The 63,909-nt window shown below is 40.5% G+C and overlaps 2 protein-coding genes across 2 annotated transcripts in view; both read left to right on the top strand.

The window, feature by feature from the left end:
- Window positions 1-10,527, top strand: part of thbs2b (thrombospondin 2b) — a 15,158-nt gene extending 4,631 nt beyond the window's left edge. Inside the window, exons 5-21 of the mRNA XM_060939974.1 lie at window positions 1,329-1,540; window positions 1,883-2,117; window positions 2,209-2,379; window positions 2,473-2,649; window positions 3,797-3,970; window positions 4,122-4,249; window positions 4,341-4,493; window positions 4,618-4,836; window positions 5,468-5,575; window positions 5,698-5,857; window positions 5,940-6,058; window positions 6,140-6,374; window positions 7,636-7,863; window positions 7,951-8,222; window positions 8,418-8,515; window positions 8,798-8,937; window positions 9,044-10,527. Coding sequence (XP_060795957.1) covers window positions 1,329-1,540; window positions 1,883-2,117; window positions 2,209-2,379; window positions 2,473-2,649; window positions 3,797-3,970; window positions 4,122-4,249; window positions 4,341-4,493; window positions 4,618-4,836; window positions 5,468-5,575; window positions 5,698-5,857; window positions 5,940-6,058; window positions 6,140-6,374; window positions 7,636-7,863; window positions 7,951-8,222; window positions 8,418-8,515; window positions 8,798-8,937; window positions 9,044-9,051 — 2,837 coding nt within the window. The 3' untranslated portion in view covers window positions 9,052-10,527. The remainder of the gene's footprint in view (window positions 1-1,328; window positions 1,541-1,882; window positions 2,118-2,208; window positions 2,380-2,472; window positions 2,650-3,796; window positions 3,971-4,121; window positions 4,250-4,340; window positions 4,494-4,617; window positions 4,837-5,467; window positions 5,576-5,697; window positions 5,858-5,939; window positions 6,059-6,139; window positions 6,375-7,635; window positions 7,864-7,950; window positions 8,223-8,417; window positions 8,516-8,797; window positions 8,938-9,043) is intronic.
- A 33,478-nt stretch (window positions 10,528-44,005) lies between these two features.
- kcnk1a (potassium channel, subfamily K, member 1a) lies at window positions 44,006-55,323 on the top strand. Its single transcript, XM_060939973.1, has 3 exons — window positions 44,006-44,666; window positions 53,138-53,533; window positions 53,650-55,323. Exons 1-3 carry the CDS (start codon window positions 44,312-44,314, stop codon window positions 53,901-53,903), a joined length of 1,005 nt encoding a protein of 334 aa, XP_060795956.1. The 5' UTR covers window positions 44,006-44,311; the 3' UTR covers window positions 53,904-55,323.
- Window positions 55,324-63,909: the final 8,586 nt, after the last annotated feature.

Raw genomic sequence — 63,909 nt, 5'->3', positions numbered from 1 at the left:
TTAAGCAACTATTCTGTAAGATGTAATCATGTTTCTTTTGAGCTAGTGGCTAATCAGCATCCTATTCAGTGGTAGGCTGTTGAGAAATTTAATGTTTACTGTTTTACTATGAAAATGACAGATGCAATCAGTACAGCTCAGTTGAGAGTGCTTTGTTTTGTTTTTGCTGCATGTATGGGACGGTGTTTCAACTATTGGCTTTTCATTGTGAAAGGGAGCTTGGAAAATGAAATTCTGTTAGATAAAAAAGAACCTTTCTTTAGATGCTGGCTTTCATATCTATTTCTCTTCAAGGACTCTGGTGTTTATGTTCAGAATTTATTAGTGTCGGGTATTTGGGCAGAAGTCAGAGAGAGAGAGAGAGAGAGAGAGAGAGAGAAATGGGAGTAAAAATAAGAAATACATTGCATAAGTTATGTTCATAGAAAAAGCAATCATCCACTATACATATGCCTGTGAAATGAACTCATGCATATTGGATTTAACTTATAAATGGTCTTTATCTACATTATGCATTGCAACACTTTAAGGAACATATTTATAGTGTCATGCAGTAGGTGGCCTACACCCAAAAGGCACCATTCCCGTGGTTTTTATAGGCATCATATCTGATTTGAAGGCCTCAAAATAACTTCAACTATGCCCATTCAATGGCTGGCTAGCATTATGATAAGACTATGTACTGTCTCAGAACTTGGATTTAGGGTTGTACCTGTGTGATGTCACTGTAGTAATGGAATCTAGTACTAATTTCACTCCTTGGAACAATCTTTATGTATTTAAGCCTTTCACATAATGAAGCTTTATTACAAGCAGGTTTAGATGACATGCTGAGGACCCCCTTCCAAGCTTTTTTACTCTGTCTCTGTTTCCCTGTTCGCACTCAGCCAGGCGCATTCTGCCATGCACCATGGGAAACATGGCTGATTGCTCTCCCATCCACATGGGAAACAGTACTGGAACTGACCCTGGCCTTCCATGACCTCCCATGACTCCAAATTACTATGCCTTACACAAATTTTTCCAGAACATCTTTGCTGTTCTGCAGGTTGAATCCCCGGCATGCAACTTTTTTTTTTTCAGAAACTAAACATCCAGAAACGAAACATCCTAGAATCAGTCTAGTACACATTCATATTACATTCTTTCTCCCGGATGACTAACAGCATGATGTAACCAAACTTTAGATCAGGTTCAGATTGAATCTCTTCTGGTGCATTATGTATATGCTTACAAATGAATGTGTAACATTTCTTTTGTTCTGGCAGTCATTCAAGAGCCTTTAACATTCATTTCTCTAATTAATCATGCTTTGTCTCTGTACACAGAGGAGCTGAACACAGTGAGTGAGAGTGCTGAACTGGTAGATGTTGCATCCTCCATCTCCACTAACTTGATCAGCCCAAACACAGACCCCCCAACGATAAGCCCCTCTGAGATGATGTGTGAGCGTTCGTGTGAGGAGTTGGCCAACCTTTTCCAGGAACTCAAGGGACTCCGAGTTGTTGTTAGCAACCTCATTGATGGTTTACAGAAAGTGGTGAGTCTTTCTGAGTTGAGACAGGCATGTCATGCTGCTGGTTTTGTGAACAACCCCAGTAAGAAAATGATCAATTTGGAAAGTCCATTGAGGCATTTTCACTGTTTCCGTTTGCTTAAACTGGGTAATTGGGTCATAATTGGTGTTTACTCACATACCTGTGGAAGGAATTCTGGTGCAGTAAATCACAGTGTTTTATGTGTGGAAATTTATGGCTATTTGATGGTAATGTGCTGCAATAACCATATGTCTACATATACTTGGGTATGCAGAACCCTAGTTAAAACACAGCTCCTTTTGGATCATTATGTAGAGACTCATTTGTTTAGTACTGGATTTCAGACAGAGGAGAACACTGCAATGCGTGAAGCCCTGAATAAGATGCAGGATCCAGTGCAGCAGAGCATTTGCTGGCATGATGGGCGACTGTTTGAGAATAAGGAGGATTGGATTGTGGACAGTTGCACCAAATGCACATGCCAAGATGGGAAAGTGGTGTGTCGTCAGATTACTTGCCCACCAGTGTCCTGTGCCAATCCATCCTTCGTTGATGGAGAGTGCTGTCCAGTTTGTCTTCGTGAGTGCCTCTCACAATTCATATACCATACTTTTTAAACTTATTACAGCCTAAAAAAATTGTCTTATTTTGTGTCTATGTTGGGATCTAGCAATAAATATTGAGGACGACTGGTCTCCATGGTCAGAGTGGACTCAGTGTACAGTCACCTGTGGCAGTGGTACGCAACAAAGAGGCAGATCATGTGACGACACCAGCAACACATGCCCTGGCCCCTCGATTCAGACTCGGAGGTGCAGCTTAGGAAAATGTGACCGCAGAGGTATGGAAAACATCTTTGTGCCAGTCAAAATTCTCTGTGGGGCAAGTGGAAAAAGTGGGGAAAATGGAAAAAATTGAGTTCTTATGTGTTTAGTTCGTCAGGATGGTGGTTGGAGTCTGTGGTCCCCCTGGTCTTCGTGCTCAGTCACATGTGGGGAAGGCTTAATCACACGCATCCGCCATTGCAACGCTCCTATTCCTCAGCGAGGAGGCAAAGACTGTCAAGGCGAAGGACGAGAGACACAGAGCTGCCAGGCTAAACCCTGCCCGAGTGAGTTTAAGCAATACACAAATCTGCTTACTTAAAAACCCATCCTCTCCCTGCTGTCCAAAGCTGAGCTGAGAATGAGAGCGCGGGAGAGTGATGTCATTCTTTCCAGGGCTCATATTATCCTTAGAGCTTGGAAGATACACAGCTATAGGGCTGGCAGCTCATACCACAAAGGATTATGGGTAAGACTCCCATGACACGCCCAATAAATGAGATTGTTCAGAGGGAAACAAGAGGCATCTGTGCTCAGCTGGAAGTGCAGTAAGCTTTTCATAGCCAGAATAATCAAGCATTTAAGATGTAGCCAAACACTTGATGAGTTAAATGACTGTTTAAACTGGTGAGAGCTTCTAGGAAAGGCAGTGTGCGCATTACTCTGCTTACTTTAGCTATTTATACATAGGCTTTGTATGAACTCAGACATCCTTTACAAATGTATGCTATGATAAATTATGATTTTATAATAACTTTAAATGAGGTTGACATGCCTCATAATGTACCTCACAATGTATGTGAATATTAATAATCTGAGATTGAGTTCCACTTCTGCTATTTTGAAGCCAAAACTGAATCAGTGTTTGCCATCTTTTATTTAATAGGTATAATTATGTGTTTCTCCAATTACCATGAAAGAACAAAGAGAACATCTCATTATCTCCAGCCGCTTTATCCTGTTCCACAGGGTCACAAGCAAGCTGGAGCCTATCCCAGCTGACTACGGGCAAAAGGTGGGGTACACCCTGGACAAGTTGCCAGGTCATCACAGGGCTGACACATAGACAACCATTCACACCTACAGTCAATTTAGTTAACCTAACCTGCATGTCTTTGGGGGAAACCCAGCAAGACAACATGCAAACTCTGCACAGAAAGGCCCTCGTTGGCCACGGAGCTCGAACCCAGATCTTCTTGCTGTGAGGCGACAGCGCTAACCACTACACCACTGTACCGCCCAAAGGGAACATAAAAACCAAATAGCAAACAGGGCAAAACAATGTGTACCCCAGAAGCCTGAAGTAAAGCAAAATCTTTCTTTCTGTGCTACTACACATGCATCCTGAACCCAGATCTGAGACTAGGGCTGATGTGTGTATTTAAAAGCTTAATGTAATTCATGTCTGCGTGGTATATCTGTGTGTTCAAATAGCTGATGGTGGCTGGGGCCCATGGTCACCCTGGGCAACCTGCTCTGCAACATGTGATGGGGGTTTGAAAAGTCGTGAGAGGGAATGTAATAGCCCCGCTCCACAGTATGGGGGCCGGAAATGTATGGGTGATTCTATTGATAATGAAGTATGCAACAAACAGAAGTGCCCCATTAGTAAGTATTCATGAGACCCATTATTTCTTTTGCCATACTCAAGGTTTTTATCTTTATCATTCATATTTAATTGTGTAATGTTATTCATACATAATGAACTCTGATCAATGTATGAGAGATAATAAAAATGTGTTTCTGACTTTTCTGTTAGATGGTTGTCTTTCAAATCCATGCTTTGGGGGAGTGGAGTGCAGTACTGCCTCTGATGGTTCTTGGGAGTGTGGGCCTTGTCCACCAGGCTACCATGGTAATGGAACTTTCTGTGAAGATCTGAATGAGGTAAGTCATCTGAGAGCAGACTGATTACAACAAGAATATTATGTACATTTCCAGCTCAGGACAATTTCAAGCTCCTTGTCATCTTGTGCAGTGTGATATGGTGTCAGATGTGTGCCATAAAGTGGGTGGATTTCAGCAGTGTGTGAATACAGACCCAGGATTCCACTGTCTGCCCTGCCCTCCACGTTACAAAGGCTCTCAACCCTATGGCCTTGGAGTGGAGTCAGCTAAAACAAACAAACAGGTCAAACAGCCCTCAGCTTAAAGAGTATATTCTTCCTCCACAAGAGCTACAAACATTACTGATCCATCTGCTGCATTTTAAGCTATAACTTCTGTCTTTTTGATCTTTAAATTTTCTTGAATAGGTGTGTGAACCTTATAATCCATGTAAAGACAATACCCACAGTTGCCATAAGAATGCTGAGTGTATCTTCCTCAGCCACGTCACTGAGCCCATGTACAAGTGCGAGTGCCGTACTGGTTATGCTGGAGATGGCATTGTGTGTGGAGAGGACTTTGATCTTGATGGTTGGCCCAATCAGGATCTGGTGTGTGGAGCCAATGCAACATACCATTGTAAAAAGGTACCGCATAAGTGGCATTTATTAAATGAGCATGACCTGCAGATTCATGGCACCACGTCCCAGTATATCCCTGACAAATCTAATCACCATTAGGATATTACTCTCATGTAACATGGGGAAAGAGTATTTTATTAATTTTGACAAACACTGAAAAAAATTATTCACTTGGCCCATATTATCATGCTGATTGAGAAAATTGAACCCTTTGTCCAAAGCAGTATATTTTTCCTTTAAATAAAATATTGTGCATTTTGCAATAATATATTTCACGTGCAGCAAAACCTTTGCGTGCCTTTAATCTGGAGTTTTTAAATAGGGGGAATAAAAGTGCAAGAAAAACTCATAAAAGTAATGATTTCATCATTCTTTATGTTTGATGGATAATTGGCGGATTATGTAACAGTGCACCCTGGAAAGAAACTAGGATTGCAATCTGCAAGTTGTTATGGAAACATCAGGTTAGGACAAAGAACATGTGTGCACATAGAACAGCAAACAGTAAACAAGAATCTGGCAAAAGCAAGCATAACACAGTTGACTGACTTTATGATTTCCCCTAAGTTTCATTTTGGAAATAGCATTACCAGAACATTTATCACTGTCACTGTTATTCATTTAATGATGATTTTAGGACAACTGCCCAACTCTTCCTAACTCTGGTCAAGAAGACCTTGATAAGGATGGACAGGGAGATGCCTGTGATAAGGATGATGACAATGATGAAATTGCGGATGAACGGGTGAGTGTTTATCACAGTTTGTCATGAACAAGGTAACTGACAATACTAAGAAAATATGCAGAATTAATGCACAATTCTGTGTACTAACCATGTAAAAATATGAAATTTACTTTGACTTTCAGGACAACTGTCCACTGATGTACAACCCACGGCAGTATGATTATGATAAGGATGCTGTAGGGGATCGGTGTGATAACTGCCCCTATGAGCCCAACCCTGCTCAGACTGACACAGACAACAATGGTGAAGGAGACGCCTGTGCTATCGACATTGACGGAGATGGTACGAGACATATCTTCTTACAATTACATTAAAAAAAACAGGTGGTGGTGACTAATGTTCCTTTACTTTTCTTGATTTTCAGAGATTCTGAATGAGAAAGACAACTGTCCCTTTGTTTACAATACTGACCAGAAAGACACAGATTTAGATGGAGTTGGGGACCAGTGTGATAACTGCCCACTGATCTACAACCCACAGCAGGTCAGGACATTTAAAATTACTATGAATTATTTCTGGGAGATAGAGCTGAGAAAACCTGATTTCTGATGCACTGTTTTGTAGACGGATGCAGATAATGATTTGATTGGAGACCAGTGTGATAATAACCAGGACATAGATGAAGATGGCCATCAAAATAACATGGATAACTGTCCCTATATTGCCAATGCTAACCAAGCAGACCATGACAATGATGGTAAAGGAGATGCCTGTGACCATGATGATGACAATGATGGAATTCCTGATGATCGAGACAACTGCAGGCTTGTGGCTAATCCAGATCAGATGGATGTAAATGGTGAGGGCAGGATTACTCTCACTTTGACCATGTGGCAGCTACTCTCTGCTCCTGAGGCAGAATTTTTCTAAGCTACTTTGTAAAATACTCAGTGATAACACAGCAGGTTAAGTGTTCAATCCTACCTCAGGGCAAATTCCTCCCCTAAGATGGGATTAGACTTGAAATGAAGCTAGAATGCTAATACCCAACGGCCAGAGTCATTAGTCCATATTTGTTTATACCGATTAAAATAAATGAATTTAGTTTCAGGGTTATATATGACAGGAATGCACCTAGGGCTGCAACCTGCAGAAAGTGAGAGCTGTGAATGAGGATTTGAGAGAAGTAGGGGTCGCCTGGGGCAACAGTGATTTGTAATGTGTTGAAATGAAGGCTTGCAAATACTCTGCAGATCATCAGGGAACTCTTGAGACACGAGACACACTTCATCTGGAATGTTCCACTGGGCTTCCCACATGTGTTTATTTCAGTGTATGAGCACGTCAGTGTATGAAGGATGCATCCCTTCATTTGTGTGGGGTCCAAACCTTTATTATTTTGGTACATTTCATGATTCCTGTGAAGATATTCCAAGGCCCTGTCTCATTAAAAAAATGAGAAACTCAAAAGAGCTTGATATGAGATGCAATATGAAATACATAAATTTTAACTGGCACAATGGCAGCATGGTGGTTAGCACTGCTGCCTCACAGCAAGAAGGATCTGGGTTCCAGCCCAGTGGCTAATGGGGGCTTTTCTGTGTGGAGTTTGCATGTTCTCCCCGTGTCTGCATGGATTTCCTCTGGGTGCTCCGGTTTCCCCCACAGTCCAAAGACATGCAGGTTAGGCTAAATTGGAGGCTCTAAATTGACCGTAGGTGTGAATGTGAGTGTGAATGGTTGTTTGTCTCTTTGTCAGCCCTGCGATAACCTGGCAACTTGTCCAGGGTGTACCCCGCCTCTCGCCCATAGTCAGCTGGGATAGGCTCCAGCGTGCCTGCAACCCTGCACAGGATAAGCGGCTACAGATAATGGATGGATGGGTTAACTGGCACAAAAATGTGGAAGATCCATATCTAAAGGTTTAATGACTCTCTTCAGTTAGTATCAAATTTAAATTCCTTATAGTTATGATGGAACAGTAAATGCACATTTGTGTTTAGGTCAATATGTTTTAATATTTTTTTACTAAAACACTTCTATTTATTGTGGCTTTTTGTATTTGTTGGACATACAATGTGTTTTATTGCTGGTTCATAATTTGTGAATGTATTTTGTAGGAGATGGCCGTGGTGATGCCTGTAAAGATGACTTTGACAACGACAACATTCCTGATATCTTCGATGCTTGCCCAGAGAACAATGCCATCAGTGTTACAGACTTTAGGAAGTTTCAGATGGTACACCTGGATCCCAAGGGAACCCTTCAGATCGACCCCCACTGGGTGGTACGAAACCAGGGCAAAGAACTGGTTCAGACTGCTAACTCTGACCCTGGCATTGCAGTTGGTAAGCAAACACCATGACACAGCCAACATGTATTCGCTTGTCTACATTTTTACTCAACAGTTATAGCATATCTCCTTGCAATGACAGGCTATGATGAGTTCAGTGCAGTGGATTTCAGTGGAACCTTCTATGTGAACACGGATCGGGATGACGACTACGCAGGATTTGTGTTTGGCTATCAGTCAAGTCGACGCTTCTATGTGGTCATGTGGAAACAGATAACACAAACCTACTGGGAGGATAAGCCATCAAAGGCCTTTGGTATCTCTGGAGTATCGCTCAAAGTTGTCAACTCCACCACTGGCACAGGAGAGTACCTGCGCAATGCCCTTTGGCACACAGGCAACACTAAAAACCAGGTGAGCTTGCACTCTCTATATCAGGGATCCTGAAAGACCCCTTTATAATGATGTTATCAAGCTCTAAAGATGATGAGCTGAATAATATTTGTTAAAGCATTGCAAAGCTGTTACTATTCATGGCGTACCTATGACTAACAACTCTTAATAAACAGAAATTGAAAAGTATGCTTGTTTTGTCTGTGTAACGCTCAGGTACAAACACTTTGGCATGATCCAAATAACATTGGCTGGAAAGACTACACTGCTTACCGCTGGCATCTTATCCACAGACCCAAGACTGGTTTCATTAGGTATAGACTCACTGCTGGGTCACATACTGTTCCTGAAATATTGTAACAGTTAATGCCCATAAATCTTATTTATAGAATAATCTGCTTAAAATATTATTTAAATTAACATTGAAATTATTGGGTAAAGTCTGGATCTGTAATCAGGAAAGATTTAAATGCCGAAATCATTCACCCTTACTTTTATAACTGTATATCTTAATGTATAAAATGATGTAACATTCAGTCTTTAAGTTAGGTAAAATGGGAAGTGAGATTTCTTTTCTGTCTCTTGTTTGCCTTCAGGGTTGTAGTCTATGAAGGTAAGCAGATCATGGCAGACTCTGGGCCTATCTACGACAAGACATTTGCTGGTGGTAGACTAGGGTTGTTTGTCTTCTCTCAAGAGCTGGTCTTCTTCTCTGATCTCAAATATGAATGCAGAGGTGAGATGCTATGCTTGATTAGAACGCACAGTTTATTTGTATATTTAGTGTGATGTTTATTTACTTTATTAACGTGGTTGTGTGTGTGGGTTTTTTTGTTTTACAGACAACTGATTTTGACACTCCTTTTGAACCTCCTTCCATTGACTGAAATCTAAACTCAGCACAAGAGTTTCAGACCAGTCTTCTGAGAATATATGCAGTGTTTTTCACTTTATTAGAAAGCACAGATTTATGAACTCCAGGGGCCTTCAACAGTGAAACTGACTCCATTTTGGATATCCAAGATAAGGGGTTAAATTTACTTCATACCAGTGTATTTCTTTAAACACCTCTCTCAGCTATGTTGCACCCTTCATGATACCAAACTAAGTCCCGTCTTCTTGAATATAAACTTAAGGGTTTGAATATTATCAATTTTTTATGTAGCCATGTAGTCATTTTTGAATGTGTTATATTAGTCATTTTAAAGAGTAGTTTTGCATTGGTACGAGTGTTGATTTGAGATGTATGATATTCAGAATAATACTGTTTCTGTGGTAACTTATTTTTCTGTTGCGCAAGTTTATGGATTAACAAGTTGTTTTTACTGTTGGCAAAAAAAAATTGTAAATACTTATTTATTAGTTTTCACAGACATTTAAAATTCACAGTTGTAATGTAAAAATGTTATGCATCTGCTTTTAAAATGTATTCCCTACTAGACTTCAAGGTATTTGAGTTATAGTTCTTAACAGTAGTGAACCATTAGATGTTTTGTGTTAGATTCAATGCTTTAGTTAAACAGTCTTTAAATTCAGCATTTTTATGGACAAGTAATTCCCTCATTTCAAATTTTTCTGTGGTTTGCAGTCAAAGAAGTTACATGTGTTTATTTAACAGAATGTCTGCCAAGAGCAAAAGAAGATGTATAATGTGTTTGTACTTGAAGCTAATGTGAAAACATACAGGTAAGTGACAAATTAAAGGAAAAACCAGCACAAAATGTCTTTGTATGAAGTGTCTTTCCTTTAATTTGTTACCTATCTCTATATGTGATTGGAAGTGGTATTACTGTACTACAGTGTTCCTTTGATTAAGTGACATGACGATTCAACACACACTACTTTTGGAGTAAAGGTTGGAAATTGTACATGGTCAATGAATTTCAAGTAGCGCATATCTCACTTTTTCCATTAGCATCGTGAATCCGTTTATAATAAAGGAAACTGAAGGTGTAGCCTGTCTGATAAATGGCCTTTAGCAGCTGATCATATTGAGTCAGTTCCCTCTAATTTTTTTTGTACAAAGCACAAGTAGACATCAGAGATTGTACTTGTTCTTTTTAAAATGAGCATCATTACACACATTTAAAAGAAGAACTTAATGACTGATCCATTTTCAGTGGGTCTTTCTTTTAACTTTGCTGCATGTGTACTTACAGTGCCTTAACCAGTTTTGTATTTTGTATCACATTCCAGTTCCTCTACATTGTAGAGTCAAATGTTGTCTTTTTTTATGGATAATAAAAGTTTTTTTTTTTTTTTGCAAACTTGAAATGTTTGAAGTAAATATATTATAAAAAGGGTTAATAAAAATATATTCACTGTATTCTTCATTTACTTTTCCATTGTAAATATGAAAAAAAAACCAAAGGCTGCCAAACACTGACATTAGTGACTCAAAGTAACATTATTACACACCCAGATTCATGTTATCTAAATGATGCTTATTGTAATTAAGGTGATATAATAATACACTGCCAAGCCAAAAAAAAGTTGCACACATGAATATTTCACTGGATCACCTTTAGCAATCAGAGTTGTATTAATTTTTCACTGAGATCATATTTTAGATTCTTCTAAGTTGCCATTGTTTACCTTGATGACAAAAGTCGTATATTCTAATATTGATTATGCTGTGGCATTGTTTCAACAACCTTATGCAACAACACAAAATTTATTTCCATCCACAGTTGCATTAATTTTTTGCTGAGATCTTGTATTGATGACTGGAGAGTCAAACCACTCTGTAAAGCCTTCTCCGGCACATCCCACAGACTTTCAATGGGGTTAAGGTCAGGACTCTGTGGTAGCTAATTCATGTGTAAAAATGATTCCTTGTGCTTCCTGAGCCACTCTTTCACTATTTGAGCTTTAATTTCATGCCCGTGCTATCAAGGAAGGAAAAAATCCATTGATGTGATACCCTGGTCATTCAGTACACTCAGGTAGTCAGCTGACTTCGTTTTATTGCTACATAATGTTGCTGAGCCTCAGCCTGACCAACTGAAGCAACTCCAGATCATAACACTGCCTCCAGAGGCTTCTACAGTGGCCACTATGCATGATGGGTGCATTGCTTCATGTGCTTCCCTTCTTGCTCTGATTGCTCCGAAACAGGGTAAATCTGGACTCCTCAAACCACATGACCTTTTTCCATTAATCCAATAATCCATATTGCTCCTAGCAAATTGAAGCCTTTCCTTCCGATTAGTCTCACTAACAAGTGGTTTTCTTCTGGTCACACAGCTGTTTAGTATCAATCCTGTGAATTCTTTGTTGCATTGTGTGTGTAAATGTTCTTAACTATTTCACAATTTATACTCTTTCACAATTAAACATAGCTGTGAGTTCCACTGTAGATATTTTTTTAATGATTTAACTTCACCAAGTGTTTAAATGATATCGGATCACGGTCAGTCAAGAGTTTTTTTTCTGACCACATTTCTTCCATGAAGTTGACTGTTCACCACTATCCTTCCAGGTTTAATAATGCATTGGACAGTTCTTATTCCAGTAATTTCAGCAAGCTCCTTAGTTGTTTTTTTTTGCTTGATGCAGGCCAATAATTTGACCCTTCTGTAACACAGTAACATCTTTTCCACGACCGCGGGATACGATGGTTATTTAAGAAATGAAAAGCTACTCACTGCATCAGTTAGGGTTAAAAGAATTGTTGCCACTTGAAACAATCACTGCAGTAATTATATGACCAAAGGCTCTTAAGTATTTGTACATTTAAATCCCATCCATCCATTATCCATAACCGCTTATCCTGTGCAGGCTTGTGGGCAAGCTGGAGCCTATCCAAAACTGACTATGGGCAAAAGTTGGGGTACACCCTGGACAAGTAGCCAAATCATCGCAGGGCTGACACAGAGAGACAAACAACGATTCACACTCACATTCACACCTATGGTCAATTTAGAGCCACCAATTAGCCTAACCTGCATGTCTTTGGACTGTGGGGGAAACCGGAACACCCGGAGGAAACCCATGACACGGGGAGGACATGCAAACTCCACACAGAAAGGCCCCCGTTGGCCACTGGTCTCAAACCTGGTCTCAAACCTTCTTGCTGCGAGCCGACAGTGCTAACCACTGTTCTGCCTATTTAAATATCCCCCCTACACACACACACACTTTTTTTTTGGCCAGGCATAATACTCACAGAATACACTCACAGAACATTCACAGAACAAAATTTCAGAAAACTACATACTGATTGCATACAGATAACATGGTCTGAAAGTGCTAACTCTAATGTACTGTTTTTGGGCTTTCTTGTGATTTATGCACTAACGACAGTTAGGACATACCAGAGAAAGTTTTCAAGACAGGTTGTATACTAGGTTAATATCACTTTTGATGACTGTCTGATGTGAAGGCATCAACTTTGTGATAAAATTTTTCTAATGAAATCCCTCTGTGAATTTTTGGCTCTACTAAATTCCACAGCTGTAAATCCATCCAAGCTATTGACTTTGTGGAAATAGAACAGTAAAACATGAAGGCTGATGGGGTATCCAACTCTGGATGCTCTTTTCTGTTATTAAGTCATGTCTTAGAGTCACTGAGGAGATTTAAGTGGATACAGTTTTTGATTATGATAGATTATCCAACGTGTGAGTATGAAAGCCATCAAAAACATATATTCTCTGAAGGAATGTTCCTTTTTCACAGCTTTCAGATGTGAAATCTGAGGGTGATATTGTCGCTTTTTATTTGTCTGTGTATCCAGCTGGCTTGACTATATAAATAAAGGTCTTATTCAAGGGACGTACTTTGTTAATTCAAGTGTCCTATCATGTGTCAAGAACCATATGAAGTTTATTTCTCTTTTTCTCCTACACCCTTCCTCCTGCACACACACACACACACACACACACACACACACACACACACACACACACACACACACACACACACACGATAGCATGGGGAATTCTTTAAGCAGTTATTTACTTTGAGCACTATGTGACCCTTACAAGAGCAAATCTTTAAATCAGACTTCTATATATGAATAGAAGTCTGATTTAAAGATTTGTGCTTGTAAGGAATGTGAGTGTGAATGGTTGTCTGTGTCTATGTGTTGGCCCTGTGATGACCTGGCGACTTGTCCAGGGTGTACCCTGCCTTTCGCCCATAGTCAGCTGGGATAGGCTCCAGCTTGCCTGCGACCCTGTAGAACAGGATAAAGCGGCTAGAGATAATGAGATGAGATAAAGCTATAGTCTAGCTATAATTCTGCTTCCACAGGAAACCATTAAGTAATTTCTTAAGTCTTTTTTCCCCTGTAAAGCAACCTTAGGATAGTGAAAGGTGCTATAGAAATTATTATTATTATTATTATTATTATTATTATTATTATTATTATTATTATATCTGGATTTCTGTAAAGCAGTTTGTGATGATGTCCACTGTTAAAAATTCAATATTCAATATAAATAAAACTGAATTGAATTTTACAGTAGGTCAGTGAGACATCCTCAAGGGAATTCTGATCACCAGTTGTTCACTGATCTACATTTGTGGTCAGAAGTTTACATACAGTGACATGAATGTCATCTTGGATGTGAATGTCATGACAATATTTTGGCTTTCAGTAATTTCTTTGAACTGTTCTTTTTCTGTGGCAGAATGTACATCATACGGTACATCTTTAAATAAAAAAAACACACTAGAATTTGATGCACAAGTTTTAATTTTCTTTGGATTTTCTGAAATCAACACAGGGTCAAAATTATACATACAGGGTCAAAAAAAAAATATATATACAGCACAACTAATATTTGGGTAAAATGTCCCGTCACAAGATTCACCTTGACCAAACATTTTTGTTTACCATGAACAAGCTTCTGGCAGAATTCTGGTTGCATATTTCATGACTCTTCATGGTAGAATTGGTAGAGTTCTATTAAATTTTTTTTTCTTGGCATGGACTCGACTTATAAGCACGGTCCATACATTTTCAATAGGGTTGAAGTCAGGACTTGTTTTAAGCTTAATGTTAGCCTGCTTTATCCTCCACAACCAGCTCTGATACGTGTTTGGTTTCATTGTCCTGTTGTAAGTCCCAAGTCATGTTTAAGTTTCTGATGGTTTATGCTGAAGAATTCTGAGGTAGTCCTCCTTTATTATTCCATCCACTTTGTGCAATGAACCAGTTCCACTGGCAGCAAAACAGCCCCAGAGCATGATGATCCTACCACCATCACCAGCTGGTACAGTGTCCCTCTGTACATTGTGGTCATTGTGGCCAAACAACTCAATATTTGTCTCATCTGACCATACAGCTTTCCTCCAGAAGGCTTTCTCTTTGTCTGTGTGGTCAGCTTCAAACTTTAGTTAAGCTTGAAGGTGTCAATTTTGGAGCAGGGGGTTATTTCTTGGATAGCAGCCTCTTAGTCCATGGTGATCTGAACTGTAGACAGTGATCCATCAGCTTCCAGATCATGGCAGGGCTGTGCCATGGTGGTTCCCAGGTTGTTCCTGACCATCCAAACCAAGTTCCTTTCAGCTGAGGGTGACAGTTTGGGTTTTCTTGAAGCAAAGTGGCTTGGCAAAGTGATTACACCTCACAATAACTCGGATACAATTGTTTGAACTGATCTTGGAATTTGCAGTTGTTTAGAAATGGCTCCAAGAGACATTTCGGAGTTGTGTATATCTGCAATCCTCTTTTTCAGATCTGCACTGAGCTCCCTGGACTTTCCCATTTTACTGTGTGTTGGTCAATCCAATGAGTACTGTAAACAAACCCTTTTTATGAAGGCACAGAGAAGCTACCAGCTATAGACCCTTCCCACGTGACGTCACGACAAATGCGGCCGCCATTTTGGACATGAACTACCAGTAGTCTACCACAGCCAACAACGAGGAACAACGGCGAAGCATCGAAAGGAATATAGCCATCAAAGAAAGTTTTTACTTTCAGCAAGACTTCCATCATGCCATTATATTGTTGTGCACCTGGATGTAGTAACCATCAACACACAAGGCAAGATTTATCATTTTATTGGATCCCGACAGATGCTGACCGACGGAGAAGATGGATGGTCTCTAAAATATTGGCAAAATGATGTTTATTGACATAGCAATCGCGTGTAACAGGAAGCATTTGCATATCCGAAGTGTTGTGTTTACATCAAAGATAAAATAAACCGATATGACAACGACTGCTGCTGCCAGGTTGGGGACACAAACTAGTAGAAAGGAAGTGTGCCAACAGACTTCCTTTGTGGTCGATTCTGCTTTAAGGTAAGATGCATTTAATTATTCGTCTGCTGTGGGTTTGGAATCGGTAGCCTGACCGATTCGTTCATGTTTGTGGTGCCATTTGTTTGTTGACGCGTGTTGAAATGGAAGATTGGTTGTTGACATGATTTCCAGTGATGCTTTGGTGCTGCTGTGGATCAGATGTGTTGAGTAGCCTGACTGTTTTTTTTTTTCTTGCATGTGGTATCATTGTTGACGCGAGGTTGTTTTTTGAACATGCCAATGTGGACACGATTTCCCCTGATGAGTTATGACTTCAGATGCGATGCATGTGTGGAGGTGTGGAGTCCGCGTGATATGTGCGTAAGATAGGCTTCTCATGTGTTTGGAGATCCGCGCTCTGAGACAAGCGCAAGCGCAAGCAAACCCCCCCAAGGGAAAAAAAGGGACCCCCCGAAAATATCGGCATAGTTCGAACACTGGGTTGGAGAAAGTAATGGCAAATAGTGAGTGCACAAACCATAGAAGGTAAGCTGTACACAGCGCCAGGGCAGTGTGATGGTATGTCTACTTTTAGATTGTGTTAGCTTATCAATGAACACACTCGTCACTCGACGAGTTTCACGTCTTTACGACAGATACTTAAATGTGTGTTAGGTATTATTGTTGCAGTCTAAGCAGTCATTGTAGCAGCTAGATGAGCGAGAACCGAAAGGGTCTGTGCCATAAACCGTTATTTCTTCATGTCCAAAATGGCAGTCGCGTTTACGAAGGTCACGTGAGTGAAAAGGGTCTATAGTCAGCCATGATCACTAACAGGAAGTTAAGAGACCTAGGCCTTGGCAAGATAAGAGACATTTTGGAAGTTTCAGCACCTCTGAATTAATAATCTAAGTGAGCGTATGTAAATTTTTGACCATGTATGTATAATTTTGACCCTGTGTTGATTTCAGAAAACCCAAAGAAAATTAAAACTTGTGCACCAAATTCTAGTGTTTTTTTTAAAGATACGTGCTGTACAATCATTCTGCCACAGAAAAAGAACAGTTCAAAGAAATTACTGAAAGCCCAAATATTGCCATGACATTCATATCCAAGATGACATTCATGTCACTGTATGTAAACTTCTGACCACAACTGTATGTCTAATGTGGCAGTCAATATAAGCCTGCTTGCTTTTGGATCTATATTTCTAAGCCACTTCTATAAGTTTTGTCCTCATGCTGTCTTTATCAAGTTTGTCTGGTGTTTTAAAGATTTCAGGATTTCAGTAGAGTTAAAGACTACCTACTATCCCCTAACCATCAGACTCTTAAAAAGTCACTGAACAGCATAATTTGCATAGCCATTTTTTGCACACTACTTTGCACATTTCCCACTTAGTATACACACTACCCACCCATATTTATGTATATTTTGTGTATATCTTGTGTATTTTTATATTTTAAATTTTTTTCTCTGTGTATATTTTGTATTTGCATTTGTATATGTGTATTATGATTGTTATAGGTTAATTTAAGTCCAGTATTTGTTAGTGGAGCAACCACAAGAATTGCAATGTGCAATCTTCCATGTGTCAACTGTGCAAATGACAAACAAAAGGCTTTGATTTTGACTGTTTGACATTAACTACAGTTAGCTGCTCAATAATGCTATAAATACTTTCCAATTATACTTTTTTGGAACTAAACTATGGAAAACTAACTTTGGGTTCAAAATGAACAGGGATTCTTGAGACAAAGGCTAGATGTACTGTAAAATACGTAGTTGTATTTATATGTCATCCTGTTTTACAACACAGTTACTGAGTGTTCTACAGAGACACAGACACCCCCCCCCCCCCCCCCAAAAAAAAAAAGGGAATATCATTTTAATTATTTTTCCTGTTTTTTTTTTGGGGGGGGGGGGGGGGGGGGGCATGGCTTAGTTTCCTCAGTTTACTTGATTTGTGCCCTGGGATGAACAAATGGAAGGCCTGAGAGTCTGAGGAACAAGACGTTCTTGATATCTGTCTGCTACTGTTTAAGCCAAGAACACTTAAGCTGCACTGAGTCTGATGTTAAAACTGGAACCTCCAGACCACATCAGAAATCTGATTCACACCATTCCAGCCTGGCCAAAGTCTTCACACTTTCGTCAACCATCAAGCAAACGTCTACCAAAAAGCAAATTGATCTCCTTTATGCCATTATGTGCAGAGATTTTGGTTATTTATCTGGCTGATTTGAGAGATTGGGTGATCAGGCTGAGAAAAGTGAATAAGAAAAACCCCTAAAATCTTAGTGACTAAAAAGACCTTCATGGTGTGTTCTATTCAAAAACATTTAAAAAAGCCATACTGTGTATAAAGGTCATTTGCTAACATATTCCTTTCAATCTATTTGTTTGGCTGAAATGGAACAAGCCTTTGGAGGCCAAGTGGAAAAGAAAACGTTTTCCATTTCAACGAGCCTCCTCAGACCAGTATAGTAACACCAGATGGACGTCTCTGCTATAGTACGATGGGGATATGAGGTCATGAAAATGGATTTTCCTGAAATTAAGGACAAAGTTTGAGGTGTATATGTTATAATGTTTTATGCTGTGACCATAACACACCATATGATATGTATTGCATTACAAAACAAACAAACAAACAAACAAACAAACAAACAAACAAACAAACAAACAAACAAACAAACAAACAAACAAACCCCTATATGGTTACCCCTTTGTAATGTACTGACTTCATCACCTGTCTGAAAGTCATTTTGTTCTAATTCTATACATACAAAAGGCTAACACGAGAACATATTTACAACATATCAACTAAGAACTCCCCATGAAGGTTTGGTGATCAGTAGTCTCCCAGCAGCACTAGTCAGCATGTGCTCTGTTGTTTTTGTGCATATATGACATATATGATGCCATATGACTGGCCAAGCACACTTTATGTCATCCCTGATAAGACCACAGCCAAAATGAACAGACTGCCCCATAATCACTAACAGAGTCACAAGTACTGGACTGGCCAGTTGGCATTGGTTTCCCAGTTTTCACCCAGTCTACAGTCATTAAGTGATTAATCTTTTAATCATATTTACTCATTTATCAGCATGTTTGCAATCCAGTTTGGTGCTATTAGAGCAACATCTGTGCATTTTCACATTTCCTCCAAACCTAGACAGTTTAGTGACCCAGAAATGTCAAACCCTTTTGATGATCAACAGATATACATTTATGTGTTTTTAACTACTTGCAAAAAGTAGAGAACGAAGGAACAATCATAGTTAATTATTACCATTAATCCCACTTTTGCAGACTGCAGGACTGGGCCCTGGGAACATTTAAGGATATGGAAAAGGATACATAAAAAGGCAAGTGAGGGACAGAATGAATGAGTATGATTATGTTCATTACTGTTCATCCAAGAAACAACAAGTCTGCTTTGCTATTCACAATGCTGCCTTTCAGAAAAATCTAACAAGTTAAGGAAAAATCAATCTTTCCTGATGTCTCTCATTTCATGGTTGATTTGAATTTTTGATATCTTTTTGGACCCCCCATGATAGTAAGCAGGCTGTCAACAACTAAAGAGCACATTAAAAACATTATAGGCACAGACAATTGATTCTTTTAAAGGAAATCAGATAGTTTGTTCATGATTTGAAACATCTGCATTGCACACTTTAGTATCCCAAACCTAATTAAGACACATAAAAAACAGACCATTTAAAAATTAAGGTGTTACTCATCTACAGTGACATGCTATATAGATTGAATACCAGCACTAAACGCTTAAAGGCCCATTACATGGTTTTCTTCTGTGAGTTTTAAATAGAATAACACTAATCTTAGAGCTCTATACTGACACTGACTAGATAAGCTGAAGTGGAATATATTCTACCCCCGGTTTAGTGGTAAGACATCTTATACTGCAAAATATGATGCCTTTAAAGAGATGTCAGAGTCAGGGTTATCATACTTTATAGCAATATTAGTGTTCCAGTGTTATGAAATTAAAAACTGGGGTGGCTGTTGTTATATTAAATGTAGACAGTATTGGTGGCACCCTTTAGTTTACTTTTACTTTTAGTGATAGCTGTACTTATCTCTCTAGATAATGCTTCATACCTTACACCTCAGCAGTAGTGTATAACCAATAAAATGAATTATTTAACTAAATTAGCTTATACTACAATGCTGTTGAATTTTTGAGTCTGATAATCAAAATAATCAACTTTGGTAACAATGACTCAGCTTTCCATCGGGCCATGTTGCACCATTACATCGTGGATTATTTTCCTATGAAAACATTCCCATTATTTTATTTCTTACATAACAAATACAGGAAAGCAAAGAGACACTAAAGCTTCTTGAACCTGTTTGTTCTCCCTGTACTGTGGTGTAGTCACCTAGAACCCGAGGTTCCTGGACTCATAAATGCATTAGATTTCCTGTGTGGGAGCAAAGACTGATGTTAAAAAAAACAAACCGTAAAGCTTTATTGAGAAACTAGCTTTCCCAAACAACACAAACATTTGTCTTACTATGTAAGGACCATAATTAATGCTTCTTATTAATGCTATGCCTACACCTAAACCTAACCCTAAGCATAACCCCAGTAACAAAAAGGAAAACTTTCTGAAAAGTTTTTCTTAAAAACAGTTATTTTCCTTGTAGGGAAAAACATATCTCTGTATCTTTGAACACAAATCTGCTTGCTTATTTTCTCTATTTTCCTGGCTTTATTCTTCAAATAAGCGGAAACATGCTGAAGGACAGTGGCAGATGGAATAAGGAGTTAACTTGGCTTCATATCTCTAAGTGTGTGGAACCTTCTTTATGTATTAGTCATTTGAGAATGGGAGAATCATAATTCTTTATAGACTCTATATAGTTTTCACTGAAAAACAAATGAGTTTTTAATCTGTGTACCTTGCCAGATTTCTTAGTATGCAATACATTGGTATTGCTTGCATTTTCATAAACTATTCTTCTGTCTCACTTACATCCTGTGAATAGGTCTTCTGAGTGCACACAGCACAGTCCTCAGTGTTAAAACAAATGGCTAATTGAATGAACAGCTGAACACAAATGAGTGGTATATGACTTCAATCAGCACCAGGGAAGTTGCTGTGTACACATGCTCAAAACATTTCCTTAGCAGTCATGCAGCAGTCCTGAAAAAGGGCAGAAAATGCAATAAATCAGCAAATACAACACAGTACTAATTCCTCAGATGAGTTTACAGCAGGGTGGCACGGTGGTGTAGTGGTTAGTGCTGTCACCTCACAGCAAGAAGGTCCGGGTTCGAGCCCCGTGGCCGGCGAGGGCCTTTCTGTGTGGAGTTTGCATGTTCTCCCCGTGCCCGCGTGGGTTTCCTCCGGGTGCTCTGGTTTCCCCCACAGTCTAAAGACATGCAGGTTAGGTTAACTGGTGACTCTAAATTGACCGTAGGTGTGAATGTGAGTGTGAATGGTTGTCTGTGTCTATCAGTGCGTTTACATGCACATAGAGAAAATCGAATTTCTGCCGTAGCTCGACTGAAATCGAAGTTCTAAATGCCATGGAAACGCCTTAGCTCAGCTGAAATCGAACCGAACTGGATTTCTCATAATCGAGCTATGCGACCTAGATTATGCGATTGTAGCAGAGCTACTTAGTGCATGTAAACCCTGTCGAGCTACTTACTTCAGCACTGCCCCTTCCGGAAGTGACGAGTGACGAGACCACAAGCGGGAAACACAACAGCCTCGGTCGGCATGACAACAGTAGTAGAAACGTGCACTTCTGGAGCAATGAGGAGATAGAGTTCATGCTCATTCAGCTTAAGGAGTTGAATATATATATATATATATATATATATATATATATATATATATATATCGATGTTGCTGTCCTCGTTGTCGTTCTTCTTGTGAACACGGAACTGATAACTTTGTTTATACTCTTGAATAGCTCTTCTTCATGACAACAACCAGAAGTGTACCAACACGATGGGGCGTGTAGCGCCACCCGTGGCTCGGGTGCACAATGTACCTCACACAATAGCTCGATTTCCTTGTGTGCATGTAGGATTGGATTTCTCTGGCACCCCTGCTGGGACCCTTAGCTCGATTACCAACAGTAGCTCGATTTGGATGTGCATGTAAATGCACTGTATGTGTCAGCCCTGTGATGACCTGGCGACTTGTCCAGGGTGTACCCCACCTTTCGCCCATAGTCAGCTGGGATAGGCTCCAGCTTGCCTGCGACCCTGTAGAACAAGATAAAGCGGCTAGAGATAATGAGACGAGATGAGTTTACAGCATGCATTCTCCTGCCATCTTTGCGTAGCCTCAGCAAGCTTACATACTCTTGTGGGGTGGACTTGTTGGCAGGAATGGGTTTTCCAGATGCTTCTGTCCAGCAGATACAGTGAAGCCAGCACCATCTGGGAGCTCTCTCTCTCTTTCTCTACTCTGGCCAGGACCAGAACCTCCCCAAGAAAAACTGGCTTGTTCCGAGAGCTGTTTTGGGCCAGGAAAATGCACTTATTCTTAACCTGAAACATATGCAGTGCTATGTATGTGTTATGAGTGATTCAGTTCAATGACATGCATCAAAAACTGGAGCTGAAAGCACACAAATTGGTGTTTACCTTAACCAAAACACAGACTCGGACAAATAAACAAGCTGCCTTGGGAAGTTGTTCATTAAGGTACTTCCATGTGCAACAAATACAGACAATATGATCAAGTGTCACAGCATCAGTGAGCAGCACTGAAATTTCAACATATTGTTACTGTCCTGCATGAGCCATCTGCCATAAATTGACTCTCATTAGGTTACTTCCAGACAAACTGTGCCAGACAAAACTGGACAGTCTAGAGACTTACAGGACAGTTAGGGATATGCTGTAATGTGCACCATGACATGATGTCAAATGAGATAAAAATCAAAGGGGATGTCTGTTCTCTGCAAATAGGCCATGTAATCCCTGTTAGCTCCCTGGCTTTTCATCTGTCACTGTGTCATGCCAGTAGCAGAGAGACAAATGTAGTGTTGAGAGCTGTGGAACCCTGAAAAGAGCCTTAATGTTTTTATGGAGTTACTTAGAGGAACATTTCAACATTGACATATTCCTCAGTTGGTAAGATGCTTTTACCTTTAAAAAAAAAATTACTGAAATACATACAAACACAATAATGTCTTCCTGCTCCCTGAGATTAGGCTTGATTTTAACCAGATGTTTAATTGCTTATGAAATTATTATTTCTCTGTTATCTATCCCTATGATGAATGTAAAACCTGTATGTTTAGAAGTGGTGCCCTGTAGTTTTATCCTAAATGACCCATTTTATTATGAACTTTTATATTAATCATCCATTGGGACTTCAGCATCATCATAATCATGCAAAAGTGATGGACATTTAAATATAAAAAGTGTTATATCAGAAACTGAAAAAAACATCAATTATTGAGTAAATCTAACCTTGATTATCTGTGTCTTACTAAATGTACCCTACAACTCTATAGTGTTTTAAAAACACAGGTTGTAATGTTTATAGACAAGGGAAAATCCACAGGATAGGGGGTGAAGGTTTAATTCATCAGCCACTGGGCTTAAACCTAGAACCTTCTTGCTGTGAGGTGACAGTGCTAACCACTACACTACCATGCCGCCCCATGAACAGAATCACATTATATTTTTTTCTCTTAAATAATTAAGTGATTCATTTATATCTGCATTTAATTACTGTATAAAGTAACCACAGGTATCTTCTCATAACTTCACCATTGATTTTAAATTCTGCAGATATTTTAATATTTTTTTTCCAGAACGTAAAATACAGATCTGAAATAATCAACTGTGTATTTCTAAATTTACTGAACATAGTAATCATATCCTTTCCTAACCATTTGTATCCTATAATTTAAGTTATTCTGGAGATGATGAGTGTCTCTCTGTGTGTATGGACTGGTGGGTTTTGCCATGTGTGGGTATGTGTGCGCTATGTATACATTGATGATTTTGGGGAGGTAGGGATATGTATGGATTATACTTGCTTGGGATTGCAATTCAGGTAGCAGTTTTGACTGTATAGTTTTTAGGCATGCAGTACATTTTTGTTTGTCTCTGCTAACAGCTTAACAGCTTACTCTAACAGCTGCTAACAGCTTACTCTAGTGCAAAGCATCTCTTCTCTTTTGAGATAAATAAAACCCTGACAAATAAAACTCACAAAACTATAATAAAAATATTTTCATAAATGTTATTATCAGCAAATGCTTGAAATGAGCAAAAATGACTTCATAAACATTCTCAGCTCAATAGGTATATATTACACACACAGTACTGTGCAAAAGTTTTAGGCACATGTAAAGAAAGAAATGCTGTAGACCAAAAATGACTTAAAAATAATGAAATGAAGTGTTTCAACAATGAAAAAAATACCATAAACAGCAGTAAGCCATAATAAATGAAACAAAGTCAATAATTGGTGTGAGACAACCCTTTGATAAATAAATAAATAAATAAATAAATAAATAGTAGTCTCAGGTACAATGAGTGCAGACCAGCTCTCTGGTCGCTCCTTCCAGGTTACCTGGTCTGGTACTGTATCAGCACCAGTGTCCACCAGTGTCCCCCAAGGTTCAGCCCTTGGTCCGCTTCTCTTCTCCCTTTACACCCAGTCTCTTGGCCCAATTATCTTTGCCCATGGTCTGTCCTACCTATTACTGCTATGCTGATGACACCCAATTGTTTCTCTCTTTTCCTCCTTCTGACAGACAGATCTCTGCTCGCATCTCTGCTTGCCTGCGTGACATCCAAAGCTGGATGGACAACCATCACCTGAAACTCAACCCAGGCAAGATGGAGGTAATCTACATTCCTGCCCAATCTTCTCCACCCCTGAATATTGTCATCTCCTTGGGGCACATCTCTAGGTCTCCTTCACCCAGTGTGAAGAACCTAGGGGTCATGTTTGACAACAATCTCTCTTCCTCAGTGAACACTGCTGCAGTGACCTGAACATGTAGATTCCTCCTCTACAACGTCCAAAGGAGCCGCTCTTTTCTTACCACCTACTCTATTCAGCTCCTTGTCCAAGCACTGAGCCTCTCCTGCTTGGACTACTGCAATGCTCTCCTTGCTGGCCTTCCAGCTTTTGCCATCAGACCCCTGCAGCTCATCCAGAACACTGCAGCTCGCCTGGCCTCCCTTGTTCTTCCCATGTCACCCCTCTGCTTGCCGACCTGCACTGGCTACCTATCACAGCTCACATCAAATTTAAGATATTGGTGCTAGCTTACCAGGCTCTCAAGGGGTTAGGGCCAGCATACCTCCAGTGTCTGTTCTGCCCCTACATGCCAGCCAGATCCCTACACTCTGCTACTACTGGTCACCTGGCCTCTTCTCTCTGCTCCTGCCCAGCCCGCTCAAGATGACTCTCTGTCCTGGCTCCCTATTGGTGGAATGACCTTTCCATTGAGGTCAGAACTGCCAACTCCCTGACCACCTTCAAGTGCAGACTGTTGACTCACCTCTTCAGGCCACACCTCTCCCCTTCTTCCCTGTCCACTGTGTAACTGCATTTCAGTCTAGATCAACCCAGGCTGTGTATGGTCTAGCCTGAGGTTAGCTGTTTTGAGTTCTCTTATCAAATCAAATCAAGTTTATTTGTATAGTGCTTTTAACAATAAACATTGTTGCAAAGCAGCTTTACAGAATTTGAACGACTTAAAACATGAGCTAATTTTATCCCTAATCTATCCCCAATGAGCAAGCCTGTGGCGACGGTGGCAAGGAAAAACTCCCTCAGACGACATGAGGAAGAAACCTCGAGAGGAACCAGACTCAAAAGGGAACCCATCCTCATTTGGGCAACAACAGACAGCCTGACTATAATATTAACAGTTTTAACAGGTATAACCCTCAACTGTCCTCATGGGGCCATCCTTCACAGGAGCGGTGCGATAAAACTCCGACCAGACACAGGGCACCAGGATGGATCAAGCAGGTCCGAGGGGCAGAAGAGGCCAGCATCTCAATCCCAGGATCAACATGTAACTCAGAGGGACAGATTGGGGGGGGGAAGAGAGAGAGAAAGAAAACACGTTGTTAGGTATGCCCTAAAAATGACAAGTATTAAATCTGTGTGGTAGGCTCGCAGAGACAAGAGTCTTTACATCAGGCATAACACACAACAATGGCATGTTAATATGGTAAAATATATCATGACCTGCTCTGGCTGGATGCTTGATTGGGTGATGGGAGCACACTCCTCAGCAATGATGAGATGCAGATGGGACCCTTAGGGCTGGCCAAGACAATTCAGTTACATTTCACTGGGTCTGGGACATGTGACAGAATGTCTGACGGCCGATTCCCTGCAGGCTACGATAGCCAGTCGAGGTCTCCACCCTCTCCACCAAAAGATTTCCTGTTGACTCCATGTAACTCAGAGGGACAGATTTGGGGTGGGGGGGGAGGGAAAGAAAACACAGGTGGTTAGGTATGCCCAATGTCACCTGAATAAGTAGGAACAGTATACATATTGCACCGAGTACAAGCAGGGACTCCGGCGACTAACTATGACAGCATAACTAAAAGGAGAGAGACAGAAGGTAACACAGGCATGAGGGAGCCCCGGGACATAAAGCAGCCAGCCACTACACCGTCAACAAACTCGAGTGAGCAAGCGAGTGGGGACTGACAGCATCCATACATCCCAGTTTACCAAAACAGTCTATGTCTGAGGACCCTCCAGATCTACTCCTTTACCTCATAAATACCATTAACAAAAGGCTTGACTAAACAGATATGTTTTCAGCCTAGACTTAAATGCTGAGACTGTGTCTGATTCCCGAACATTACTTGGAAGGCTGTTCCATAACAGTGGGGCTTTGTAAGAAAAGGCTCTGCCCCCTGATGTAGCCTTCACTATACGAGGTACCAGCAGATAGCCTGCACCTTTTGATCTAAGTAGGCGTGGCGGGTCATAGAGGAGCAGAAGTTCACTCAGGTACTGTGGTGCGAGACCATTTAGTGCTTTAAAGGTCAATAGTAGTATTTTATAATCAATACGAAATTTGATTGGGAGCCAATGCAGTGTGGATAAGACAGGCGTGATGTGGTCATATTTTCTAGTTCTAGTAAGGACTCTTGCTGCTGCATTTTGAACTAACTGGAGCTTGTTTATGCACTTATTGGAACATCCAGACAGTAAGGCATTACAATAATCCAACCTGGAGGTAACGAAAGCATGGACTAGTTTTTCTGCATCATGCACTGACATTAAATTTCTTATCTTTGCAATATTTCTGAGATGAAAGAAAGCTATCTGGGTGATGTTATCAATGTGAGTTTTGAATGAAAGACTGGGGTCAATAATCACTCCGAGGTCTTTTACTGCTGCATGTGAAGAAACAGAAAGGCCATCCAGAGTTACTGTGTAATCAGAAAACTTACTTCTAGCTGTATGTGGTCCTAGTACAAGTACTTCAGTCTTGTCAGAGTTAAGCAGAAGGAAATTAATAAGCATCCAGTGTCTAATGTCCTTAACACATTCCTCAATTCTATTAAGCTGGTGTCTCTCATCAGGTTTTGCAGAGACATACAACTGTGTGTCATCAGCATAACAGTGGAAACTAATACAATGTTTCCGAATAATATCGCCCAGAGGTAACATATATAGAGAAAAAAGCAGTGGACCCAAGAGAGAACCTTGTGGAACACCAAACTTTACCTCGGTACGTCTAGAAATATCACCATTTATATCAACATACTGATAACGATCAGTTAGATAAGACCTGAGCCAGGAGAGGGCCATTCCCTTAACTCCCACAACATTTTCTAGTCTATCCAGAAGAATGGAATGATAAATGGTATTAAATGCTGCACTAAGGTCAAGCAACACAAGTAGCAAGACACAGCCCTGATCAGACGCCAACAGTAGGTCGTTTACTACTTTAACCAGTGCTGTCTCTGTGCTATGATGAGGTCTAAATCCTGACTGATACATTTCATGGATGTTATTCCTATGTAAATATGAGCATAACTGCTGTGCCACAGCTTTTTCAAGGATCTTGGAGATAAAGGGGAGGTTTGATATTGGCCGATAATTGGACAGCTGACAGGGATCAAGGTCAGGTTTTTTAATCAGGGGTTTGATAACTGCTAGTTTAAAGGATTTGGGTACATAGCCAATCATAAGAGAAGAATTTATTATTTTTAGAAGCGGTTCAATTACTCCAGGCATTATCTGTTTGAATAGATGTGTCGGTAAGGGATCTAGTACACAAGTTGAGGCTTTTGATGCTGAGATTAATGAAAGTAATTCAGTTTCTTTTAGGGGAGTAAAACATTCTAACTGATGATCTGATACAGTTATATTGTTAACTACAAGGTCACTTTCATTGTCTAACCTTAAATTAGTAGTTTGAATTTTTTGTCGGATATTCTCAATTTTGTCATTAAAAAAATTCATGAAGTCGTTGCTACTACATACTGCAGGTGTGCATGTGTTGACAGTGGACTTATTCCTGGTTAATTTTGCTACAGTATTAAATAGGAATCTAGGATTATTTTTGTTATCTTCTATTAGGGAGGAGAAATATGTTGATCTCGCAGCACTAAGAGCTTTTCTATACTTCAGGAAGCTCTCCTTCCAAGCTAATTTGAACACTATCAATTTTGTTTGACGCCATTTACGTTCCAATTTTCGAGTGGTCTGTTTTAATGTGCGAGTGTCATCATTATACCAGGGTGCTAATTTTTTGTCTCTGACCATTTTCCTTTTTAGAGGAGCTACATTATCTAAAGTATGGCGGAATGTTGACTCTAAGCATTCAGTTGCCTGATCAAGTTCTGCAGGGGCTGACAGTGACCCAATCAAAGTTGACAGCTCTGGGAGATCATTTATAAAGCTCTGTGCAGTAGTTGACGTGAAAGTACGTTTAATACAGTAGCGTGGTGAGGTGCATATATTATTACTCAGACATATTTTGAATGAGATGAGACAATGATCTGAGATAACTTCAGACTGTGGAAGTATGACTATATTGTCTACGTTTAATCTGAATGTTAGTATTAGATCAAGGGTGTGACCACCATTATGGGTCGGTCCTATGACATTCTGCTTAATCCCGACTGAATCTAAGATGGACACAAACGCTGTTTTTAAAGGGTCTTCTGGGTTATCGAAGTGAATATTAAAATCTCTGACAACTAAAGCTTTGTCTAAGGAAATAACCAGATCTGAGATAAAATCTGCAAATTCAGAAAGAAACTCAGAATATGGCCCCGGGGGCCTGTAAATAATAAGCAATGGAATTAACTGGGTAGACTTATTTTTCAAGGCTACATACATTATATGAGTATGAAGAACTTCAAATGTATTAAATTTATAACCAGGTTTATGTGTTACACCTAGATAATCGTTATAAATAACCGTGACGCCTCCTCCTCTGCCAGTTAGACGAGGCTGGTGTATATAACTGTATCCAGGAGGACTCGCTTCATTTAATGCTATATATTCATTTGGCTTAATCCATGTTTCTGTTAAACACAGTACATTAAACTCCTGATCAGTAATGAGTTCATTAACCATTAGCACTTTAGATGTAAGAGATCTAATATTTAATAGCCCCACCTTTAGATCAAAGGTGCTGGCAGCAGCTGTACAGTCAGTATGATCTAATTTTATATTGATTAGGTTACTGGAACAAACTCTCTGAAAATTTCTACTCTGAAAATTTTCTCTCTGAAAATTCTCTTAGTTGTACTTTATATGGTTGGTTTGTTTCCTTGGCTGTTTGAGTATTGGTACTTCAACAGAATATTACATTAGGTATTGTTGTCACTTGTTCAGTTGGTACTAAAACTTTCATGTCTAGAAGTCCAGCACTTCATGCACCTGACTTTTGCACTCATTGTGCATCGCTCTAGATAAGAGCATCTGTTAAATGCCATGTAATGTAATGCAATAATGCAGTTTTATAAGGAAATGAACTGTAGGTTTTACTGAGCATATTGAAGAACCAGCCACAGTTCTTCTGGACACGTTGACTATCACACTTCCTTCTTAATTTTGCAGAAAAACCCAGTAGCCTTCATTATGTTTTCTTTTTTGATCTGAAAAGTGATCTCTTATGTAATATGCTGCTCAGATACGAACATTTTTTCTGTAACATTTAATTTTGTGCTGAAAAAAAATTGGAACTCTAAAATGTTTTTGTATTGACTTGATAATGTAGAGGTCATAAAATATAAATCTAGAACAAAGTTTGTATGAAAAAAGGGGTGCCTGAGACTTTTGCACAATACTGTATTTTCCCATTATTTAGTTTATTAAATCAACTGTAACCAATGCATCATAAATAAACGTTCATGCTAGACCTGTTCTTCAACTAAACTCAGACAAGGCCAAACTCTGACCCTGTTTGGACTTAGTGATTTTGGAAATTCTTACATCATCAGCTAATCAGGAGTACTGGCAGACTATGATACAAGCAATAATGCACACCAGTTAGGTTTAATGTGTATTGAAAACAGAAGAGAGAAAGAAGATAAAAGAGAATTCTCTCAGCATTACATGTACAACCCCAATTCTGGAAAGTTGGGACGTTGTGTACGAGTAAAATATAAATAAAAACAGAATGTGAGGATTTGCAAATCATGGAAACCCTATATTTCATTGAAAATAGTACAAAGACAATATATCAAATGTTGAAATTGAGAAAGTTTATTGTTTTTTGAAAAATATATGCTCATTTTGAATTTGATGTCAGCAACACATTTCAGAAAAGTTGGTACAGGGGCAACAAAAGACTGAAAAAGTTGGGTAATGCTGAAAAAAACCCCTTATCTGGTTAACTGGCAACAGGTCAGTAACATGATTGGATATAAAAAAAGCATCCCAAAGAGGCAGAGTCTCTCAGAAGTAAAGATGGGGCTGGGTTCACTGCTATGTGAAAGACTACATGAGCAAACAGTGCAACAATTTAAGAATAATATTCCTCAATGTAAAATTGCAAAGAATTTGGGGATCACATCATCTATGGTACATAATATCATTAAAAGATTCAGAGAATCTGGAGGAATCTCTGTATGCAAGAGACAAGGCCGAAAATATGCCCCTGTCCCAACTTTTTTGAAACTTGTTGCTGGCATCAAATTCAAAATGAGCATATATTTTTCAAAAAACAATAAAATTTCTCAGTTTCAAAATTTGACATGTTGTCTTTGTACTATTTTCAATGAAATATTGGGTCTCCATGATTTGCAAATCTTCACATTCTGTTTTTATTTATGTTTTACACAGCGTCCCAACTTTTTTGGAATTGGGGTTGTAATTGCACTGTCAGCAATGCCATGTTTTCCCATTTTAAGCAGCCATGAAGGCACAAGAAAGATACTTTCTGCAGGTTACAGATTTAGTTACATCCAGGAATAAAGCTCAGCGTTGTTTACAAAGCTATAAATCCATAAATACCATGTCAAAAAAGATATTAAAGTACCCATGAACATGTAATTTCTAGCCATTAAAGTATATGTTGAATAATAAATTATTATAAAGCATAAGGAAATTAAACAGTAAGATATATGTGAATTTTTCACCATTAGGAAACTTCCTTGCTGAAAAATCCAACTTGTGCTTGCCAAAACACAAGGCAAGCTGGTAAAAGTGACAGACCTTTGCCAGCTGCTGAGTGCTGGTAGAAAGGAGACAGTTTCTAAATCACCACTAAGAATGCTACACTGAAGAAAAGTTGTTTTCAAGAAAATAACGAAGCAGTAAGTTTACAAGAAAATCACAAATACTTATTGATTAATTTACTAATATAATTATGAAATAGGAGATACCTTCGGGGGGGGGGGGGCTACTAGACTGACCATCAAACTGAGATGGTCAATCTGGTAGGCCTTTTTTGACAGCTAGTGGCTGGTTAGACTAATCTGGATTTTCAGCATGGTTTTCCATACCATCTGTACATATAAATAATCATATTTACGCCAGGCGGCACGGTGGTGTAGTGGTTAGCGCTGTTGCCTTATAGCAAGAAGGTCTGGGTTCGAGCTCCGTGGCCTGCGAGGGCCTTTCTGTGTGGAGTTTGCATGTTCTCCCTGTGTCTGCGTGGGTTTCCTCTGGGTGCTCCGGTTTCCCCCACAGTCCAAAGACATGCAGGTTAGGTTAACTGGTGACTCTAAATTGACCGTAGGTGTGAGTGTGAATGGTTGTCTGTGTCTATGTGTCAACCCTGTGATAACCTGGCGATTTATCCAGTGTGTACCCCGCCTTTTGCCTGTAGTCAGCTGGGATAGGCTCCAGCTTGCCTGCAACCCTTTGTAGAACAGGATAAAGCGGCTAGAGATAATGAGATGAGATGTTTACGCCATCTATCATTTCAAATCTCTATTTAGACCTTAACAAATTACTTACCTAATTTGGACATATAGCTCCCTCTGGTGTTGGAGCTATAGAAAATCTCATCTCATCTCATTATCTGTAGCCGCTTTATCCTGTTCTACAGGGTCACAGGCAAGCTGGAGCCTATCCCAGCTGACTACGGGCAAGAGGCGGGGTACACCCTGGACAAGTCGCCAGGTCATCACAGGGCTGACACATAGACACAGACAACCATTCACACTCACGGTCAATTTAGAGTCACCAGTTAACCTAACCTGCATGTCTTTGGACTGTGGGGGAAACCGGAGCACCCGGAGGAAACCCACGTGGACAACATGCAAACTCCACACAGAAAGACCCTCGCCGGCCACGGGGCTCGAACCCGGACCTTCTTGTTGTGAGGCGACAGTGCTAACCACTACACCACCGTGCCGCCCCAGGAAAGAAAATAAGCAATTAAATATTTTCTATGCAAATGTTTGGACGCCCCTGGCCAAAGTATCATGGCAGTTGCAAAAGTCTGGACACCCTAATAAGTCAGTATCTGTTGCAAATACTAGTGCATCTCAAAAAATTAGAATATTGTGAAAAAGTTCAATATTTTCCATCAGTTATTTAAGAAAGTGAAAATGTTATATATTATAGACTCATTACACATAAACTAAAATGTTTCAAGCATTTTTCTATTTTAATTTTAATCAGTATGGCATACAGTACAAAAACATAAAAAAACCCATCTCAAAATATTAGAATATTTCATTTCGAGTTTGAGTAAAACAGTATGAACACAGTGTATCTCTCAGTCTAGTTCAGTACACACAACCACAATCATGGGGAAGACTGCTGACTTGACTGTTGTCCAGAAGATGATCACTGATGCCCTCCACAAGGAGGGTAAGCCACAAAAGGTCATCGCTGAAAAGGGTGGCTGGAAAAGGTGCACAAGCAACAGGGATGGCCGCAGTCTTGAGAGGATTGTCAAGAAAAGTTGATTGAAGAACTTGGGAGAGCTTCACAAGGAGTGGACTGAGGCTGGTGTCAGTGTATCAAGACCCATTACGAACAGACATCTTCAAGAAAGGGGATACAACTTTCGCATTCCTAATATCAAGCTACTCCTGAGCCAGAGAGAATGTCAGAAGTGTCTTATCTGGGCTAAGGAGAGAAAGAAATGGACTGTTGCTCAGTGGTCCAAAGTCCTCTTTTCAGATGAAAGTACATTTTGCATTTAATTTGGAAATCACGGTTCTAGAGTCTGGAGGAAGAGTGGAGAGGCACAGAATCCAAGGTGTTTGAAGCCCAGTGTGAAGTTTCCACAGTCTGTGATGATTTGGGGTGCCATGTCATCTGCTGGTGTTGGTCCACTGTATTTTATCAAGTCCAAAGTCAACACAGCCATCTACCAGGAGATTTTAGAGCACTTCATGCTTCCATCTGCTGACAAGCTTTTTGGAGATGCTGATTTCCTTTTCCAGCAGGACTTAGCACCTACCCCCAGTGCCAAAACTACTACCAAATGGTTTGCTGACCATGACATTACTGTGTTTGATTGGCCAGCCAACTTGCCTGACCTGAACCCCATAGAGAATCTATGGGGTATTGTCAAGAGGAAGATGAGAAACACCCGACCCAAAAATACAGATACACTGAAGGCCACTATCAAAGCAACCTGGGCTTCAATAACACCTCAGCAGTGCCACAGACTGATCACCTCCATGCCACACCGCATTGATACAGTAATTCATGGTAAAGGAGCCCCAACCAAGTATTGAGTGTATAAATGAATATACTTTTCAGAAGTTGGACATTTCTGTATTATAAATCCTTTTTTTGATTGATCTTGGGGAATATTCTAATAATTTGAGATACTGGATTTCTGATTTTCATGAGCTATAAGCCATAATCATCAAAATTAAAACAAAAAAGGTTTTAAATATTTCACTTTACATGTAATGAATATAGAATATATGAAAGTTTACCTTTTTGAATTAAATTATGAAAAAAAGGAACTTTTACATGGTATTCTAATTTTTTGAGATGCACTAGTGTATATAATATATATATATATATATATATATATATATATATATATATATATATATATATATATATATATATGTATATATATATATATACACACACACACACACACACACACACATGTTCCACTATTATTGGCACCCCTGCTTTTAATTTTTAATACTGTGTACAACCTCTCTCTGCCCGTAGAACAGCACCAAGTCTTCTCCTATAACATTTTATAAGGTTGGAGATACAGAGCAGGGCATCTGAGACCATTCCTCTTTACACAATCTCTCCAGGTCATCCAGGGTCCTCGCCCCTCTCTTGTATGCTCTCCTCTTCACCTCATCCCACAGGTTTTCAGTGGGGTTCAGGTCAGGGGACTGAGGGGGCCATGGCAGAAGCTTGATTCTGTGCTCAATTAACCATTTTTGTGCTGATTTGGACATATGCTTTGGATCATTGTACTGCTGGAAGATTCAATGACGACCCAGTTTTAGTTTCCTGGCAGAAGCAGCCAGATTTTTGTTTAAAATGTCCTGATATTTCAGGGAGTCCATGATGCCATGAACCCTAACAAGGTTTCCATGGCCTTTGGAATAAAAACAGCCATAAAACATCACAGAATTTCCACCATATTTTACAGTTGGAATCGGGTTCTTTCCATTATAGCCATCCTTCTTTTTACACCAAACCCACCTTGAGTGTTTATTGTCAAAAAGCTCCATTTTTGTTTAATCAGACCATAGAAAATGGTTCCAGTCAAAGTTGTAGTAGTGTTTCATAAACTTCAGGTGTCTATGTTTGTGGTTAAATAACAGAAAAGGCTTTTTTTTCTGCTGTACCTTCCAAATACTAATCTGTTGACATGGAGGTGACATCTGATGGAGGTTTTCTAGACTTGGAAACCCCAAGATTCTACTTTTTATTGTAATTCACCAACAGTGATCCTTGGGTATTTTTTTTTTGCCTCTTTTACTATCCTCACTGTGCATGGGAGCAAAATAAACTTGTGTCCTCTTCCAGTCAAGTTTGTAATAGTTCCAGTTGGTGTTCACTTTTTATTATTATTATTATTATTGCTCTAACAGCAGAAATGGATATTTTCAGGCGAGTAGCCATTTTTAAAAAATAACCGCTCCTTGATGTATGAAGGTCAAAACACTTCTTCATTTGGTTTGTGCGTTCTCTTATCCTTCCCATGTTGATGGATGACTAAGGGAATTTGGCCTCTGTGTCACCTCATATTTATACCCCAGTTAATCAGGAAGTCATGGATTACAGCTCGAAAGTTCATACACACTCTAATCAACTTAAAAATGTACAATTTAAATGGGAAACATGCTTCAGCTACATGGTGTACACTATCATTTCCAGGGGTGCCCATAATGGTGGTATATGTGTTTTTGTTGAAAATAATTATTATTTGATGGGGGATTTGTTTTTCTCTGAACACTCATCTCATCTCCTCTAGCCGCTTTATCCTGTTCTACAGGGTCGCAGGCAAGCTGGAGCCTATCCCAGCTGACTATGGACGAAAGGTGGGGTACACCCTGGACAAGTCACCAGGTCATCGCAGGGCTGACACATAGACACAGACAACCATTCACACTCACGGTCAATTTAGAGTCACCAGTTAACCTAACCTGCATGTCTTTGGACTGTGGGGGAAACCAGAGCACCCGGAGGAAACAAACGCGGACACGGGGAGAACATGCAAACTCCGCACAGAAAGGCCCTCGCCGGCCACGGGGTTCGAACCCAGGACCTTCTTGCTGTGAGGTGACAACGCTAACCACTACACCACCGTGCTGCCCGGTCATTTATTTATTCAGGAAAATGATCCAATATTACATATCTGTGAGTGGCAAAAGTATGTGAACCTCTAGGATTAGCAGTTAATTTGAAGGTGAAATTAGAGTCAGGTGTTTTCATTCAATGAGATGACAATCAGGTGTGAGTGGGCACCCTGTTTTATTTAAAGAACAGGGATCTATCAAAGTCTGATCTTCACAACACATGTTTGTGGAAGTGTATCATGGCATGAACAAAGGAGATTTCTGAGGACCTCAGAAAAAGCATTGTTGATGCTCATCAGGCTGGAAAAGGTTACAAAACCATCTCTAAAGAGTTTGGACTCCACCAATCTACAGTCAGACAGATTGTGTACAAATGGAGGAAATTCAAGACCATTGTTACCCTCCTCAGGAGTGGTCGACCAACAAAGATCACTCCAAGAGCAACGCGTGTAATAGTCGGCAAGGTCACAAAGGACCCCAGGGTAACTTCTAAGCAACTGAAGGCCTCTCTCACATTCGCTAATGTTCATGTTCATGAGTCCACCATCAGGAGAACACTGAACAACAATGGTGTGCATGGCAGGGCTGCAAGGAGAAAGCCACTGCTCTCCAAAAAGAACATTGCTGCTCGTCTGCAGTTTGCTAAAGATCATGTGGACAAGCCAGAAGGCTATTGGAAAAATGTTTTGTGGACGGATGAAACCAAACTAGAACTTTTTGGTTTAAATGACAAGTGTTATGTTTGAAGAAAGGAAAACACTGCATTCCACCATCAGAACCTTATCTGTGAAATATGGTGGTGGTAGTATCATGGTTTGGGCCTGTTTTGCTGCATCTGGGCCAGGACGGCTTGCCATCCTTGATGGAACAATGAATTCTGAATTATACCAGCGAATTCTAAAGGAAAATGTCAGGACCTCTGTCCATGAACTGAATCTCAAGAGACAGTGGGTCATGCAGCAAGACAACGACCCTAAGCACACAAGTTGTTCTACCAAAGAATGGTTAAAGAAGAATAAAGTTAATGTTTTGGAATGGCCAAGTCAAAGTCTTGACCTTAATCCAATCGAAATGTTGTGGAAGTACCTGAAGCGAGCAGTTCATGTGAGGAAACCCACCAACATCCCAGAGTTGAAGCTCTTCTGTATAGAGGAATAGGCTAAAATTCCTCCAAGCCGGTGTGCAGGACTGATCAACAGTTACCGGAAATGTTTAGTTGCAGTTATTGCTGCACGAGGGGGTCACACCAGATACTGAAAGCAAAGGTTCACATACTTTTGCCACTCACAGATATGTAATATTGGATCATTTTCCTCAATAAATAAATGACCAAGTATAATATTTTTGTCTCATTTGTTTAACTGGGTTCTCTTTATCTACTTTTAGGACTTCTGTGAAAATCTGATGATGTTTTAGGTCATATTTATGCAGAAATATCGAAAATTCTAAAGGGTTCACAAACTTTCAAGGCACCACTGTATATTTTGAAGCTACTTGCTTCCTTAAAATTTGAGCTCACATTAAATTACTTTATGGCCAATAGTTGTCACCTGCTTCCTCTTATTCCTTCTTATTTCCTATTTTTTGCTTAACTTCCTCATATGCTAACCTATTCATTTTCACAACAGTAGACACACATACACGAGGTGAGGCACTTTGTTTCTGCACATCATCCATTGGGGGATTTAGACGGTTCTGCAGTTTTACATTTAACATTTCTGTTCTTCTACTTCTATACGTTGCACTGCACATTTTGTGTTTATCCTGCGATAGCACACTTGACTCATTTACAAACTCTTCATGAGATTAAAATGGGCATATTACAACCCCAATTTCAATCTGTGAAAGACTGGGAAAACAGTGTAACAATTTAAGAATAACATTCCTCAATGTAAAATTGCAAAGTATTTGGGGATCACATCATCTGTGGTACATAATATCATTAAAAGATTCAGAGAATCTGGAGAACTCTGTACACAAGAGACAAGGCTGAAAACTGACATTGGATGTCTGTGATCTTCAGGCCCTCAGATGACACTGCATTAAAAGCAGACATGTGTCTGGTGTAGAAATCACTGTATGGGCTCAGGAACCCTTCAGAAATCCATCACCTCAAAAAACAGTTCATTACTGCATTCAGAAATGCAAGTAAAATAAATATATAAACAATATCCAGAAACACCGCCACCTTCTCTGGGCCTGAGCTCTTTTACGATGGACTGAGGCAAAAACTGTCCCAAGGTCTGACAAATCAAAATTAGAAATTATTTTCAGAAATCATGGACACCACATCCTTCAGGCTAAAGAGAAGCGGAACCATCTGGCTTGTTATCAGTACACAGTTCAAAAGCCAGCATCTGTGATGGTATTAGGGTGCGTTAATGCACATGACATGGGTAGCTTGTACAGTGGTGCTTGAAAGTTTGTGAACCCTTTAGAATTTTCTATATTTCTGCATAAATATGACCTAAAACATCATCAGATTTTCACAGAAGTCCTAAAAGTAGATAAAGAGAACCCAGTTAAACAAATGAGACAAAAATATTATACTTGGTCATTTATTTATTGAGGAAAATGATCCAATATTACATATCTGTGAGTGGCAAAAGTAAACCTTTGCTTTCAAATATCTGATGTGACCCCCTTGTGCAGCAATAACTGCAACTAAACGTTTCCAGTAACTGTTGATCAGTCCTGCACACCAGCTTGGAGGAATTTTAGCCCATTCCTCTATACAGAACAGCTTCAACTCTGGGATGTTGGTGGGTTTCCTCACATGAACTGCTCGCTTCAGGTCCTTCCACAACATTTCGATTGGATTAAGGTCAAGACTTTGACTTGGCCATTCCAAAACATTAATGCATGGCTCCACCGCATGAAGGATGCCAACGCGCGGATCACCCGTTGGTATCTGGCACTTCAACCCTTTAACTTCAAGGTGATCCACAGGCTGGGGGCCCAGATGGTCGTGGCAGACTTCCTCTCCCATCAAGGGGGGGGGGGGGGGGGAGTCGGCTGCAGGCCGGACGGCCGCCCGGCCTGAGTCAGGCGGTGGGGGTATGTGGCAGCGGGGGCGTGGTCAAGCATCGGTCTGTGACTGGAGGGCGGAGTCAGGGAAGGTAAGTGGCAGAATCACTGCACCTGATGTGAATTAATGTGTTTGTGTGTCTTCCCCAGTGACCGCGCCCTATTTAAGGAGGGAGAGCGAGAGCAGAGGGAGCAGAGGACGCCGGTTGTGTATGTGTGTGTGTCTGTGTTTATATTCTGAGTGTTCACTGAAAAGTGTGACAATAAAAAAAATGGTTTACCAACCTGAACTCTGTCCTGCCGTCTTCTGTGCTCCGCCCTTGTGTAAGAACTGCTACAATTTCTCTTTCAGAACTACAGCAATTGGTCTTCTCAGTTCCCAAACGTTTAAAGTGTTGTTAAAGTAGAGGTGGAAACCCACGTGGACACAGGGAGAACATGCAAACTCCACACAGAAAGGCCCTCGCCGGCCACGGGGCTCGAACTCAGAACCTTCTTGCTGTGAGGCGACAGCGCTAACCACTACACCACCGTGCCGCCCCTATGCTACTACCTGCATATTTTATTTGCACTAAAATAAAGGCATAATTCACTGAATAAATTGAATAAACATTCGTGGAAATTTAAAATATTATTCAGTGCCTGCCTCACTGAAGCGAACATGGGGGGAAAACATCCAAACTCTATCTAATAATATGTAAAACTGCAGGAAAAGTGCTTGCCACCTACTACTAAGGACAAATTTGTACAATTATCAAGCAGCAAGCAAACTGACCTCGGTGCAACAATGCTATCCACTAAACAGACATCTAATATGTAACAATAAACAAGACTTTGTGGGGTGTTGGTGTTTTGACCCAGTTAAACATGTGCAAATTTACACATGCAGGAAAGAGACAGTTTGCTATTAGAGCCAAAGTCAACAGCAGCACATCATAATATTTATATCCAGATGTCCAGCAGGTAAGCTAAGCAAATAATTGTAGATGGTGTGGTTGTAATTCTTGCACAATACTCTTTCATAAGCCTAGGTAGGTAGGACATGACGTTAACAAGATATGCTCAGTGCTCGCTATATTACATACACCATCCTTGTATCTACAATTAACCATTTTATCAAATAAACCTAACACAGAGGTCCACAGTTACTAACTGGAGCCCATCTATTGCTGTATACAACTTGTCAGCCCTTTTCTATCCTGTCCATCAGTGGAGACCATAGGAATGTTTGGCCAGACATTCTTTGATAATGGACCAATCTTAACACTAAAAGGTAGTTTGTAAGGCCCTGATAAAATTTCAACAGGTACAACAATAATAATAATAGTGAACACATACTGGCCACTTCAACAGTAGTCTCACCTCATGTGACACCTACAGTATGGACTGTCAAACTGTGCATAGCAAAAGATGGCTGGCTGACAGTCAGCAATTGTGTACAACCCTGATTCCAAAAAAGTTGGGACAAAGTACAAATTGTAAATAAAAACGGAATGCAATGATGTGGAAGTTTCAAAATTCCATATTTTATTCAGAATAGAACATAGATGACATATCAAATGTTTAAACTGAGAAAATGTATAATTTAAAGAGAAAAATTAGGTGATTTTAAATTTCATGACAACAACACATCTCAAAAAAGTTGGGACAAGGCCATGTTTACCACTGTGAGACATCGCCTTTTCTCTTTACAACAGTCTGTAAACGTCTGGGGACTGAGGAGACAAGTTGCTCAAGTTTAGGGATAGGAATGTTAACCCATTCTTGTCTAATGTAGGATTCTAGTTGCTCAACTGTCTTAGGTCTTTTTTGTTGTATCTTCCGTTTTATGATGCGCCAAATGTTTTCTTTGGGTGAAAGATCTGGACTGCAGGCTGGCCAGTTCAGTACCTGGACCCTTCTTCTACGCAGCCATGATTCTGTAATTGATGCAGTATGTGGCTTGGCATTGTCATGTTGGAAAATGCAAGGTCTTCCCTGAAAGAGACGTCATCTGGATGGAAGCATATGTTGCTCTAGAACCTGGATATACCTTTCAGCATTGATGGTGTCTTTCCAGATGTGTAAGCTGCCCATGCCACACGCACTAATGCAACCCCATACCATCAGAGATGCAGGCTTCTGAACTGAGCGCTGATGACAACTTGGGTCGTCCTTCTCCTCTTTAGTCTGAATGGCACGGCGTCCCTGATTTCCATAAAGAACTTCAAATTTTGATTCATCTGACCACAGAACAGTTTTCCACTTTGCCACAGTCCATTTTAAATGAGCCTTGGCCCAGAGAAGACATCTGCGCTTCTGGATCATGTTTAGATACGGCTTCTTCTTTGAACAATAGAGTTTTAGCTGGCAACAGCGGATGGCACGGTGAATTGTGTTCACAGATAATGTTCTCTGGAAATATTCCTGAGCCCATTTTGTGATTTCCAATACAGAAGCATGCCTGTATGTGATGCAGTGCCATCTAAGGGCCCGAAGATCACGGGCATCCAGTATGGTTTTCCGGCCTTGACCTTTACGCACAGAGATTCGTCCAGATTCTCTGAGTCTTTTGATGATATTATGCACTGTAGATGATGATATGTTCAAACTCTTTGCAATTTTACACTGTTGAACTCCTTTCTGATATTGCTCCACTATTTGTCGGTGCAGAATTAGGGGGATTGGTGATCCTCTTCCCATCTTTACTTCTGAGAGCCGCTGCCACTCCAAGATGCTCTTTTTATACCCAGTCATGTTAATGACCTATTGCCAATTGACCTAATGAGTTGCAATTTGGTCCTCCAGCTGTTCCTTTTTTGTACCTTTAACTTTTCCAGCCTCTTATTGCCCCGTCCCAACTTTTTGAGATGTGTTGCTGTCATGAAATTTCAAAATGCCTCACTTTCGACATTTGATATGTTGTCTATGTTCTATTGTGAATACAATATCAGTTTTTGAGATTTGTAAATTATTGCATTCCATTTTTATTTACAATTTGTACTTTGTCCCAACTTTTTTGGAATCGGGGTTGTACTTTATGAAGTGACAGCTGGGCCTATAAATAACATTTTACTCCACAGAGTTTAAATCACTTGTGTAGAAAATTTGTGGGTCATGTACAATGCTCGCTGACGAGGGCCTTTCTGTGTGGAGTTTGCATGTTCTCCCCATGTCCATGTGGGTTTCCTCCAGGTGCTCCAGTTTCCCCCACCGTCCAAAGGCATGCAGGTTAGGCTAATTGGTGGCTCTAAATTGACCATAGGTGTGAATGTGAGTGTGAATGGTTGTTTGTGTCTATTTGTCAGCCCTGCGATAACCTGGTGACTTGTCCAGGGTGTACCCCGCCTCTCGCCCATAGTTAGCTGGGATAGGCTCCAGCTTGCCTGCGACCCTGTAGAACAGGATAAGCGGCTACAGATAGATAGATAGATAGATAGATAGATAGATAGATAGATACTTTATTGTCATTGCACATTACTATACAACGAAACACTGTTTGAGGGTTCAGATCACAGCAGCATATCCATAACATTAAAAAAAATAATTATATATAACCTTTCAAAAAAGCAGCATATTGGCATATAACCACCAGTATAAATTCCAGTATGTAATTATTCAATGTAGCCAAACACAGTAAGGTGCAGAGTGAGAGTCCAAGTCCGGATCAGGCCTCCAGAAGAGCTTTTACAGCCCTGGGGAAGAAGCTATTTTGGTGTCTTGCTGTTTGTGACTTTATGACCCTAAGCCTGCCAGAGGGAAGGGTGTCAAAAAGACATTGTCCGGGGTGAGTGCGGTCAGTCCTAATCCTTGTGGCTCTGTTTCTCAGCCTGGCAGAGTAAATCTGTTCCAGGGATTGGAGAGGGGTACCAATGATTTTAGATGCAGTCCTGATGATCCACTGCAGATCTTTCCTCTCCTCTGAGGTGCACCTGGAGAACCACACTATGCATCCATAGCTCAGAACACTTTGTATGATGCACTGGTAGAAGTTGGTGAGGCGCTTCTGTGAGAGCCCAGTTTTCCTCAGGGATCGCAGGAAGAAGAGTCTCTGCTGGGCCTTCTTCACCACCTTTCTGATGTTCACTCCCCATGTCAGGTCCTCTGAGAGGTGAACACCGAGGTACTTGAAGCTCCCCACCTGTTCCACCTCCTCTCCAGAGATCACCAGGCTGGCATTTGTTTTATCCGGTCATTTTCTGAAGTCAATGACAAGCTCCTTTGTTTTGTTGGTGTTGAGGAGCAAGTCATTGTTCTGACACCAAGATGTGAGGGCCTGAACTTCCTCATAGGCTGCCTCATCGCTGTTGGTTATCAACCCCACCGCAGCTGTGTCATCTGCAAACTTGTATATTTGGTTTGAATGGGAGAACAGTCCTATGTGAAGAGTGAGTAAAGGAGTGGACTAAGAACACAGCCTTGGGGGGTGCCAGTGTTTAAGATGGTGCTGAATGAGATGAGGTCTCCAAGTCTCAGCTGCTGTGGTCTGTTGGAGAGGAAGTCCTTAATCCAGCTACAATGATCATGTAGCCTACAGTGATCACAATGCCGTACAATTATCAGACTGAAACTGACTATTCCGGGCGGCACGGTGGTGTACCCCGCCTTTCGCCCGTAGTCAGCTGGGATAGGCTCCAGCTTGCCTGCGATCCTGTAGAACAGGATAAAGCGGCTAGAGATGAGATGAAATTGACTATTCCGGGCGGCACGGTGGTGTAGTGGTTAGTGCTGTCGCCTCACAGCAAGAAGGTCCGGGTTCAAGCCCTGTGGCCGGCGAGGGCCTTTCTGTGTGTAGTTTGCATGTTCTCCCCGTGTCCGCGTGGGTTTCCTCCGGGTGCTCTGGTTTCCCCCACAGTCCAAAGACATGCAGGTTAGGTTAACTGGTGACTCTAAATTGACTGTAGGTGTGAATGTGAGTGTGAATGGTTGCCTGTGTCTATGTGTCAGCCCTGTGATGACCTGGTGACTTGTCCAGGGTGTACCCCACCTTTCGCCCGTAGTCAGCTGGGATAGGCTCCAGCTTGCCTGCGACCCTGTAGAACAGGATAAAGCGGCTAGAGATAATGAGATGAGATGAGAAACCGACTATTCCACTTTTCACATCCTCAACCTGCCCAGAAGTTTTTATTCAAAACGAGATAAAGGATGCTTTCAAGAAGAGTTTTCTCCTAAAGCAGAACAAAGAAGTGTGAAGTATCCAACCAAACTAATCCCTGACACATATTCATTCATTCATGCTTCTCTTTTTCACTTGTACAAAGACACAAACCGGCGTCTTGCTAAACGAGTTCAGCCAGATCACTAACTGATGCCATCACCAGGAGGCGGAAACCTTTTTCTGAGTTAGGCAGGTGGTGGTACGAGTTTGTTTCTTTTGTGTGTGTGTGTGTGTGTGTGTATAATGACTGCTACTGTAAGTTTATAGTAAACGTCAGCGCGGAGAGGACGCGCCCTGCTGCCGGTCCTGGAGGCTGAACCTGAGCGAGGTGACGCGACGCGACGCATGGAAGGAAGCGACGCCATGCGCTCAGTTCAATCGACACTGCTCACATCATAACAGATTAGCAAAAAAAAAAAAAAAAATCTCTTGTCATCAAGGCGATAAAGACAGTCGTGTGTTTTAGGGTGACCTATACGGCTGTTCAGACTTGCTACCTGTCTTTGTAGTCCATCATCACTCCGCTGACAGAAAATGCTCGAGTGTGTTTGTGGGAACTGGTATGTGCGTCTGGTCGATGGAAACAAATCGACGCTGTATTTTCTGCTCTTACTCCTCGGCTATGTGTTATATCTCGTTTTCGGGGCTGTCGTTTTCTCTCTGGTGGAATTGCCGTATGAGGACGTGCTTCGACAAGAGATCAGCGACACCAAACAGCAGTTTCTCCGGGAGAATGAATGTCTCTCCGAGGAGGAACTGGAGGCATTTTTGGCCAGAGCCCTGGAGGCGAATAATTACGGTGTGTCTGTTTTGAATAATAACGCAACCAACTGGAACTGGGATTTCACCTCGGCGCTGTTTTTCGCAAGCACAGTGCTCTCTACGACAGGTGAGTCAGGCTGTCAACTACCAAAAAAATAGCTTAAGCGACAGCATTTCCGATAAAATGCTTACAGCAGTTCCTGTTTGCTTAGACGAGCGTCGCGAGGCAGACAAGCTGCCTTGGAATCCAATGAGTGTGTTGCTGAGTAGGCCTCAGTCAGCAGCACCTTTCTCCTTCACTGGCCTGCTCTTTATTATTACCTGCAAATGGGATAATTATGGTTAAACTTAATCTTATATTCATTCATTCATTCATTCATTTTTTTTTTTTTTTGTTAAAGTACCTGAGTTTTGTCTGGTGTTATGAATAATAGCCATTGAATTTACATTAATGTTGGCACATCTCACATAGTTTAGTCAAATACAATGGCAGAACAAATAATCAGTGACTCTGGTATCTTTGATCAGTGAAAGATGACTGACCGGTACACTGCTAGGGCATGTGGATGTTCCAGCATTAGCACAGAAGGACTTTTATTGGTCAGTGCAGTAGCACTGAAGGTTGTGTGAAAGAAAACTTGGTGTTGTGTTTCCTGGACTGAAGTAACTTAATCCAGTATAGGGATCAGAGCAATGTGTGCATAAACGCACCGTCCTGGCATTACATTGAAGGCATTTAGCAGACCCTCTCTTATCCAGAGCAGTGTTCAACAATTTGCATGTCTTTTGAAGTGAGAGGAAGCCACACAGACATGGGGAGGACATGCAAACACATAGAAAGGCCCCTGTCATGAGGCCATGAGGTTTAAACCTGGAACCTTCTTACTGTGACGTGACCGTGCTAATCACTGCACCACTGCGGCAGCAATCTAGTTGCTGCGTTTTATTCTATAACACAAAATAACCTCCTCCCCCCCCTCCCCAAAACCCAAACTATCCATGAGGAGTCTCATGGATGGAAGGACATGCAGGTTAACACCTACCGAAAACAAAAAATGTGAAACTTCATTCATCTGATGTTATTTTCAAGTTACCGAATTGATTCATTTCAAGACATTCATATACATATATACAGTGAAAGAAAATGTTGCTCCACCAGAACCATGGTGCAGCATATTACCATACAGTATAAATAATGCTATATTAATTGAAAATTTACGTCCAATGTAAATAAATCTGCCAGACAAAGTATACACTAATTACAAAGAACATAAGAGACCGAGAATGAACTTGGGGGCATCGTGAATAAATGTAGAGCATGTCTATGCAATCATTAGAAGGTAAATTGTAAAATAACAGCATACGAGTATAGCAATGATATAAACATTATGCGTGTAATGATACACTCTGGTTATGATTTGATTCATGATACTGGCTTCACAATTTCAACTCGGTTCAATTCTCAGACTATTTTGAACAAAATTTGAATGAAGAAAACTTATGACTGAAAAGAGTCTTTTTTTTCTGAATCATAAACAGTTAGACTATTTTTGTATGTATGAAACTAAACAAATCAAAATTAGCTATGAACAGAGGTTTTATATGGTAAACAGAATGTATTTCAGGTTTACACTATTTTTAGAAATAAATGTCTAAATTTTCCCAAAATTTTTGAGTAAATGAAGTGACTTCAGGGACTTGAAACTTTGACTTTGATGATCGACTGAAATATAATGAGCTCTGTAGCAACAATAGAGCTCCAAAGTCGGCTAAAATGTTTGATTTCTGTGGCTTTTAGGCCCTGTCCACACGGCAACGGATTCAGGTGACTCCGATACAATTGCTTATCGTTTAGGCCTGGTGTCCACACGGCACCGGCGTTTTGGGTGCCCAAAACGCAATCTTTTTGAGAACGGGTTCCAGAGTGGAAAGATCTGGCAACGTTGCCGTTGTGAAGTCGTCTGGATGAGTAGAACGGATTTGTTTACGATGACGTCACAACCACATGACTGTCAGTGCTTCATGCCGGGTAGAAGTGTAACAAACTCGATGCGAGTTGTCAACAAATCCTATAACTTGGTTCATGAAACGCGCTTACAAAATATTTTCACTGTGAATATTTATTGTGTAATGGTGCAAAGTGAGAGAGAGACTCTGCCCTTAGGGCAGAGTCAATCCCGCCAGCAAAAATAGGGAAAAAAAAGGAGTGATCTCACCTCTTCAGATGTGGGTTTAAGTCCTACAATACATTCCTCAAAAAGGGCGTAGAAGAGCAAATTAATCCATCAACGTGTAGCATTCAATTTATTCCGGACCATTAAAGACGCTGCCTTCCGCGTAGAATCATACGTCATCCTCGCCGCCATATTGGATAAGTCAAAGCGGAGAATAAAGATTCATGTGCTGCGTTTAACTGTACCAACAGGTTTACCGTCCAAACGAGATCATATGGGATTACCTTTCACAGGTGAGAAACAACAAATTAATCCATCAACGTGTAGCATTCAATTTATTCCGGACCATTAAAGACGCCGCCTTCCGCATAGAATCATACGTCATCCTCGCCGCCATATTGGATAGGTCAAAGTGGAGAATAAAGATTCATGTGCTGCGTTTAACCATACCAACAGGTTTGCCGTCCAAACAAGATCACATGGGATTACCTTTCACAGGTGAGACTGGAAAAATACTTTTCATTGTATTTGGTCATTATAATGTAATTTTACAAACAGATTTTCCTGACTTTGTGGCTAATATGAAGTCTCACGCATAATAGTTTATGCGCATGTGTCCTTACTTCTTCTATTGTTCTGGTGTCTCCGAAGGGACCGTCTTACAGCGCCCCTAGAGGTGTGGCATGTGTATTGCATCATTTTCAGCAAGCGTTGCGTTGCCATATGGACCTGATATTTTACTGATCGTTGCCCATTTGGATGCGATATATTTTTAAATAACATCTCGTTGTCGTGTGGATGTAGCCTCAGTCTTGTTTGAAAACTAATCAAGAGCTCTTTTTAAGCTTTATTAGCATGCTTGTGTAACTGTATAATGGATGATGGTTATTGCAATCTGAAGCTATTGGCCTGTCCGACTTCACAAAAGAATGCCATCACATGACGAGTTTGCTCTCTATATTTTAGCTCTGTGGGTTGTGCAGATTAGGGCCCCTGGTGTTAAAATGTGCATTACGTGCAATATTTAATAGAATGCTGATTTTCATGATGTGAATTACACATTTCCATGTTGCACATCGCCACATTTTCGCGTCATGATGTATCATCACACGTCTAATGAATATACAAGTCAACAAAAGCAGATAATTCTGTGATTAAGTATTTGTGTAAAATGCAAATAAGGATGGGTGGAAGGTGAGTGATCGATCTGGTTTGTTCACTTAAGATCAGGTGAGTATGGAGGCTGCCTGGGGGGGGAACTGTTGCAGAGTTTAACAAAGATGGCCTAGATACTGTGACATCTTCTGCCAGATTACACAAGAAGAATGGGAGAGGACATCCATGATGCTGACGACTTTATAAAGGTCACTTTTAAGTGTCCTCAGTGGAGGAGGAACAAAAAGAGCCTCTAAGGTTTCACATACCAGATAGTGATGAAGTTGATACTTGCTTTTATCGATAACTTTTTAACTGTGCATATCCTGACTTCGTTCAGCATGTTGATTGTTCATGTTCAAAAAAAAATTTAAGGCCTGTTTTTTTTTTTTTTAAACATCTGCATGTATTTGTAACTTGTGAGTAACGTGAACAAGTCAACTAGGTGGCTGAGAATGAAAACGCAAATGCAAGTCTAGCATTTCACTGCAGAATGAATGAAAAAGTTAACCAATTCTGCTTACTTCTGTGTTGTAAATTACAGATACTGTGCATTGACAAGGCAGGAAACAGTTATCGGATTTTCAGAGAAACAAAATAAAAATAGAAGAGTAAAAAATGAGTAGGTATTGCATATTAAAACTAGATGGCCTTTCAAGTTCATAAAATCATTGAAATTTAGTTCCCTCTGAAATTTGGTCATTGTGATATGTTTATTTCCGTAATATCTCACAAAATATCAGGTCATTCTGTGGCTGGGAAGTTATTTAACTTAAGAGGATTCTCTAGCAAATAATGTGCATGAAATTTGCATGGTCAAGCAGACAAAGTCTGTGTGCACATGTGCAGGTTTACCTTTGACCGTGCACTGATGGTTACATAATTTTGTCGTTGATCAGTCTGATAAGTTTTAGTATAAATACAGAGGTGATTGATCAAGAGATTCAGACTATTTCTCGATAATCACCTCAAGCGTTGAGGCAAAATGTCGGCCAATCACTTCGTCACCGTAAGTGAGGAAGAATTGCAAATTATGAAAGAAATTACTGTTCCTACAAGCACTAAAGATGCCACGAAGTATGGTTTAAAACTGTTCAAAGGTGAGGTGGAATTGTGATTTATTTTTATCTATTTCAAAACAAAGAATTTTCTGTGACTTGTCCTAGATACAGTGCCTTGAAAAAGTATTCATACCCCTTGAACTTTTTCACATTTTTCCACCTTACAACCACGAACTTAAAAGTTTTTTATTGAGATTTTGTGATAGACCAACACAGAGTAGCACATAATTGTGAAGTGAAACGAAAATGATAAATGGTCTTCAAAATTTTAAACAAATAAAAATCTGAAAAATGTGGTGTGCATTAGTATCCAGCCCCCTGTACTCTGATACCACTTAAATACAATCCAGTGCAATCAATTGTCTTCAGAAGTCATCTAATTAGTTAAGAGTCCTACTGTGTGTAATTTACTTTCAGCATAAATACACTTGTTCTGTGAAGGCCTCAGTGGTTTGTTAGAGAACACTGAAGAACAAACAGCATCATGAAGACCAAAGAACTCACCAGACAGGTCAAGGATAAAGTTCTGGAGAAGTTTAAAGCAGGGTTAGGTTATAAAAAAATATCCCAAGCTCTGAACATCTCAAGAAGCACTGTTCAATCCATCATTCAAAAATGGAAAAAGTATGGCACAACTGCAAACCTACCAAGACATGGCCGTCCACCTAAACTGACAGAGCGAGCAAGGAGAGCACTGGTCAGAGAAGCAGCCAAGAGGCCCATGATCACTCTGGAGGAGCTGCAGAAATCCACAGCTCAGGTGGGAGAATCTGTGCACAGGACAACTATAAGTCGTACACTCCACAAATCTGGCCTTTTTGGAAGAGTGGCAAGAAGAAAACCATTGTTGAAAGACAGGCATAAGAAGTCCCGTTTGCAGTTTGCCAGAAGCCATGTAGGGGACACAGCAAATGTGGAAGAAGGTGCTTTGGTCAGATGAGACCAAAGTTGAACTTTTTGGCCTAAATGCAAAGTGCTATGTGTGGTGGAAAACTAACACTGCTCATCACCCTGCACACACCATCCCCACTGTGAAACATGGTGGTGGCAGCATCATGCTATGGGGATGCTTTTCTTCAGCAGGGACAGGGAAGCTGGTCAGAGTTGATGGGAAGATGGATGGAGCTAAATACAGGGCAATCCTGGAAGAAAACCTGTTGGAGGCTGCAAAAGACTTGAGACTGGGAAGGAGATTCACCTTCCAGCAAGACAATGACCCTAAAAATACAGCCAGAGCTACAATGGAATGGTTTAGATCAAAGAATATTCATGTGTTAGAATGGCCCAGTCAAAGTCCAGACCTAAATCCCATTGAGCATCTGTGGCAAGACTTGAAAATTGCTGTTCACAGACGCTCTCCATCCAATCTGGCTGAGCTTGAGCTATTTTGCAAAGAAGAATGGGCAAAAATTTCAGTGTCTAGATGTGCAAAGCTGGTAGAGACATACCACAAAAGACTTGCAGCTGTAATTGCAGCAAAAGGTGGCTCTACAAAGTATTGACGCAGGGGGGCTGAATACTAATGCACATCACATTTTTCAGATTTTTGTTTAAAATTTTGAAGACCATTTATCATTTTCGTTTCACTTCACAATTATGTGCTACTCTGTGTTGGTCTATCACAAAATCTCAGTAAAAAACTTTTAAGTTCGTGGTTGTAAGGTGGAAAAAAGTGAAAAAGTTCAAGGGGTATGAATACTTTTTCAAGGCACTGTAAGTGACAGGTCTGCATGCATTAGATTTGTATGCTGCTTTTGAAGATTGAAATAATTTTTTAAATTTTATTTTTTAATAATCACCTGTGTATTTATACTAGGCAGCACGGTGGTGTAGTGGTCAGCAGTGTCACCTCACAGCAAGAAGGTTCCGGGTTTGAACCTCATGGCCAACGGAAGCCTTTCTGTGTGGAGTTTGCATGTTCTCCCCGTGTCTGTGTGGGTTTCATCCGGGTGCTGTGGTTTCCCCTACAGTTCAAAGACATGCAGGTTAGGTAAAATACCCAGCCACTGGGGTTGTACAAGCCAGTGCATGCTGAGTGCTGGTCCCAAGCCCAGCTAGATTGGGGATGATTGTGTCAGGAAGGGCATCTGGCGTAAAAAAACCTATGCCAAATCAAATATGTGGAACAAATCCAATGTGGCGACCCCGAACGGGAGCAGCTGAAAGAAGTATTTATACTAAAAACAATTATCTGCCTCAGGCTCCGTGAATATTGGTGAATTATAACCTCAACTTCGTCCCTGTTATTATTCACCTTGCCTTCAGCAAATAATTGTTAACTGCAGAAGGTATACCGTCTCTGAAATGCACATTAACCTTTTTTACTTTTACCTAACATTCATGTGACCTTCCCCAACACTTCAGCTTGCCATTTAACATGAACCGAAACACTATTTTCAGTTGGTCAGGTTTTCAGTCAGATTAAAGTGCAATGATTGACACTGGTATTTCTAACATAAACAGCCCATGCAGGGCTAAAATCTGCTAGAGCAGCACTCCCACGGTGCTTTTATGTGGTCTGTTCATGACGTATTCAGGATCAGTGTTTTGCTGAAGCTTGGTAAGACCAGAAAACTTTTTCATTTTTGTTTTTAGTTTATATTGGCAAGATTTTATTCTACAAACATGAAAAACATTGTCAACAACTGTAGGATTGTCTTTTCAGTATGTCTATGAATAAAGAGTAATGTACAATGTATTGATTTGATTAGATTAAAATACAGCTTGCCTACTTTTTTACAGTACTAGGTGGAGTGAGGTCATGGTGAAATCACCTATGTAAGGTTATAGTTTTCAATTTGAGACACATTTGCTATTGACGATAAAGGCAGAAGATTTTAAAGAGGTTTTTGCTTGTTTTTCCATGCATTTAACATCTCCCTACTGCTGAACAGTGACCTATGTCTTAGAGTAGCTGGCATAAAATCACTAAACATTTTACAGCTTGACAGTGAATCCTGTCAGACAGAGATGTTTGACACCAAACACTTATACAGGAAGGGACAGAGCAGGCTATACTTCCTTAGGAGGCTGTGGTCCTTTAACATCTGCAGGAAACTCCTGTGGATGTTCTATGTGGTCGCCAGTGTCCTGTTTTACACCGTGGTGTGCTGGGGGGGCAGCACATCCAAGAAGGACACATCCAGGCTGGACAAACTGATCAGGCGGGCCGGCTCTGTGGTCGGCATGAAGCTGGAGACTCTGGTGACGGTGGCAGAGAAGAGGTCTATGGACAAACTATTGAACATCATGGACGATGCCAGTCACTCTTTGCACACCGTCATCAACAACCAGAGGAGCCTGTTCAGTGACAGAATGCTCCTTCCCAAGTGCAGGACGAACAGACTTAAAAACTCCTTTGTCCCTCACGCCATCAGACTGTACAACTCCTCTCTGGGGGGGGAGGAGGGGTAACAGGAGGACAGAGGATGGGAAGGAGCAGTAGCCTAGCCTAACAATAAGCAATACCGGACAATGTGCAATATCAAGTGCAATATCTCTCCTGCCGCCTCCCCTCCTCTCTTCCCCATATCTTATTCTTTTTATATTTGTATATGTAAATACTTAATTTATTTTAATTTATCTAGAAGTTTTCTCTATTTCTTTAATGATGCTGCTGGAATCTTAATTTCCCTGAGGGAACCCTCCCAAAGGGATCAATAAAGTTTTATCTAATCTAATCTAATGTTTTAGCTCTGGTCTGCCATTTGGTGATCATCACCATTAAAAGTAGACGGCCTTTCGATTTCATAAAACCGGTGAAATTTAGTTCCCTCTGAAATTTGGTCATTGTGATATACGTGTCTGTGAAGATTCTCAGTCATCCAGGTCATAATAAACTGTGGGTGGTAAGAGAGCAACTGGACTTGCTTGAAGATTCTTGAAGACGTTTCAGTTCTGTCTGACTAATGAGGAGTATCAGGTATTTATTCATCCATGAGTGGAACCTGAAAAATCTGAAAGTCAGTCTACCGTTAATGTTCCAGATGTATATAAGGTATGCAGGTAAGTATGAAAATGTTGTTGCTGAACTGCATGCGTTGTCAGAATGTGGTTAGTAAGGTCAGGGAATGTTTCCTCACCTTCATCCTTCCTGGAAATTGAAACAGTGCTGAGCTGTAATTTCCATACCTATAATGTATGCTATATTCCTGTGCATAAAAATGTGTATCTGACTGACTGAATCTGTGTTTCATTTGTGTTTTTAGGGTATGGCCACACTGTGCCCCTGTCAGATGAAGGAAAGGCCTTTTGCATCTTCTACTCTGTGGTTGGGATCCCATTCACCCTCCTATTCCTGACCGCAGTGGTGCAGAGGATCATGGTGTTCAGCACTCGACGGCCTGTGGCCTTCATACAGCGCCGCTGGGGTCTGTCCAAGTCTCTGGTGTCAGGTGTACATGCGTTTATACTAGCAACCATCATGGTCTGCTGTTTCTTCCTCATCCCTGCTGTAATCTTCTCTGTAATGGAAGAGGACTGGAACTTCCTAGAGTCTTTCTACTTCTGCTTTATCTCACTCAGCACCATTGGCCTGGGTGACTATGTGCCAGGAGAGGGCTACAATCAGAAGTTCAGGCAGTTATATAAAGTGGGAATTACTAGTAAGTGTGAAAATTAAACATAATTTCAAAGAACCTCACAAATAAGTTTTGTATTTACTGTACATGTCCAGTATATGGCCAATGTTATACGATACATGTCTGTCTTTTCTCGTCAGTTTATCTGTTGCTGGGCCTAATTGGCATGCTGGTGGTTCTGGAGACATTGTGTGAGCTTCAGCAGTTGAAGAAACTAAGGAAGATATTCTACCTCAAGAAAGAGAAATCAGAAGACCAACTTACAATCATGGAACATGATCATCTTTCTTTCACGTCTATGTCTGATCAAGGAGGCCCAGTCAGAGACTATAAAACAGATCTTTCACCTGACATATCCCCAATAGCAGCCAGTGATAGTCCTGTTGCTAAGTAAGATCCTAAGCAATAAGCATATATAAAAAGTCAGTGATCAAATGCTTCTGAATTAGATTAGTGGTACTTGAAATAATAGTTGGACTACATGCCAGCTTTCATAAAAGGGACATGTGATTGTAGATACCTTAGTATAGCTTATCGTTGTGTAATTAGAAATTATTAAAAATAAATCGTGCAGAATCTTGGAATTGTTAGTAGACTTTGTCCTTAACCTTTAGGTACTAAATACTGTATTGGGACATGTAGACTATAATATAGTAAGTTAAAGGATTAAAAGGGATAGAAATTGGGATATGTACCTAGGCTATTGATTGTTGTTAATAAGAAGTCATCGTCATCGATCATTCTATGAATGTGTACTGATGGAGGTACCTCATTAAGCTCTTTTTATTCCTGTATGTCTATACATGTTACTGGTGCCACAACTGTACTTGAGTTTTAATTTTGCATATAAAGCCCTAGTCAAAATTTTGGGTGCACACACATTCAGAGAGGTTTTCTTGTAATATTCTTCACATTTTGTAATAACAGTGTCACCAAAATTCATGAAATAACATGGAATGTCATTTGCAGTATGGAATTGTGCAGTGATCATTAAGTGTTAAACAAATTAAGTTGTACAATGTTTTTAGATTCTTTGTAGCCTTGATCACAGCCTTACCCACTCTTCACATTCCCTCAGTCTTAATGTTCCCACATGTTGAGGACTTTTTTTTGGGGGGGGGGCAAGTGAATTCATACATGGTCAAATTATTCATTTAAGATGAGTTATAATTTAAAAAAAAGTTAAGATGAATTATGTTTTGAGCATAAGTCTATAGATAAATGTTAAGTTCATAAAAAAATTAAACTCGCTGACTCTTAAGTCCTTAAGGTAGTTAGTTAATGTCCTGAGTAAATACAGATAGGTTCTTACCGGCATCATGCAGTATAGGCACATTTTATATATATATATATATATATATATATATATATATATTATGTATGTATGTGTAAAGCAGGTGAAAACTCACATGTCCTAGATTCATAGCTGATTGGATTCTCATGCTGTATTAGTTGATGTTGCAGTTGTATATACTGTAGTTGTTCACATGAGGGCACTGTTTTGCCTTGTATTAGGAATACTATGAAGGAACGTATCAGCTTTAAGACTCTGCGGGAAGTTGTAGTAATGAAACCTGTAACTTGAATCTACAACTACTACAATTGGGATAATATATGAAAACTTTTTCCAGTCTGTGTAGGTTTGTTGCAATACTGATAGTTCATATGTTACAGTTCCTGAAGGTGTATGCTTTTAAGACAGGGTATTAAAGAATCACTGCTAAGAAATTCATATGATCATTTTGTATGTTGGACTAAGTGTTTGTAAATCCTCAGAATTGTGAAATAAAATGTGCTGAAATTTAAAACTCTAATACATGTGCAGTAGATTGACCCATCTCTGACCCATTTAAGTTTCACTCAACTGTAAAAAATAAGATCTATGGGCTGAAGTTGTGTCTCTAAATATTTGTTATTCATGCACACACTGTACTCATCAGCCACAAGTCAGACTTGTACAAACACAGCCATGTAGACAGTGAGTTTATCTAACTCAACACATGTTTGGGTGAACTGCTGGATCACCGAGGCCTTGTGACCAGCAGCAGCTGTACTGTGTTGAGTGTAACAGTACGCCTGTTGAGGTCTGTTAGCAGGAATGTATACACTGCTGCAGGAAGTGGATGATGTGCTGCTTAAATGGTCATGCTGAAAATGCATCATGGTTAACAGCTTCCACAAAAAAAAAATGTCCTCGAGTTTGAACTGATGGAGTATCAAAAGAATGTTCTGCATTCTTCATTTTAAAGAGGAAAAACAATGTTTCTACAGAAGGTGGTTGAAAAGACATCTAAATCACCGTAAAGCTCCTTATGAACCATATCCTATTACATGTAATATTTCATATTATTCATATTGATGCTTCCTTGGAAAAGCAAAAAATTCTGCCTATGCAGGTATCGCTGTACGACAGCTGGTCTCTGGAAAACCGTGCAAAAATGATTCAATGCTTTAATAACGGCAACTTCAAATGGTTCAGTTGTTTCTTTGTCAGGCTTATGAAAATCAGTCACCTTTATTTATTTTTATTTTATTTAGTCTCTATTTTTTTCCAGTCCCATTGAGATACAATATCTCTTCTCTCAGGGAGTCCTGGCCAAGATAGGCGGAAGAAAGTTACAGTAAATACAATGACTATAGCAGAAGACGCACACTACAATAAAACGTTCAGTTTAAAAGAAAACAAAGAATAAAGAAAAAACATAGAGGAGGGTACAGTTAAGATATGTTAAGAAACCAGAGAAGCTAGGTGAGAAACAATGACATTGTTCTGTAATAGTTGTTTTAAAAATATTTTTAAATACATTGAGAGAGGGTAATAACTCAAGATTTAGTATGTTCTGAAGTTCATTCCAGGCATATGGTGCAAATGAACTAAAGGCAGTTTTGCCCAACACTGTTCGTGTTGTTGGGATCTCATCTCATTATCTCTAGCCGCTTTATCCTTCTACAGGGTCGCAGGCAAGCTGGAGCCTATCCCAGCTGACTACGGGCGAAAGGCAGGGTACACCCTGGACAAGTCGCCAGGTCATCACAGGGCTGACACATAGACACAGACAACCATTCACACTCACACTCACACCTACGGTCAATTTAGAGTCACCAGTTAACCTAACCTGCATGTCTTTGGACTGTGGGGGAAACCGGAGCACCCGGAGGAAACCCACGCGGACACGGGGAGAACATGCAAACTCCACACAGAAAGGCCCTCGCCGGCCCCAGGGCTCGAACCCAGGACCTTCTTGCTGTGAGGCGACAGCGCTAACCACTACACCACCGTGCCAGTGTTGTTGGGATGTTCAAGATTATTTTATTTGATGACCTTGTGCTATAAGCACAGGTTTGACATCACAACAAATGACCGATATAGGGTGGTAATTTACCAATCAATGCTTTAACTATGAAAATCAGAACATGACTTTTCCTTCGAGGCGGCACGGTGGTGTAATGGTTAGCACTGTCGCCTCACAGCAAGAAGGTCCAGGTTTGAGCCCCATGGCCAGCGAGGGCCTTTCTGTGTGGAGTTTGCATGTTCTCCCCGTGTCCGCGTGGGTTTCCTCTGGGTGCTCCGGTTTCCTCCACAGTCCAAAGACATGCAGGTTAGGTTAACTGGTGACTCTAAGTTGACCGTAGGTGTGAATGTGAGTGTGAATGGTTGTCTGTGTCTATGTGTCAGCCCTGTGATGACCTGGCGACTTGTCCAGGGTGTACCCCGCCTTTCACCCGTAGTCAGCTGGGATAGGCTCCAGCTTGCCTGCGACCCTGTAGAACAGGATAAAGTGGCTACAGATAATGAGATGAGATGAGACTTTTCCTTCTGAGCGACAGTGACGTCTATTGAACCATTTCATACAGTTTACAGTGATGTGTTCTTGCTTTTGCGTCTGTCACAAAATGGAAAGCAGCATGATACACTACATCCAACTTTTCCAAAAAAGAAATAGGAGCATGCATATACTATATCACCATAATCTAAAATTGGTAGAAAAGTACTTTGGACCAATCTCAATCTAACAACAAAAGAGAAAAATTTTTTCAGCTGAAAATAAAAAAACTTTGGTTTGAGCTTTTTTAGGAGGTTATCAATATGAATTCCAAAGTTTAGCTTTTCATCAAGCCATACCCCTAAATATTTATAAGAATTTACCCTCTCTAAATGAGTGCCATCTAGTGTTGAAATTGTAAAATTAGTAAGTGATGAACGAGAACGTGTAAAAATAATAAATTTTGTCTTTTTGACATTTAGTACCAGTCTCAAATTAATGAGGGAACTTTGTAGCAGGCTAAAGGCAGACTGTAATGCATCTATCGCTGTCTGTAACAATGCTGCCGTAGTGTAGACAGTTGTATCATTAGCACAGAGATGTACCTTTGCTGGGTCTAAACCTACACCAAGGTTACTTATATAAATAGTGAATAAGACAGGCCCCAGGATTGATCCCTGCGGCACACCTGTCTTCACTTCTAGTGGTGCAGAATCGCAATTATCTACAGATACACATTGAGTTCTCCCAGATAAATAGTTTAAAAACCAATTTAGTGTAGCATCACTAAAACCAATACACTGCAGACGTTGTAACAGAAGGCCATGGTCAACAGAATCAAAAACTTTAGATAGGTCAAGAAAGAGAACAGCATATGATTTCTTATTATATATAGCACATTTAAAGACAACAAGTGTTGGCCAAAGTGCTATACAATACAATGCAATGCAACTAATGTCAGGATCAGACTACATGAATTCAGCCCAATTTTGACACCGTTTTATTGTGGCTGACAAATTTCCAGCGTCAGGTCCGAATATAAACATTGGAAATGATGAAAAGACTTTGTAGTGTGACATAATCGAAGAACAGTAATGCGGCATCTGCGACGCCCCACAACACCCCAACAAAAAGTCTAGCATGTCAGAATTTTTTGTATTTTCTTGTTTAGTTTGACAATTCCTACCACATGTTCCTTGTTAGCCATGATTGATAATTCCTTGACCCTCCTTCTTGATGACAGACAAGGATGTGAATGTTGATTGGTCAAACTCAGTAGTGTTACCAGTCTTCCGACCAAGAAAAAGCAAGAATTTATGGCATTATGATTGCTTTAATCTGACAATGATAACCATTGTGAAAGATAAATATATCATGTCGTCTGATCCCAGCATTACAGGTTCTGACATTCTATCATAAATTCAATAGAAATTCTAATTATCAATATATTTAATTCTATATAAAATTCTATTTACACTTTAGGAAGTAACTAAATGAAGATTGGTGCACCAAAATTGTCTCTTGAAAGATTCTTTATCAATGTATAAGAAGTTATAATCAGAACTAGGCTTACTGTACATGATAACACAATAGTTTTTCTATATTTGCATATAGTTTGTTCGTTGAGTACCAACAAAATAATTCAATAAGTATTTGACATGAAACAAAAAGAAAAAAAACCCCAAAACAATTATTGAAAGAAAAAAATTCAACCAGCAACTTGTTAGTGAGTAAACATTAGTGAGTAAACACTGGAGTACTCTGAAAAGTATCATCAAATAAGGTGAGATAAAAATCATATTGACCAGCGTTTATAAGGTCTGGTGTTTTCATGGTTGCTGAAAATTGTATGTTTTAAAAGCAGTAAGGAGCCATAAATATGTAATACTGTCAGCTATAGAAACCAAACATTTATTTGTTGGTGTGTTAGAGTCAGTCAGCTATGTAAATATCATGATAATGTTTCTGCTGTAGCCTCAGTATTAATAGAGTTGAGAGTGTGCAGAGTGAATGTGATTGTTTCTCCCTGTGGCATTGTTCACCTGAAGGTGTCCAGCTGCTTATTTGTGAGCACTGCCAAAGCTTTTTGCCTGACTAAGCACAGGTCTCCTCACTGAGGCTTCCAGGAGGCAAGGAAGTTTATCTTGATCAGTCCCCCTATGTACAGCTCCCCCCTCCCTCATCCCAAACACACACCCACCCGCACCGCTAGCCATCTTTCAAAACCTGGCTCTGGGCAATGATGCTGCCACACTGCTGGGAGAAGATCCCACACATGATGTGCCAGTGCAATGCAGAGAGACGATCAAACTCCGGCATCTTCTACACAACCGCAGCCACAGACAGACAGGTAAAGTCTTTTAGTTTCTAACATCTGAGCCAGTAGATTGATCAAGTGGTTCACAGTGTAAGCGTTAAATTTTTTTAAATGTGTTTAATAAAAGCAACACACTTTTTTCTTTTTTTCTCTCCATTAGAACGTTGGATAAATTTATTTTATAATTATAGTTGGAGTTCAAACACTCCTCAGTAATGAATGATTTGAATGATTTGCCACTTAAACCTGGACCCAGCCACAGTGTTGATGATAAGGGGGTGGAGGATATTCTATTTAAAGAAGGCATGTTGCTCTGATTTGGTTAGAATGTTTCAATACAAACCTACTCAACATGTCTTCCTACAGTTTTGGGTTCCAGCCTGAAATACACACACACACACACACACACACACACACACACACACACACACACACACACACACACACACACACAAATCACAAATTCTAAACAGAATACAAACCATAGCATAAAGAATTATAAATAGTGATTTTAAGCAAATATCAAAACAGAACAAAAAAGTACATCAGGACTCGTGATGATTGATGTGACAATTCTGCAACTCTGTACCTGACTCCCATGCTATCCTAAACTATCTATTTTAAGATTCTTGAAGTTTAGGCAGGACCGATTGAGTCTAAGACAGGGAGGTAAGATGAAGAGACCCTAGTGTACCTTATTGATTTTTTCTCACACCCGCCTCTCCCTGTCTCTATCATTAACTGCACTCTGTTGCTATAGGCCTCATCTCTGCTGTGTCTGGCTGCTGCATTCACTGCAGTTTACCTGTCCAGCAAAGACTTTTAGTAATACCAGTACATACCTTACCTTAGGTATGTAAGGTGAATGAATACAAACTTGGAGAAAATTAAAGATGTCAATGAAAATACGAAAGCAAGAGTATTCAGTTTCTATACTGAACAAAAGGGTACAAAAACGTGAACATTAGCTACACAAATGCAGTGTATTTGACACCAAACACATAATACACCACTCAGTAGTCATTTAGTGCTATTACATATTTTGTCTCATTTTTTTCTGGGAACAAACTAAAAACGAATAACTATTCTTTATGTGACCTCACTCTTTGCTCAATATTCCATCACTCCTCTTTTCACACGACATGATTTGTATTCATAAATATCAAACGTTTGATATTTATGAATCTAAATCAGGGAGGCTCTGATCTAGTTGGTGACTTTAAATTTATGTCTGTAAACCCCTCACACTACAGGATTATTTGGGCAGATAATCACTTCTAACCAGCCTTGAATTGGGAATGCTATGCGATTATTGGCCTGACTATCCTCTAGTGTGAGACCAGCCTAACATAGGTTATATAGAGAGCATGCACGTGACGTCACGAGGTCACGTGATATTTGTTTATCTGCCATCTTGGACAGCATGGCCGCGCATAGAACTTAGACGAACCCGTTCTAATTATCAAGTGTGTGGGAGTAGATCTTTCGAGAATGGTTATATCTTGTTCAGCATTTGGTTGTACCAATAGACAGGGCCAAAAGGAGGGCCTGTCATTTTATAGATTCCCCGCAGACGAGGAGAGACGCGCAAAATAAAATATGTATACAAATGCATAACTTGTTTATAAAGTTCTTCCTATCAGATTGTGTAAAGTACTGAAAAAGAATATGTATGTTATTTTAGGCACATAGAGGTGCAAGAAAATATTTTTTTAATTTGTTTGAATATAGAAGCTGGACATATCTGTGACCCCTATACATTTATATCTGATACTGAATAATAATTCTGCACAGATAAAGATAGCGGTGATTTGTGATTTTTTTTTCAGACAAAAACATACATATTTACAACCCTGTCATTATCTGGAACTGAGTTTAGATTTCGAACATTCTTACAATAAAACGTCCTGCATAGTCTCTTTATGATAAACGTCTTAATGCCACTTACCCGTGAGGTTATCAAGTAGACATTCTTCTTCGGAACCTTCCAGAGGTATAGTTGGGATACCCATCCCGCAACAAAATATTTATAAGCTTCCAGGCTCTTGTAAGCTTTGAGGGCTTTGCCAGTGTAACACGATTCACGATTAACAAGAAAATTGTAAATGTCGTGGTAGGCCAGATCGGGCAAATCGCCAGCACTGCAGCTCCGAATTTCCCTGAACAAGGATTGTGGCAAGTTGTACGGATCTGCTATCCCCGACCTGGAACACTTTTCCACGTAACGCTACCTCACGTCACCTTCAAGATGCTGAACAAACTTAGACAAGTTATCGCGCGATGTAGATGGGGTATTTTCCGAATTTTCTTGGGGATTACTCCCTGGATCCATTACACTGACGCAAGGTAAACAATCCTGAAGCCGTCCAATATGGCGGAGTAACCATGGATGGGTCACGTGACTGCACATCCTCTATATAATAGAATAGTAGGTTTGGACACCTATTAGACCTGTCAGCTGTGTTTGTATTAAGGACCTGTTTCTCTCTCTCTCTCTCTCTCTCTCTCTCTCTCTCTCTCTCACACACACACACACACACACACACACACACACACACACACACACACACACAAAAGAAGGTTCTGGGTTCACACCACATAGCTGACTGAGGTCTTTCTGTGTGGAGTTTGTTCTCTCTGTGCCTTTGTGTGTTTCCTCCGGGTGCACAGTCCAAAGCATGGGTGTAGCTGGGGGGGTCCTGGGGTGCCCGTGACCCACCCTCCCCCCTTTGTCGGACCATACATTTTTTCAGTAGCCGCATAAGAATATTAGAAAAGCGCCCACTGTAATTTTTCTAACTTTTTTTTTAAAAACTAGATTGTCACCTCAGCCTCATTAGGGTTTCTATAATCTTGACTTCCTGTGGTTTGGGCGCGAAAATCCAGTTTGTCAGAGTGTGTGCAGGAGAGGCGGATGTAAGTGCAGATATGTTAAATAATACACAGTGTGATATGAGCATAAAGTGCATGAGACGCACACAACAGGCAAACAGTCTGAAACAGCAGGCAAAGTAATAATCGAGGAAACAGACAGGAGGTCAATTGAGGTGTGGACAGAATATCAGAGGCAAAACTATACAAGCTCAAGGGATGAGAAACAGGAGTCAAAAAACCAGGAGGTCAACAAGGACATGGACAGGGACAGGAAACAAGGCTCTCTAAGGCACACTAGACGCTGTGTAATACTTCGCATCATCCTTGCAGGGGCGCAGTCCTTAAATAGCCCAAACATAGTTCATCGATTAAATACAGGTGTTCTTTGTTAATGGCGTGCATGCCGGAGCTCATTAGGTGCGTGCGCAGGCGCGCCTTCAGGTGCACGAGCCAAGGCATGCAGGACTGACAGAGTTCTGCGCAAGTGCAAAACGATCGCACTAGAAAGCATGGTCAAGCTGCCAGTGTAGCTGCAGTCTCTTTAGTTGCGAATTACAAGTATTTCTTATTGTGTTAATAATTCGCCATGTCAAAACAACCGAAACTTTCCTCCTTCTTTCGACGTGAAGAGAGGTAAGCAATTTATTATATATTTTGTCCATCAAAATTGCATTTTGTGGCTTTGAAGCTAAGTTTTAGTGTGCTGTTTCTAGAACACAACATCAAGAAAACGTGGAAGAAACAGCAATAATGAAAGAGCCGGTTTCTAAGCTACCTAAAACTAGCAATGGTAACTATTTTTTGTTACATAATGTACAATCAGTGTGTGACCAGTCAGTGTGTGACCCCCCCCCCCCCTTTGAAAAATCCTAGCTACGCCCCTGCAAAGACATGTGGATTAGATGAACTGTCTACTCTGAATTGCCCATAGGTGTGAATGTGTATACAGTGTGAATGATTTTGTCTCTGTATTAGCCCTGTAATAGATTGGTGACCTGCCCAGGGTGAACCCCGTCTCTTGTCTGTAATCACCTAGGATTAGCTTCAGCTTCCCCCACAACCCTGATGGATAAGCCTCGTCTCGTCTCGTCTTGTCTTCTTCCGCTTATCCAGGACCGGGTCGTGGAGGCAGCAGTCTAAGCATGGAAGCCCAAACTTCCCTTTCCCCAGACACCTCGGCCAGCTCCTCGGGAAGAACACCGAGGCGTTCCCAGGCCAGCCGAGAGACATAGTCCCTCCAGCGTGTCCTGGGTCTTCCCCGGGGCCTCCTCCCGGGGGGACATGCCTGGAACACCTCCCCAGGGAGGCGTCCAGGAGGCATCCGAAAAAGATGCCCGAGCCACCTCAGCTGGTTCCTCTCGATGTGGAGGAGCAGCGGCTCTACTCCGAGCTCCTCCCGAGTGACTGTGCTTCTCACCCTATCTCTAAGGGAGCGCCCAGCCACC

The sequence above is a fragment of the Neoarius graeffei genome, chromosome 14 (assembly GCF_027579695.1).
Source record: "Neoarius graeffei isolate fNeoGra1 chromosome 14, fNeoGra1.pri, whole genome shotgun sequence".
In the NCBI taxonomy this organism is placed as follows: Eukaryota; Metazoa; Chordata; class Actinopteri; order Siluriformes; family Ariidae; genus Neoarius; species Neoarius graeffei.
The sequence above is the reverse complement of the archived record's forward strand: the minus strand, read 5'-3'. Positions and strand labels throughout refer to the sequence as shown.

Bases quoted from the DNA above. Each gene is read 5' to 3' on its own strand.
- kcnk1a (XM_060939973.1), top strand. From the start codon at position 44,312: ATGCTCGAGTGTGTTTGTGGGAACTGGTATGTGCGTCTGGTCGATGGA. The intron at 44,667-53,137 runs GTGAGTCAGGCT...TTGTGTTTTTAG, and splicing joins CACAGTGCTCTCTACGACAG to GGTATGGCCACACTGTGCCC. The intron at 53,534-53,649 runs GTAAGTGTGAAA...TTTTCTCGTCAG, and splicing joins ATATAAAGTGGGAATTACTA to TTTATCTGTTGCTGGGCCTA.